The sequence below is a fragment of the Diplotaxodon limnothrissa genome, linkage group LG12, assembly GCF_057381915.1.
Source record: "Diplotaxodon limnothrissa isolate DT_005_m linkage group LG12, D_limnothrissa_male_GT1.1, whole genome shotgun sequence".
In the NCBI taxonomy this organism is placed as follows: domain Eukaryota; kingdom Metazoa; phylum Chordata; class Actinopteri; order Cichliformes; family Cichlidae; genus Diplotaxodon; species Diplotaxodon limnothrissa.
The window spans coordinates 5135263-5207351 of NC_140607.1; the positions used below are offsets into that span (position 1 = coordinate 5135263).

General features: G+C 41.5%; 3 protein-coding genes across 3 annotated transcripts in view; 1 reads left to right on the top strand and 2 right to left on the bottom strand.

Annotated features, from left to right (window-relative positions):
- Positions 1-1582, bottom strand: part of LOC146620741 (fatty acid synthase-like) — a 2913-nt gene extending 1331 nt beyond the window's left edge. Inside the window, exons 1-3 of the mRNA XM_085367703.1 lie at positions 1438-1582; positions 550-761; positions 321-419 (exon numbers count right to left, since the gene is read on the bottom strand). Coding sequence (XP_085223829.1) covers positions 321-419; positions 550-761; positions 1438-1582 — 456 coding nt within the window. The remainder of the gene's footprint in view (positions 1-320; positions 420-549; positions 762-1437) is intronic.
- A 9602-nt stretch (positions 1583-11184) lies between these two features.
- On the bottom strand, positions 11185-12822 carry LOC146620742 (ribosomal biogenesis protein LAS1L-like). Its single transcript, XM_085367834.1, has one exon. The coding sequence runs from the start codon at positions 12820-12822 to the stop codon at positions 11185-11187; it is 1638 nt and encodes a 545-aa protein (XP_085223960.1).
- Positions 12823-15621: 2799 nt separating this feature from the next.
- On the top strand, positions 15622-32338 carry LOC146620743 (glutathione hydrolase 5 proenzyme-like). Its single transcript, XM_085367704.1, has 15 exons — positions 15622-15714; positions 15861-15949; positions 16807-16886; positions 18077-18081; positions 20069-20111; positions 20186-20293; positions 26184-26361; positions 26450-26610; positions 26839-26985; positions 27119-27249; positions 28127-28302; positions 28469-28560; positions 31728-31834; positions 32004-32114; positions 32201-32338. The coding sequence occupies exons 1-15, from the start codon at positions 15622-15624 to the stop codon at positions 32336-32338; spliced, it is 1659 nt and encodes a 552-aa protein (XP_085223830.1).
- The last annotated feature ends 39751 nt before the right edge of the window (positions 32339-72089 follow it).

Consider the following 72089-nt stretch of genomic DNA (forward strand, 5'->3'; position numbering starts at 1 on the left):
ATGTATATGAAAATGCAAAATGAAGATGTTTTGATATTCAGGAGTTACAAATGTCAGCTTTCAGTGAGAAACTGTACGAAGGTTTGATTTAACCGCATGTTTTACTTTAGTCTCCATAACAGCTCCAAACATCACATCATTGTTGAGTCAAACCTGCACCACACACAGACTGTGCTGGAACAGCAGCTCCAGACTGTGTTACAGTCACCATCTTTACCTTACAGGCGCCGTGAGGCAAAAGCTCAGGTTGTGTGGCCTTTAACGCTGATGCCACATAAAGGAATACTTGTGTGTGAACCTGTGGGTCAGAGACAGTATACCTTGTTGTATTCAATGCCAGTGAACTGCTGGATGAAGGCACACAAGGCTTCAGTCTCAGCCTCAGACTCGTTGCCGGGTCTTAGCTTGGCTCTGTAGCTCTGCAAATCAAAAACACAGTTAAACCTGTTCACATGCAGATCATGTGACCAGAGCTCATCCTTCAAAACCAACATCACACACGCTATACAGCATATACATGAAATAAAGATGCGCGAGTGTTTCTCTGACCTGTGTGTACGCTGCCACATATGAATGTGAGCCATCAAAGAGAAACAGGAACTCCACAGGCTGATTCTGGGTCTGCAGCTGAGAGCACATTTCAAATGCTACACAGGCACCAGAAGAATATCCAGCGACTCTGTACGGGCCGTCCGGCTGCACCTGCCTGACGCAGCTCACGTAGTAGGCAGCCAGGGACTCAATGCTATCCAGAGGAGCAGCTGCAAAGGAAACACATGAGGGGAGTTAGTTTGGCTGCACAGTGACATAAACAGCTGATGCACAACATGTGAGTGACAAAGGTCTGAGAACAGAACCACAAACTTTTAAACTGTGAAACAAAGAAAACATGAAATCACATCAGGTCTTTGGTTTTCCTCAGGCCATTATGGAGGGAGCTGTATATGTACAAGTGTTTGTAGTTTCACCTTTGAACAGTCAGACTTTCAGCTTTAACACATTTTGCTGTTTAACAGTTACACACGTTTTGATACACATGATTGTGACACCTGGTGAGGACGCACACTCATCATTTGATGACAAGTAAGGACACGTAGTTTCCACGATGGTTCAAAGTGTTGATTTTGTGTTTTAAAGTTTTTCTCTGTGACTGTAAAGTCATTTTAATATGAGCCCCATTATGCTGACAAACCCACGCAGACGATGCACACAGCTCAGCAACACCAACAAGCCTGAAACTCAAATGACATGAAAAGTTATCCATGAGGCGCCAAAACACAACAACAGCTGCAGCAAAGGCTCTTTGTACTGTAAGATGAAGATCCTACAAAAGTAGAAGCCTCACAAACCACATGTAGACTGGTTGTGCAAACTCCCACAGACCCTGCAGTCGAGAGGATAACAAGCTGCTCCAGTGATCATGACCAGGACACAAACTGCTTCCTCCTGAATCAGAGGCCTGACTGACAGACACACCCTGGCATAGAGGAGGCTGAGGAGTGTGACAGTTGGAGCACACGCTCAGGTCTAAGTCTTTAAACAGGGGAACCACCACCCCAGTGTGCCAGTCCAGAGGCAGCATCCCAGAGCTTCACGCAGCGCCGTGTCAGCCAGGACGGCCCTGCAACACCCAGATCCTTCTCATCAGCCTCAGGTCTGTCCTAAATCCTAGCAGGAGCTACCACGACGCGTACCACAAAATGCATCGCACTGGTTCTTCCCAGTAGTTGGAACTGGTTGTCTGCTTGCCAATGAATCCTGCTTATTGGTTCCACTTGTGCTACAATCAGGACGAATTGTAGTGGGTTAGGGTTAGCTGGATATGTGCTGGATATGTGGTGGAGGGTAACTGCAGGAGAAGAAGCTAGTGGGGGAGTAGAGCAGGGGAGGATGTGGGTCCCCGGGGCCTGCTGGAGGGCAAGGGCCATGCCCGATGTGAGTAGCAGCAGGGCCAGTGCGCCCAGGAGCACATCTTTTTCGACCGTAAGGGAGACAGGAGGCCGACTCACTGCCTCGGCTAAATGGAGAGGGAATTTCAGAAGGGCCAGGGCACAAGCATGGACCTTTTTCAGCTGTAAGGGAGACAAGAGCAAGGTGTGACGTAGGTCCCCGGGGCCTGCTGGAGGTCCAGGTCCACGCTCGATTTGAGTAGCAGCAATGGCCAGTGCACCAGGAGCACATCTTTTTCGACTATAAAGGAGACAGGAGGCCGAACAGGTCTCTGACCCTTCAGCATAGACAGGTGGCTGAATGGGCCCCTTGGGCCCTCCAGCCGAGACAGACAGCTCAAACGGGTTCCTCTGACCCTTCAGCGGAGACAGACACCGAACCAGCATGTGTGGAGACCTCTGGCAGTGTGGACACTGGCTGGAGCTTAGTGGCACATTGGCTTGGCTCAGGCAGTGGTATGCAGTCCTCAGAGGGCTGAAAGTGTTCTCCAACACATCCAGCAGAGGACAGAGGACTCTACTAAAAAATCCGACTCTACTAACCTATCAGAGGCTGCTTAAGATCAGAATGCAATCATCTGCAGTTTTCTTCTTAATTAACAATAAACTTAGTGTATATGTACTCCTAAATTTGATGAAAGTGATAAATAATAGACAGCTCTCTCTCTATATATATATATTCTGACATTTAACTAATTCAAAAGATATTTCAATATTTATTTATCTAAAACAAAACAAGTTAGAATAGCCTTTATTGTCATTGTACAGAGTACAACGAAATTGGAGTGCCACTCCCTTGGTGCAAGTTTCAATAATAAATATAAATGTAAAATATAAAAAGTACAAAAAAACAATCGTAAGTACTCAAACAATAGTTTGTACAATATATACAGGATAGCAGCATTAATATAATGACAGTATGAATAGCAGCATAATATAATGACAGTGACGGTATGGAATAGGTTCAATTGTATTTGTTCTTATTTACTACGGTGATAGCTCTGGGAAAGAAGCTATCCCTGAATCTGTTTGTCCTGGTTTTATGTGACCTGTACCGTCGGCCTGACGGTAATAGTTCAAACAGTTGGTTGCTGGGGTGAGAGTAGTCCTTGATGATATTGCCAGCTCTGCTGAGGTACCGAGAGTTTGCAGTGACCTCCATGCTGGGCAGAGAGCAGCCAGTGATCTTCTAGTTGCAAGTTCACTCTAAATTGATGTTTAACAGAAAAAAAAAAGTTTTTATGTTTTTTCCCTAAAGTGTATGTAAATATCTGGTTTCAGCTGTGAATATACTGCTGTGTATTGAAATTCCTCTTGTTTTGCATAGAAATATACTGAACAACATACAAAGCATAATATATAAAATAAAATCTACCTGAGTTTTTTCTTTGAAAGAAGCCACTTGTGTCAATTGTTGTGTTCATCAGTACATAACTGAAACCGATTACAGTGCTTTGTTTAGCCGTGGAGGGAAACAACTGAAAATATGAAATAAACACACATGTAAGCTAAGACTCTCTAAAAAAACATCATTGTTGTTGTTCGGATTTTCATTTCCCCATTTGTTGATTCACTCCAAGAGCAAGTAACGTAATATGGGTCAAGTGATCAGTTTGATATCAATCTTTTGTGATACACCGTCATATTTACATTATTTGTACAGTATGAATGATTTGCTTTGGTACCTGGTCAAACTTAAGCTCTCCTCTGTCTGCCTGTCTACGCTTCTCCTGCAGCAGTTTCTCCCCCCTCGCTCACATGCGTAAGTGCTATGCTCAGTCACCCAGTGCCTGAGCTCAGATCATACCAAAATTAGGGTGAATTTACGACTGTGCGCTATGTGCTTCGAATATTGTGTGTAGTTTTTTGTTTTATACAGTTGGCAGTCAGGCATCAGTAACAAAATCACCAGGCTCACAGTAGACAGATTCACAAGAAATTCATTTGGGCTTAGAAGGAATAAAACAAACAGAATCCTTAATTAAGCTTGCGTTAGATTTCAAAATGGTCCCAGATGAAACAGTCTTAACAACACGAAATGCACAGTTCTTTTGTAAAGGTTCTTTTTATTTGGAAGGAAAAATAAGCACAGACAGAGTCCCCAGAAGTGTCCAAAAAGTGATTTATTAAACACACACAGTTATACAGTGTGGGAAGCCGGTCTTCGATCTTCTCTGCTCGTTACAGAAAGCTTTATAGCCTAATATGACGTCAGAACATTTCCTAGAACTCAGCTTCTCAGAAACCTAACACTTTCTCAGGCTTTATGTTCCCAGATATGGATGAGGGAAAACATCTGGTCTAAACAATTGTGTGTCCGAGTGTGCAGTTTGTGAGATTGTCTGTCCAGGCCAACAAAAGGTCGCTGTCCTCATCTGACTTTACTTTGGGCCGCCTGGAGCCACAGAGATGCTGGTGGTTTTTGCACAATAGAATATTACAGAGGAATGTGTCTTATTCTGCGTGCTCTGGAATACAAGATTAAGCAGATTTACTAAATGATAAATGATACATGATAATGGTGATGATCAACTGATACTAAGTGATGCAGACTAATGAAATAATAATGAAATAATGGCAGTGAAATTACATGTTTTTCTTGACAACTCCTCCTCTTGGGCTCGCTTGCGAGCCCAACTTACACCAGGATTTGTCTCACTCCTCCGTCCAGCCTACAATCTCCCTCAAAGGCATCATGGACTCCGGCGCAGCTGAACCTGCTGAGCCTGAGCTCAGGGCTCTCTCCAGCATCTTTACTAAAAGCCGCCGGACCAGAGGGATGAGACAACATCCAATCATCAATATGACAAGAAAAACAACAAAAGAAAACATGGCAGACATAACAACACTCTTCCATTGCCCAAAGACAGACGTGAACCAGTCTCCCGGTCCAGTGTTCACACCTGATTGCTCATGCATGGTTTTAGATAACATTTTCAGACTCTCAAGCGCCCTAGTAACCGTACCGTCTGGTGCAGTATTGTTGGGTATGAACGTGCAACACATGTCCCCAAACATGGCACAGACACCACCTTTCTCAGCCAACAACATGTCCAGGGCCATTCGATTCTGGATTCCCATTAACGACGTCGGGCCTAATTGTTCCGCAAGGCCTTCTACCGCGTCCCTAGGGAGATTAGAGAGTCTCAACACATTATAATGGACATAGTTAATGCGATCGACATTTTTATTCGGAGTTATCCATAGAAACACACTTTCAAAGCCGGCCGCTATCTGATTAACTAACTTATACTCATCTGGAACTCCCCTGGGAACTCCTATTGAGTCAATCCAGGTTGGCGAGTCCCATCTTGGGTCATATTTGTGCATACTGTTGCGAAATCGATCAACTTCAGACCAGACAAAAAACAACGGAGGCTCCGGAAAAGTGCAATCAAACGATGAGTTTTATTATCACAGGAGAACAACCAACCGTCAGCATACAGAATGGGTTGCTCTGACAAAAATACACTGGGTTCTGGTTTTATAGGATAACATATCACACCTACGTCAATACAGTTCAAAAATACAGGGTGACAGATGGACAAAAGTTCAATTCGTGCAAACAAGGGTACATCACATATACTTTTAATAACTATAAACTGACATATAACTTCTCCTTTCTTCATTACTTGCCTTTTAAGGTAATAACTTCAGGTCTTAGCATTTCTGAGAGCTAATAATTGGACCCTCGTCATTAATCACTAAGTAAAGTACTTTAGCAGCCAGTCTCAGACTGGAGTAGAAGACGCTTAGGCCTTCACTCAAACCTGACTATGTGTATTGTAAGCATGCATGCAATTAACCTGCTATGTTCTCATCTCCCCTCAACATGTATCATCTGGACACTCTCACCAGTGAAGCTTAAAACCTTCTAGACTGGAACATCAACTCTTAACCAAGCACATTTATGCATTGTGTATAAAATGAACTCAACCTATAAAATAGAAAGGTCAATGTGATGACAGACATATTCAATGCAATATAAACCCTGTAAGAAATATTACTGATAAGTGATACTGTGAAACATGTTATTAATACATTCTTCATAAGGCAAATTATATGGTAGTAATAAAAGAATCTCTGAATCCCAACATTCCCTCTTTTGACATTCCCACAGGAATGTCACCATACTTCATGTTGTATCACTCCCTGCCCCACTCTATGGGTTCCAGGTTCATCTGGTAGATGCCCTCAACCCAGCCAGGGTTCGTAACCCTCGCCACTATCTTTACCAACAATCCTCTGACACAAGGAATGATACAACAACCAGCGATGACCAATATTCCCAAAAATACAGCCAATGAGCACATCACTGATATAGCCACACCATTGTCCAAACACAGATGTCATCCAGGATGCCAGCGGGTTTTCAATACCTGGGCCCTGTGCTTCGTACGTCGCTTACTACATCCAAGATCAAATGAAACATCCAAGACCAAATCATCGCGCTAACTCTGAGCTCGCTATTCCGGTTCCCCGAACACACCTGTTGTTGACGATTAGTATAGCTGGATGAAGTAATGTGAGATCACTGGGTGGCCCAACAGGGGCTACGCATCGATAGTAGAAACATTGATCGGCAACCCTTTGATTGGTCGGCGAAAATGTCGAAGGAGCGCGCTCGGTATTTTTCGGCAGCAGAGCAAGAACTCTTGAGTGAGGGATTTCAGGAGTTTCAGAGTTTAATTAAAACGCAAGGGAACACTGCAAAGGCTGCAAAAGCAAGGAGAGAGGGCTGGCAGAAAGTTGCTGACAAATCAAACTCGTAAGTAATTCAATAATAACAATAATAATGGAGTGGATTTATATAGCGCTTTTCAAGGCACCCAAAGCGCTTTACAATGCCACTATTCATTCACTCTCACATTCACACACTGGTGGAGGCAGCTACGGTTGTAGCCACAGCTGCCCTGGGGCAGACTGACAGAAGCCAGGCTGCCATATTGCGCCATCGGCCCCTCTGGCCAACACCAGTAGGCGGTAGGGTAGATTTATCATATCACACCATATTATCCAATATTATATTACATTATATTATATTATAATATGTTATATTATATCCCCTTTCACATTAGAGCCACAACAGGACCCACTAGAACATGGGAACAAGTAAAAGTGAAATATAAGAATATTCTACAGAATGGTAATATTTATCACTTATATTGCTTGTCGTCTCTTGGAAAGAGACCCTGGAATACTCTGTTTGTTTGTTCATAACAGCAACCAAGAAAAGGGCAGAGCAAAAAAAAAGACAGGTGGTGGTCCTGCACCCCCTCGTCAACAAGTTGGTTAAGTAAATAATACCCTCACGGGAAAATCGATATCTCTCTATGAGCACACTGTCACGCTGAGCTAAAGGATCCTGTCTGTCCCGCAATATACGCTGAATTCTGAGGACTCTCCTTATCAATCTTGCACCTTCCGCAATGGGTTGCTCGCGTAAACGGACAGGATATGACTGCGACAGACTTCCCAAATCCACCTTCGCTTTTATAGCCGTGGTCTCTCATCTTGATTACACGAAGTAATTTACAATTACTACTCTGAAATATGAATTACATCTGTAATAATCACATACATGTAATAGAATGTTAATAGTACATTTCCCTTTTTTAGGGAATGACCTGTATGTATCTGTGTGAAATCAATAAAAGGATCAAGTGCTGCATTATCTTTAGTTACATTGATGTTATTTATTTATGGTGAAACAGTGGTGGAATATCGCTGTTGCTTTCGTATGAATGACGCGGACATACCTGCGTGGCCGCGATCTAATCCTGTTTACATAAAGTAAACCTGCTCCCCAGCAGGTTTACGCTTACGGCTCTGTTGCTATGACAGCAAGTCCCGGATGGGCTTCGGGGAACCGAACGATCCAGGATCACGCGAAATCGTCAACAATCTCATCCAGCTAACTCACTTAGCGCGGTACGAAGAACAGGCCCCTGAGTGCTCATGCATGGTTTTAGACAAAGTTTTCAGGCCCTGCAGAGCTCGGGTTACTGAGCCACCTGGGGCAGTATTATTGGGGATATACGTGCAGCACATATCTCCAAACATCGAGCACACACCTCCCCTCTCTGCCAATAACATGTCAAGCGCCATCCTATTTTGAACTCCCATCAGAGAACTTGGACCCAATTGTTCTGCGAACCCCATCATGGCGTCCCTGGTTAGGTTAGAAAGTCTCAGCAGATTGTAATGAACATAGTTAATGCGGTCAACATTCTTATTAGGTGTTACCCAAAGGAATATACTCTCAAATCCTGCAGCTATCGGATTCACCAGCTTATATTCGTCTGGAACTCCCCTAGGCGAGTTCAGGCGAGGATCATAAGCATGTGTACCTTGGGTCCCTCTTTTGACCAAAACATGTCTCAGACGTCTGGCGGCTAGAGTACGTGTGTTGCGTTGTGGAATAGCCTTTACCTGATTCCCAATCAGCATGAGTGGAGCTCCTAATCGCACCATCGCACATGTCCCTACGCTTCCTATAGGAACATGAACCAACAGAGTATTTTCCCCACAATAATAATAGAGCCCACTTCCTGCCCAGGTTCCAATTACCGTGCTAGGGCCGCTTACATTGTTGGTGGTTCGTCCCTGAAGTGTGACGGCACACCAAGTTGGATCGATCTCTCCCACCTTGTACTTTTCATTATCAGTAGAGAACTTAAAACATGCATAGTTATCTTGTTTTGGCATAAATGGTCCCACTGTTGTCTGACACTTTCCATCTACTACTGGCTCCTGTACATTTAATGACGTCACACAAATCTAACATGAATGAGCTGGTAGACCCTTTAACATAGTTCAACTCTATGCCATTATTTCTGCTGAGACATTCATCACCTTTACCTGACCCCTCGCGCTTTTGTCTTTCTAGCGATCCTGTTTTAGGACCTACAGTCTCAGGAACTGCTGGGCTGGACTGGCCTCCGTGTTCAGACAAGGGGTCCGGAGTGCCTTGCAAAATACAGACAAAAGACAACAGAGCCATGGTTACTATTATCGCATATAATACACATGTAGTTGTAAGGAACATTTTAATACGTTTCTTCCCATTACGTGTCTCTGATTCGGTTGTTTGCATCATGTTATATAAACTTTGTATTCTAGACTTGTTATATAGATTTTAGATTCTGGACTGAAACTCCCCTCTTTGTGGACCCTTTAACTTATCACTGCCCCTTTCTGATGGCGTGACGACCTTCTCCGCTGCTGCTCTTCTTTCTTCAGCCTTCCAGGTGGACTACTGAATGGCCTGTTGCACAGGTGAGAGGGTTTATTCTGCCTCTGTTTGTTGACACCTGTGTTGGTTGAAGCCTCTTCCTCAACCAAGCTCTCATGTGCTGGTGCACACTGCGACCAGTGATACCAGGTGTCGCCCTTCCCTTTCAGTTGGACTGCTGTAGTTGTCCTGGCAACGACCTCGTATGGACCAGTCCAGCGTGGCTCCTTCCACTTGCGTTTGAGCACCTTCAGCCACACCACCTTTGCCTCCGGGGTCGCCCTGTCCACAGCGTGTAATCCAGATGTGACCTGTTTGCGAAACTGGAGATTCTTGCCACCCCTGTGGTCGCTGTGTTACTGGAATGTTCTCCTGTAAAGGATAGAAAACAAAAAGCCTCTCTCTGGTACACCTCACTAATCTACTGTGTTCATCTAATGTTCCCTTAATTATTCAAAGTTGGTTCAAGATATCATGTTCTGGGCTCTATCCTTTATATTAACTTTACTTAATCTAAATGCTCTTTATGTGTGTAAAGAGTTTATCTTCTAACCAGGATTCAGTTCATTTTAATCCTTCAACTTAAACATGAAAATAACAATGTCTGCCTCAGTTTTACCATATCTAAATCATCAAACACCCCAAAAGTCCTAAAATGATCCTAAACCCATTTCAACTTAAACCTTAAATCCCCCCTTTATTTTGACACATTTCATGTGTCAAAATAATGTACAAAACTAAAAATGCTCAGTTTTCCCCACTCATGATCCAATCTATGTCATGAAAATGAACTTAAAACAGAACAGTCATCAGTCATGTGCTTAGCCTTAGTCCAGTCTTTACCTCAGTGTCCAGTTGGTCCAACCTTAGTTCAGTTCGTCCGTCCAGTCACCGTCCATTCATACGTATTCACACCAGGTATTTCCTCTTTCTTGCCGAGACAACAAGAAACTGTTCCTCTTTCACAGTTGCGAGTAAACATAACTAACCTCTCACCTATAAATGATTCTCTCTAACTAAGTGTGTGTGTGTATATGTCGTCCTCAAATGCTCTCTCATCTCACCCGTTGCACTTCTGACCTTCCACCAGACCAGAGGCTCATCAAATAGCCTCGTCTAACCTGCTCCTCAGAATAACTTAGACTCTGCTTTCATTAATGCAAACTTTCTGCAACTTAGTCTTTCTGAAAGACACACACTGTTTAAACCTCTGAATGCAATATCAATGCTGCAGATTATATTATTAATGCAATGGTGACGATGACGACGATTGGTACACCAGAGGTCGCAATACATTGTGTCCTCACTCTGACCCTCTCTTGTGGTCCATCCGGCCTCGGGCCTCCAGGATCCTCACCCCCTGTGGTCGCCGAGATCTTCTGCAAAGGAAACAAAACACCTTTTCCTGCATCTCCCTAACTTATCATAGTTGGGACTCTTTAATCAAAAGCCTTATCCTAATTATGTTCTTGACTTATAGACTTGTATTTATATATATTCTTCAACGTTACTCATCATTTTACCACTCTCTTAAAACGCTGACACTAACTTCATTTTAAAACCTCACATTTCCTATGTTATAACCTGTTTTTGATATAGCCTTTTTATTTCATTTTGCTCCTTTTAATGTAACAATACCTTATAATTCTAGTTTATCAGACTTAATCAAAACCTATGCTTTCCTTCCTTTGGTCCTTCTTTAAATCAGAATATTTTGTCTTCTGAAAGTTTTATTTCTGCTTCTGCCAACATGTTTAGTTAACGAGCTCGACTGGACAGAAACAATCACAACTGCTGAACCTGCACTGTGCTCATGGTTAAAATTCCACAACATTTTGTCTTCTGAATATTGTATTTTTGCTTCAAAACTGCTTCTAGCACAACAAGAGTCAGCGGAGGCTGGAATGACAACAACAACAACAATCTTGTGCTTAACATAAAACATTTACCATTTAACATAAAACAAAAAATAACACAAGTAACAAAAATAACACAAGTAACTTAAAAAAGCTTCAGTCCACATTTCAGTTTGTTGAGCTCGCTGTTGCTCCAGAGGAGGCCCTCAGCTGGCCGGGCTGGAGCCGAGGCCCCGGGGATGCTGCTACGTGTCGCGCTGCTCTCCAGCTCCACTGGCTGGTCAAACACAGTCATTATCGAATAATTGTCCACCATGAGGCACGACGGGTCGTCCGACTGTCCAGGAACTTTACCAAGGTCATAGTTCTTCCATGTGACATTATCAGTGCACACCTGCCACGGAGAACCTCTGAGGGCAAGTGCTCTTTCAGCCTGCACGTCTGCCCATTTGCGCTCCTCACTTCTCTCCGAGTCCATCGGTGAGGAGTGTTGCATCTGGTCCAGCAGCATACTCACAGTATATATGGGCTGCTGCTGCTGCAGAGGTGTGCTGGCCTCTGAGCGCTCTGTCTGTGTGTAGATGGAGCAGAGCTGGAACAGCTTCTCTCTGGTTTCCTGAGGGGGGGGATGCTCCATGTCATCCAGGACTAGCTGGATCAGGTGAGGTGTGCTGATGCAGGGGGCATCCAGACATGCAGAGAGAAGCTGCTGCCACCTCAGCTTGATGCGGTTGATGAAAATCCTGTCCTTCATTCTGGCTTTCTTCTGCAACTTTGTCTCAAAATGATATTCAAATTTGTTGTTGTTGCAGAGGAAGACTTCTGAAATCCATGCAGAAATATAGAAACACCTGTGACCGTTGGGCTCTTTGCTGAGCAGCTTCAGTTCCACAAAGAGCTTCTCCAGGAAGAGGTGAATGAAAGACGAAGAGTTAAGCATCTTTAGCAGGGGCAGCCAAAAGCGCAGGAAGGTTTGTGGGACTCTGGGCTCAGTGGGACTGGCACTGTCAGATGTTGCACAGCCTAATGCTTCCAGCTGCTCCATGGTAGGAACAAGAAAACCGTCTTCCAGCAGCACATCAATCAACAGCTCCCTGGACCCCAGTGCAAACTGCTTGATCTCACCCAGCAAACAACTCATGTCTGCTAAGGGGGCCTGCCACAAGCTCTTCCCCTTGTCTTCAGGAGACCCATCATCAAAAGCTTGGTACTGGTCCTTCTGAAAAGAGATCAGCAGCTCCCGAGCGTTTCTGCAGGCATCCACTTCTTTCTGCCTGGCAACGAGCTGCTCATCGGGGCCTCCTCCCAGCTGTCTGGACCAAAACTCCTGCTGGAGCCACTCCAGGGCCACCTTACATCCCTTTCGGCACCATTTCAAAGAAGGAAGAGTCCCATGCATGATTTCGTGCCTCAGATCCACCATCCACTCGGGGATGTTCAAGTTTCCAGCCAGTTGCCTCAGCGGCTGGGCCTTTCTCCCCTGCTGGCGATCCGTGATAAGATTAACAAATCTTACCAGGGCCGTCCCGTACATCAGGGTCAAGTCATCTCCGGTAAGCTGTCCAGACCGGTCCCGCACCTGGCAGCGCACGAGGTCTGCTGTGCAGTCCACGGCCACGGGAAAACTATTAGCGCACCTGGCCCTCCAAGCCGATATCCTCTCTAACGCAAACCTCTGCAGAGAGGAGTCCATCGAGTAAAGGTAGTCCCGAACCTGATCCCACTCCGCTTTGTTAAGCCAGGCTACCACATGGCGTGTTTTCTCAGAGCCCTTTTTATTCATTGTGCGCGCTCCGGACCTCACGCTCAATCTCTCACTCACCGGGAAAAGCCGCTCGCCTCACGCAGAGACCACTCGCAGATTTATATGACAGAGGACCGCGTTCAGAGCTTCGAGTTTTACAGTTGCTTGTCGCACAGCAACCAGGAAATGACGCTAACGTTTTCTTCGGCTTCGTTTGTGGCTGACGTTCACCCTGCGGGCACGCTGACGCCACCTGCTGGATTGGAGGATGGAGCGATGGTTCTACAGAGCGCTTATTTACATGATGCTGGTCATAAACGAGCTTTCTTTGGCTATGGTCAATGGCGTGTCCAGCGGGGTGGCCTGGGGGGGCACAGGCCACCCCCCCAACCAGACTGGCCACCCCAGGTGCCACCCCAAAGGCAAAACAATAAAATTCAATCAAATATCAAATGTCCGATTATGTTTTCACGGTGACGCTCAGATATCCGAGTGTAAGTGAATGCAGCATCGGCTTCTGCGCTATGTGCATCACGTTAGCAAAGGTAGGAGAGCCAAGCACGAAAGACGTCACTGCAGGAAACAATTTTTCGGTGAAAGAAAATGAGGACAGAATAAATGTCCCGGTAAGTAATATTAAGTTTGTTGAGTTTAGTAAACTTCGGCGAAATTAGAATACCAAGGAAAAAATAACACTTAAAGAATTATTGCAGCCGTGGAATATTTCAGACAGTATGCTACAGAGGGGAGCTAACATAAGAGTTATGAGTTATAAGATGTAATCTAAGTCGTAACATTGCTGTATGGAGCTGCAGATTTGGTTGCAGGTTAACATAGCTGGACTGGCCATCGGGCTTATTTGACTTATTTTTTATTTTTTTTGTAACGGCATGAACAATGAGAGGTGGTGGATTGGCCAGATGCAGGTCGATGTGTAGAAATAACTCCGTTGTTTGGTGGTGGCTATGGCGGGGCTTCCACAGAGGCAGCAGGTGGATGAGGGAAGGGGAGGCAGGAGGAGAACCCCGAGGCAGCCGCCAGTCCGAGTGTCAGGTGAACTGAACTTCAGGTAAGAAGTTATGACCTGCAGTCTATCTGGGTCAGATATGAACTAAGTTTAGGTGGAGTTTATTTTCGTTGTGCTGACTTTTTACTGTCAGTTGCAATAACTCATACTGCGTTCTAGCCAGCTTGGAGTTTTTATACAGCTGTTCGGTTGCTATGATGTTACTGATAGTGAACTTTATTTTATTCATAAGGTTAGTTAGTAGAGTTGCCAACGGCTCCTTAAAAAAATGGAATGGTCCCTCAATCAGAGAAAATATTACACGTTTCGTATTGAGCTGAGAAGAGACGCAGTTTGTCCCGAACTTCAGCTAGAATGGAAAAAGACACAAAGCTGGATTTATTCTGTCTTTACGCTGCACAGCTGCCTCTTCTCTCATCCTCCCTCTCCTGTTGCTACTTCAATCATGAAACTGATCGATGATCAGCTGATCGGCTTTTCTCTCTTGTTTGTTTATCGCCCACTTTGCGCCAGAAAGACGAAACCAGCAGATGTCGCGCTAAACAACAGAAGCACGTTTAAGCTTGATCGGCTGTTGTTAGAATTTATTTAATATTAATTTCTAGTATCAGCTGATGTTTGCTGGAGCCACAGCTGTAAAGCTGCTGGTCATGATGTCGGTTTGGATATCTGGTGAGAGGGAAACGTGAAGACCACCCACCAGGATCCTTTTTTATGTAGCTGACAGCTGGTAACTGTGCAGGGGCGGGTCTAGCAAAGTTTTGCCAGGGGGCCAGGTAGGGCATTAACAGGGAAAGGGGGCACAAAGAAATACTTTTCTTTCCTATTCTCATTTAAAATATCTAGCTTTTATTAAATAATTATCTAAATCTTACAACCAAAGTTTTTATCTGACGTAAAATGTATAGAAATCATACATATACCAAAAAGACTGTACATCACTGTCACAACAGGGTTTGTTTTCATTCAAAGGCTTTATGGCTTTAATACCTGGTGGGTCGGTCTGTAGTCAAAATGCCCGATTTTCTGTCCCAGTCCAGCCCTGCAGGTTATACTGGCAGTGTCACCATGCCAGCTGAATGTATTTCATCATCAGCCAGTGTTGTTCTTTATCAATATTACCAAAGTTTACCATAAGGCAGCATAGAAAGTATTTACTTGCTTTCAGGTTTTATTCAAATATTAATCTTTTCAGTTGTTTCTCCACTTTTTTCCTGTTTCAAAATCAAACACCAGTTTGTGAGAAGATTATCTTCTTTTTTTAACAGGCAGAGAAAGTTTTGCATTGGAATGGCTAATTTGTCAATTGTTTGCTACAAATGTTCGTATTTTAATATTCAAAAATGTTTTTGCCCAAAACATATGTGCAGTATATGTCAGTAAAAATACTATGCAAATATTGCTGTCCTTGAATGCTGAGTAAACACTGACAAAGCACTGATTGTATCTCTTGTACTTTATCAACGCAGTATCTAAAAACTTTGCACCGTAGTGGTTAAAATCTCATTCTAATAAGAGTTAAAAGTGCATTTGGTTATTAGGTTTATAGGATTATTGAATTATGGTTAAGGGTTGGTAGAATTTTTTTTTAAAACATTATCTGCCAATTAAATCTGCCACCCTTCTCCAAATCTGTGCCCCTACCTGGCCCCCCCAACAAAAATTTTCTAGACACGCCACTGCGCCTATCAGTGCCCACACAGCGGAAATATGTGCGCAACACGTAGCTGTGCTGTCTGGGGAATCATCAACAAGCGGTAAACTTTCAGAGGAAGTGAACTACTGACGGTTACGCAGAGAAGAAAACAGCGATGTCTGAGTCAGACGAGGAGCGTGGTACTTTCCGCACCAGCAAGAACACTGAGGGGGCAAATACGACTCCTAATAGCCCCAAGGGGGTTATGGTGACACTACCTTGCTTCTCTTGGTGTCCCAAAATATGCAGCCCAAACGGTCACGCCATCTTCTGGATTTGTTTTTTTTTTTTTTTGGTTGTGCAATAGTTGGTGGTATTTGGTTAGGGGTATGGTTATGTAAAAGTAAAGGTCAGGTTGCCCCGTCGGACGACGAGGACCCTAATTGCCGTTTCTCAAAAGCTGCAGTGGCCGCAGACTCCGAGAATTGTTCGGAGATTGGAAAGTGAGTAACATTTGAAACTTCTGATACATTTTTTTTTCACATTACACATACGATTATGCACTGATCCAAATGCAAACGCTAAAAAATCTCCAAGAACTGCGAACATATGGGCTCAAATTGTGGTCATAAATATTTTGTACTTGTAAATCAGGATTTGTATGTGTAAAAAGAATTTGTGTGTGCCTTAGTGATGTGTCAGTTGTGAACGAAATGGCTCTTAGAGCCGGGTCTTTGACGTGAACGACGCAAGCCGGCTCCTTATCGCGAGCCTCCCAGTCCTACTGCCAGTTTCTGGAAGACACCTTCTTCAAGCAGTGGTACAGGAAGAAGTCTGCATCCTTCAAGAAAAACATGATTTTCATGCAGGACAATGCTCCATCACACGAGTCCAAGTACTCCACAGCGTGGCTGGCAAGAAAGGGTATAAAAGAAGAAAAACTAATGACATAATGACATGGCCACCTTTTTCTTTCTCTCACCCTCTCTCCCTCTTGCACTTTTTTTTTGCTTCATTCCGCATTTGAGCTTTGCGCTGGGATGAGGGGGGAGGGGCGGTAGTTACACTGGCAGTAGCACAGGAACAGAGCAGGAGGGAGAGAGAGAGAAAGAGAGCCAGGGACAACAACGTCAGATTACAAAGGTATAGTAATCATCCACAACTATTTTCAGTTGCGGATGATAAAGGATTCAGAAAGTTTATTCATGCAGGTCCATATGACAGAGAGTATGCATGTTCTTTTTGTTCTGTCATGACAATTTAATTGTGGGACATTACAATTTTGATGAAGATTAAAATTAAATTAATTGTGCACACATGATAACAATAACACTAAAGTGATAACGATGAACTCTTTCAGGGACATTCTTCGGAAAAATGGCTCTGCAGTAGATGCTGCCATTGCTGCGCTGCTGTGCACCTCCATCATGAACCCACAGTGCATGGGGATTATGGAACGCCAGGACTGCCATAATGAATTAATTAAATACACCATTAAATAATTAATTAAATGTGGCAATAATTAATTAAAATTGGAATTAATTAATTAAATAAATAGTTATGACACATGTAATTAATTAATTATTGACACATTTAATTAATTATTTATGTATTTCACATTTTAATTAATTATTGACACATTTCATTAATTATTGACACATTTAATTAATTATTTAATGATATATTTATTTATTTCATTTTGGCAGTCCTGACGCCTGGCTCTCATCATGAAATAATTTTATCTGTCAGCCTCACCCATCAAACTCAGGGGGCGGGGTTAACGCTGCCCATGCAGCTTCTCTAACATTTGATTGGTTGCCGTGCAAAGTAAGTCAAAACAGGTCGATCCTAGAAAATCGATTGCTTGTGTAGACTTGGGGCAGCCAGGTATCCCAGAATGCAGATCAAATCACAGGCAGCAATGGTGGTGGTGTAGTTTTAAAATGCCCCGTTTTTCTGTCACCAGCTACACTTTTAACAGTGTTTTAGCCGCGAATGTCGCGACGTATGTCTGGTCAGGTTGTCAACATAGAACATGTTTGCAAAAGTGCTCAGATGTTTTCAGAGATTTCACTAGCTCTGCTAACAGTTAGCATGCAGAGTGCACCGAGGGGGTTACGTTAACCGGTTTGTTTACATATTCCACTCTCCGTGTTCCACATGTTGCATTCGCAGATTCTCATTTTCACCGAACGATCGTCTCTTTCCGCCTGGTCTTGTGTCTCTGTGCTTCTGTAACATAAAGAACGAGCTGACATTTTTCTCACGAAACCAGCGATCAGCTCAACAGACCCTCAGTTTACCTGCATGCATCCTCCTCCTCATCTGTCAGCTGTTTAACACCTGCTGCTAATTCAAGAAACACGCCTAGTTACCTGGTGATAGTCACAGTTTAACTGGGCAGCCGGTGCTCGATATAAAGCAATGTCAGCGCATTTTTCTGCACAAGATAAGTAAATATAGTGTTTTCCCCGAGCGCAGAGCTGCTGGAGCTCGTTTCCTTACAGAGCACTTTATAGGCGCTTATAGCAGCTTTATCAGCGGCTGATGTCCAATCACCGGCACACAGCTTTGAAACCTCAGCTGAGTTTTAGCTCTCAGTGGTTAAACGCTGGACTTCATTCACTCAGGTTCTGTCTGTCGGGTCACGTTTACTTCGCTGTTTTATTTACAACTGAGCAAATCGGTTTGGCTGAGGTTAAAGTTACGTTTCATAACTGCATAGTTTCACAGACGTTTAATGGTTCACTGGCACATGTGTTAGACTGAACTATTATCTAAATATCATCTGTTTTTTAATAGTTATTCAACTGTATTCTAAGCACCAGCTGTCTGTTAGAATGTGATTTTTTCTCTCTCTCTGTTGGCAGAGGTATAAAAATGCGCAGGAAAATCTGACGTGCATGGCAAACTTCACCGACGATATTTAGGGAGGAATAAACACACATCAAACATAAATGAACCAATTGCCTGTCTCCATAATTGAGAGAATTTTCTCTTCTTATGTCAACACTCTCTCTCTCTTTTTTTTTGCTTTTTTTTTGCTTTTTCGGTCATGTTATGTTTACCTGTCAAAGGCTTGTTACAAACTATGAAACACATCGTGCAGACTTCTGGATGTTAGAAGAAAACTAATACTGCTCATGAATGAGACTAAAGGCAGGAAGGTGTCCTTTAAAACTAAACATGTTAATAGGACCTCCCTGTTTATATCATAGTTTATGATATAGCACGTGTATTTCAGTAATAGCCTGCTGAGGCCACTATACGTGCTGGCCTCATATCAAATGTGAAGGCAGACTGAGTCTATGTTTGACGTTTTTTATATCTAATCTTCCTTTTCAAACATTTAAACAGCAGCGAGTCTGCAGCTGAGGGAATACAAACTCAAACTGTCGGAACAGGTTTGCTCGTTTCTTGGATTCATTTGGTGATTTATTAAATGTATAACTGTTATTCTAATCTGCTGCTGAGTCTCTTACACTTTTCTTTATGCTGTATATTTTCACGTCTCTGGAATAGTTGGCAGTTAGATAGTCAGCTGGGAAGCTTTGTGTTAACTCATGGAGCTGAGGATATCGTGGATATGCTGACCTCGCTGCGTGGTGTACAGAGCGAGGTCAGCATGATTAATATTCACAATAAAAATATTAGCCGAACATCATGAAGTCTGTATGTGTTTCATAGTGTCGAACAACCTTTGTATAGTTAAAGCCAGCAGTTACTACATGACGGAAACACCAACGTTATCTCTTTTATGTGTTTATACACAGGTCACGCTGATTACTGAACAAAAACCCAAAGATCAGATGTTAAACAGATTTATTTGCTCTCTCTCCTCCTTAAACATGTTTTTAATGTTAGTTATAATTCAGAATTGGCGACTGAAACACGTAGGACACATAAGAACATCAGGAAATAAAACACCGATAAATATAACCTCAGTAAAAGAAGTCAGCGGGGGTTACTACAGCTGTGTACCGGGGCCTGCGCTTTGTCGGTGGGATTGCTTGCGAGGCGAGCGGGTCTATCCCACGCTTTGCCGTGAGACTGGGCAGACATCTCCGAAATCATCGAAGCACTTTTGCAAAGAGGCTGTATCTTGACAAACCGACCAGACACATGAAGATTAAACCACTACATTCTCGGCTAAAAAAATATTAAAACGGTATTTGGTAACACACAAACAGGGTTTTTCAAAGCTCAGTTCTGTTAGCTTCCACATGCCGGTTGTTGTGTGCTAGAAACAATGGCCACCAGGCCAAAGCAATGGTTTTGACTCGATCAGCGTTAACCCCGCCCCCTGAGTTTGATGGGTGAGGCTGACAGATAAAATTATTTCATGATGAGAGCCAGGCGCCAGGACTGCCAAAATGAAATAAATAAATATATCATTAAATAATTAATTAAATGTGTCAATAATTAATGAAATGTGTCAATAATTAATTAAAATGTGAAATACATAAATAATTAATTAAATGTGTCAATAATTAATTAATTACATGTGTCATAACTATTTATTTAATTAATTAATTCCAATTTTAATTAATTATTGCCACATTTAATTAATTATTTAATGGTGTATTTAATTAATTCATTATGGCAGTCCTGGCGTTCCATAGGGGATTGGAGGCGGGGTCATATTCACTGTGATGGACAGCTCCGGTAACAAGACACCCTCGCTACTCTTTGCTCAGCTCTGCTGTGGATTAATGTAGTAATATGTCATCTTTTCAAAGGTAAAGTGAAAATCATCACCTCCAGAGAGACTGTCCCCAGCAACGTGACCTCTGACCTGCTTAAGTCGTGTCCTAACACCACAGAGTGGACCGTGGAGTGGCCGCAAGGTGGGCTGTTTATCTGGCATAATGCTAATATTTATAAGGTTTTAGTCTAATCTGCTCTTGGACTCACCTTTATGACACAGCTAATTTATTCTGTACAGGTCACTGCTAATGCACACTGTGAGTCATTCCTCATTCAGCTTTCCTCAAAAAAGCAAAACTGGGATAATATAAAAAGAAAAGAAAAAAGATAAAGCAAACCACTACAGAGGGTTTGGCTGTCAGCAGATATTAAAGACAATGAGTCGGTGTCATATATGACACTATCAGAATAATCTAGCATAAACACCATGAAATACATGCTCCTTAGTTTCAGAAACAACCAGAGAGATTGAAGTAGTCAGGTTTTTCTCCAAACTGGTCTTAACAGGTCTTTCTCCAAATGATACACAAGATGTAACACAAAGGTTTTAAAGGTGTAGTCAATTATCTGTAGAGATATATTTTAAATTCTGCACCTTAATCTGCAAGTCAAACTCAAGATATGAAGGATCATACCTTTGTTTTATCACCTGAGAGGGTTCTTGTCATCAAAGAAGCGGAGGAAAGAGACAGCATGATCTTGTTAAAATGTCATCCTCCTCCTCACCTCTAACCTCATCTACTGAATTAAAGTCAAGACTCTAATACACTAAAGAGTGCACAACTATTCTTATTTAATTATTGAAAATAATAATTATTGGAAAAAAAAAATAATAATAAAGTCAGCAACAAAAACCTAAATGATCTTATACCTCTTCAAAGAAATATATAACAAGACCAGAGAAATTCAAATACTGGGTCAAAAAACCCACATTTTTGTTTGCCAAAGGATAGCTGCTCCACAGTCCTGGGTCCTTTTTGTCATATATGTCATTTCATGATGCACTCGATGTGTTTTTTCTTGGTCAAAGGTTTGAACTGCAGGCAGGCCATTTTAACACCCAGGTACTTCTTCTGTGAAGCCATGCTATTGTAATAGATGCAGCATGCGGTTTAGCGTGGTCTTGCTGAAATAGATGTCAACTCGATGGGAGCACAAGTTGCCTGTGTACACCTTTCAGCACTGGTGCATTGCCAGATGTGCAAGCAGCCAATTCTATAGGCAGTAAAATAATTACATACCTTCAGAGGTTTTGAATTGAGTGTTGATAACAAGCTGCAAAAACAGCAGCACTTAACAACGTTAAAGCCCTTTACTCTTTAGCCCAGAATGCAGGATCCACATTTTCTAAAAAAAAAATTTGATTTGTCTGACATTAGAACAGTTCTCCACTTTGCCTCAGTCCTTGTTGAATGAGCTTTGGCCCATTCAACATGTTTATGTTTAAAATGCAACACCGCCACCTAGGGGAATTTCCAATATTAAAATGCCTTTATTAAATGCATTTGTTAAAAGACAAAAAAGGATTAATAAGCAATTGCAGCCCAGAGAATAATGAAAGGTGACTGTGGTACAGCCAACTCTAATAGACTCTAATCGAGTCTGCAGAGAATGTCCACACATAAGGTCTTCATACAGTATTAGTCCTTTATTTTATCCAGGTAAAAAATCTCATTGAGATTAAAAATTTCATTTCCAAGAGAGCCATGGCATCATGGCAACAAAAGTCAAAATAGACGTACCACATAAGTATATAACATTTAAAAAAATACAATATCCCGTACAAACATGTGAGAAATATACAATAACAGATCTAATTAAGAGCGACATTAAATACAATGACACTGAGTAAAAGAGTTATTCTCTCGTTCCTTTAAGACAGACTTAAACTCCCCCAAGGTAACCAATTCTGATCATTTCAGTTCCTCCTGCAGATTATTCCAGGAAGCAGGGGCAGCGTAATTAAAAGCCTTTTTCTCCAATTCTGTTCTGATTTTTGGGCCAATCAATTGTATGATATTGTGCGAATGAAGGCTGTATTGGTTGTGGTTTTTACACATATAAACACATAAATAAGATGGAACCAGCCCAAGGAGAGGTTTATAGATAAACATCAACCAATGGGAGAGTCTACAAATATGGAAAGATGGACATTTAGCAGCAGCATACAAAGAACAATGATGTACACAATTTCCATAACCAGTAATAAAAAGTAAAGCACAATGGTACACAGTATCCAACCTCTTTAGGTAGTGAGCAGGTGCATTAAAAAATAAAAAGCAGGTCACCAAAATCCATTAAAGGTAAAGAAGTTGCATGAATCAAGTGTTTTCTCATTTGGAGGGAGAAACAGGATTGATTTCTAAAAAAGAAACTTAGTTTTAGTTTTAACTTCGACACAAGCCTTTGAATTTGAGTTTTAAATGACAAATTCTGATCTATAATGATCCCTAGATACTTGTAAGATGTGACCATTTCAATTTCAGTTCCTTGAATTGTTGTAATCTTAGGAGATGTAGCTAACAACTCTTTGCCATTTGAGGATAACACGAACTTGTATTTCTATCGATTTAACACCAACTTAAGTTGGGTTAAATGGGACTGAAAAACATCAAAGGCAGACTGCAGAAATTGCAGGGTTGGTGAAGGAGATGAACAAGAGATAATTGTATCATCTGCATAAAGATGAAATGCAGCATTTGACAAATTATCACAAAGGTTGTTTATGTAAAGAGAAAAGAACAATGGCTCTGATATGGAGCCCTGTGGAACTTCTTTGGATACTTGGATACTGGGAGAAAAGAGGAAGTTTGCAGTCCATTGAATCAATGATGTCATTAACCACTTAAATAGCAGCAGTTAGTGTGCTGTGTTGTTTTCTGAATCCTGACTGATGTTGGAAAGAACTGAATTTTTGTCAAAAAAGTCTTTCAGTTGTTCACTAATGAACAGCTAAACTCTGAATCTAGAACTTTTGCTAGAACACACAATTTAGATATGGGCCTGTAGTTATTAACATCTGAAGGATCACCTCTTTTCAGCAAAGGGAGAACACAGGCAGATTTCTGTATTACAGGGATCTCACTTTCGAGAGGCTAAGATTAAAAATGTAAGTTAGTGGTTCTGCTATAAAATCTGCAGCCAACTTAAGACAATAAGGATCAAGTTGATCTGGTCCTGCAGATTTATTTAGATCCAACAGATTTAAAGCCCTGTGGACCTCAAAAACATTTAGTGGAGAAAAACTGAAGGGTTGGACCAAAGATTCAGTTTGAGTGGTTGCAGAGAGAGCCTCCTGTTGATTAAGCTGTTTTAAATCTGGATATAAAGATTCAAATAGAGATCCTGAAGAATGAAAAAGCTCATTAAAGCAGTTTAGAATATCACATTTCTCCATTAAGGTGCAGGAGTCTTTTACGACAAAGGCTGGCATCTCATTTGTAGTTATGTCTCCATAAGAAGATTTTATTATTTTCCAGAATTTCTTAGGATCGTTCAGATGTTTAGTAGTTTTTGAAAGATAGAATTCTGATTTGGCCTTTTAAATTAAGGAAGTTGAACGGTTTCTGAGCTGTCTAAAAATCAGCCAGTCCGCTTCAGATTTGGTTTTTCTGGCATCCCTTTTTTTGAGTAGACTGGAGAGCTGATGTCATGGTCTGGCTGGCAGACCGTGGGGATGTGGGGAAAGGAGGACCCAAAACGCAGACTCTGCGATGCAAACAGTGCTCTTTATTTACAGTGAAAAGCTGTAAACACAATAACTCCCCGTTGCTCCCTTGAACCCCGTGTGCATGCTTCCCTCCGACGTCTGTGTTCGTGCTCCCTGCTGTTGTGTTTCCGCACACCCCGTGCGTGCTGCCTTTCTGGACCACTCTTCCTCCTGCAGGGAAACCATAGAAGCAGCCGTCAACACTAACCCTCGGCAGGTATATACGAACAGCACTGACATATACTGACACACACTAACTTGGTACGATAACTCAATGATCCCACGCCAGTGGGAGCTCCAACATTCTCCTAAGTAGCTCCCCCGACGAGCCCTGGGCCCTATTTCAGGAAGCCGGTTTAGTGCAAACTCTGAGTAAGTATACCCTGAGTTAACGAAAACTCTGGGTTTTCGGTTTCACAAAGCGAGTTTAGATTAATTAACCCTAACCCTAAGACAACCAGTCCCAGTTGAAATCTCCAGCCAGCACAATTTCATTAAAATCTAAAGTAGATCGTTTTTCACTAAGTGAAACTAAAGCCTCACTACTAGCTGAGGGGGGTCTATAACAGCCCACAATGGTAATAAAATAGCCCTTCAAAAGTTAGAGCTTGAGGGCAAGAAGTTCAAACTGTTTACAAACAGATACTGATGATTGGACAGTAACATGGAATTTGTTTTTTACGTAAATTGCAACACCGCCACCCTTTCTGGTGCGGTCGCAACGGAAAAGATTATAGCGCGTTATTGCAATGTCTTTGTCAGTAACCGATTTTGTAAGCCACTTTGCTGATAATGTAAGAATATCAGTATATAACTCTTTCATCCAAATTTTCATGAAATCAAGTTTGGGAAGAAGACTTCTGACATTTAAATGAGTGATACCAAGACCCGTTCAAGCTTTAAAATCACAAGGAGTACTCAAGCATTTGCAATCTGGACCAGGATTAGGTTGTATTTCCAGATAAAAGAAGCAGAAGAACAAAAACATTTTCTTTTCACAGATTTTTTTTGTAGTTTAACAGACTGATTTCTCTTACAGCTCAATCTCTTTGGGTGGTGAGAGAATTGGGAAATAAACCAGTGATATGGAATAAATAAATCAGTTAAATCAGATGGAATGAGATCTCTGCTGATGATCACATTTGAGAAGCTTCTAAAAGATGTAAAATCCCACCTTGTTCCCTTTGAGAGGAGTAAGAAGTATGATTTCCCTTGTTCTGCAGACTGTTCCTGCACCTCATGTAGACAAAAAGCTGTCAATAAAATCAATAAAGGAAAAAAGGCTACTGAGGATAACATGCTGACTAACAGGGAAAAAAAAGGTAGACCCAGTCGACCTGTGGTAGAGCCTGGTTGTGGCCAGATATAGATATAATCGTCGCATTAAACAGCTTCTAAGAGCAAGATCAGTTACTGAATGGGCTGTTCAACAATAGACAGCTTGCCAGAATGCTGTCCCATCTTTCCCATTTTCTGGTCTTCAATTAATGTTAATTCCTCCCCAGGACAAATCTTAACTCTCCTCACAAGTCCATCTTTATCAGTCATTGTTTCTAATTTGGCTAATCTCCACTCGTTCCCTGGCAGATTATCTGTCTGTGGAGGTGAAGCTGGAAATGTTGTGAGATGCTAAAGTGGGGCCAGAGACACAGGCTGCTGTGGATGCACATGTCCCTGTCCCATATGTTGCTGTCAGCAGAGTACAAATGACCTTCATGCATTACTCCCTGATTGTCTATAGTGTGTTGACTTTGAAGGGAAGCTGTGGATCCATATGTAGAATCAGCATAGTCTCTGTTAAGAAGTGTCTTTTGACAGCATTTGAGTATGGGATGGACAGCAATAAGAACTGGGAGTAGTTGGAGCAGTTCACTTGTGGCAGACATTAAAAAATAAAGAAATTAGACATTAGAATATGTGTGAGAAAGATGAATCAAGGAAAGAAAGGGGGCTACAGACACTATTTATTTATGGGGCCCAGAGTTCTGTGCTACACTCCTGCACACAGGCTGCATAAACAGTAAGAAAAGTAAATATAAGATATGCTAAATGCTTCTTTGAGCCAGAAATAGTGTAAATATAGTGAAATAAACTTAAAATAACTGTAAGATGCAAAATGTTATCTCTAACATAATCAGTTACAAACAGACACACATTTCCCTCTGAAATGGAGCAGAATAGAATAGAGTATTTACAAAGCACCAAATTATAACAGACATCATCTCAGATCATTAAAGGTCAGGACCTTACAGTTTACTCAAAACACGAGCAAATGTATGTGGGACTTTCCAGCACTGACTATCCATTATCTATCTAACCAGGTAGCAAATGGATTGGGGTTCCTGGGGAAATTCGAGGTTATGAAGCGGCACACCGGCTTTATGGGAAGTTGCCGTGGGCCGACCTCTTTCAGCCGACCATCAAATTAGCCAGAGAAGGATTCCCTATTCCTTACTACCAAGGTCAACACATCCCACGCATTAATAATACGTCAATACGGTATGAAAAACACCCACAATGTGATTTCAAAAATACAAAGAGCAAACAATGAATGGTTCAGCTTTATTTCACTGTCTTTGTCTTTTAGGGAGTTATATTTAGATAAAAATGGGAACCTGCTTAAGACCGGTGATACTGTGAAATTTGAGAAACTGGCTGACACTTTGGAGATGATCGCAAACGAGGGACCAGATGTGTTTTACAACGGAACAATAGCAAAGAATTTAACCAGTGACATACAGAATGAAGGTATTATCAGACGGGTTTCATCCTGCTCTCTTTCTGACCGTTTTCTATGTCTGCCAGGCACAATGATCTAATTACAAATTACAAAAATCTATTGGTTTTGGAAAACTGTAACATGATCCCTCACAGGCTACACTGTGATCTGTCTCGATCCATTCAAAGTCTTGATTATGAAATTCATTGTGTTCATTTTTGCTCAGCAGAATCATTTGTTTCACTGTTCTTGCTCAGGAGGAAACCTCACACGGAAGGACTTGGAATTGTATGAAGCTAAAGTGACTGATGCGTGGAATATTTCTTTGGGAGAGTATAAGCTGTACTTCCCTCCGCCCCCTGCAGGAGGAGCCATCCTCAGCCTCATCCTCAACATCATGAAAGGTTCCTGATTGTTGCTTCTAGCATGTAGAGTTTGATTCATATAGGAAAATGATCCTTATCAATCTTTACAAATGTGATACACTAAGAATTGATGTTTTCAATCCAAAAAATAATTTTGTTTTTATATTTTTAGGATACAAAATGGAATCAGAACCTAAGACGACTGATGAAAAGATTTTGTTTTATCACCGTTATATTGAAGCTTTAAAATTTGCCAATGAATTAAAGACAAATATCAGCGATCCAAACTTCAGCTCAGATGAAGTAAGTATCTCAAAATCCTACAGATTTGCACCTGCTTTGTTGCATAAAGAATGATTCTATTTAAGTGACTAAACAATTAAAAGTAACAATACCACATCACAAAACACAAAACAAACCACCCCTTGCCTGCAGCTCATCCACAAACTACACCCCACCACAGTCAGTTTATGCACACTGATAATGAGTTGAGGTTTTTTTGTAATATCTCTGAGTTTTGCACAGTTGGACTTTAGGTTAATTTGTTGGGTTGAGATTGTGACTATGTGTTAACAAAGTGCTTTTACAGAAGTGTTCACCTTTGTTAATGATCAATCAGGGGCATTTGATTATCAGTACCTGGCTGCTACTTACAATTAAAGTTCTTATAGAAGCACTAAGGGTGTAGAAAACCAGTAGAGTGCTGTAAGAATTTCTTTGAGTCTCAGCATTTTCATTTCAGCATCATTCTGAGCAGTGATGTAGCTTTTAAAACATATACATATAAATACAAGTTTTAAAAGCACATAAACCTAAATTGGCTTAATATTTGTCTTTAATTTAGTATGTATATATTATTGTTATTATTATCTTAGTATTTAAATATAAGTATAATTTTGTGTAATGTGATGTTTTCAGATACTCTGTAGTTCACACAGATGACTGAATTTCAGAGACTCTATCTTTGGCAGTCATATGTTGAGCTTGATCACTAACCAATATTATAACCTCTAGTATTCATTCATTCATTCATCTTACATCAGTGATGGATCAATGATCAAAATTCTGTTAACATTTGGCTCCAATTTTATAAATTTCTTGACAGCAATGTATTTTCTGTAATGTGCATATTTATTTAGTTTCATTAATTCATTTTATTAATTCTCTGTATTTCACACAGATGGCAAAGAAACTGACACAGGATAGCTTTGCAGACAGCAAACGAAGCTTGATCAGCAGCGACAAGACTCGTGATCCTGGCATCAACTTGTATCTGGACAGCATCGGCACCACACATGTATCTGTGCTGGCTGAAGATGGATCTGCTGTGTCTGTCACCAGCAGCATCAACGACGAGTCAGTACCTGCATCATTCTGTTTCACTGCTAGAAACCAGCTATCAGATATTTTTCTTTCTTGAAACTGAAGATTTAAGAGATTATGGAGGAACTTATTTTTAGACTATTTCTATACTACAAAGAGTGTCTTGGCTTTGTAGTTAATTTAGTTTTTTTGTTTACAGATTCGGCTCCGGGGTCCTCTCTCCAAGCACTGGAATCATTCTCAACAACCAGCTGTCTGACTTCTGTGGTAGAGCTGATAGCTTCTCTCCTGGTAAGAGATCAGTAGGATGCTTTTTACATTTATTATTTATGAAATACAAGTAATCAGACGAGGAAGGTGGATTATTTCAAAACTAATACCACAAAGAGTTTAATTTTTTTCCTGAAATTATTTTCCTGACAGGACATATTTCTTTAAGTAATTTCTATTAATGGCAAAATAGTGCCATTGAGGAAATGAGAGGAGAAAATGGCATTTCATAATTCATTGTGATGCATCATATTTTGTTGATCATGGAAAAACTAAACTTGTTGATCATTTCCACGATGTTTTGCCAAACTGAAACACATCATGTGAATTTGGACTAAAATTGCATTTTCTGTTTAATACCATAGCCTGCTAAAATGTTTGAATGTTCAAGAACAGGCACAGTTTTACTACTGCTGTAGTAAAATCTGTTTCCATGTCAACGTGTTGTTGTGTGAAGTTTTTCCTTCACACTGTCACCAAGTACTTGCTCATAAGGGGCTCTTCTTATTGTTGGGGGTTTCTCTCTACTGAAGTGGGTTAACCTTATAATATAAATGTACCATTGTGATTTGACGGTATATGGATATTTATATTCATTTAAAATTATATAGAGGACAGCACACTGGCACGGTGTTGCCTTATAGCATAGGTGTCAAACTCTGGCCCGCGGGCCAAATTTGGCCCGGAGCCTAATTACATTTGGCCCGCAAAGCCACACCAAATTACTATTAGAGCTGGCCTACTGGTATTATACAGCTAATAGATATATTGTTTAGTATTAAGCTTTGCTTGTTCCATATTCAGTTTTTCAGCAAAACGTGTTTGAGTCCATAAGAAAAGATTCATTCTTATATCTGGAGGAATAAATATATTTCAATAAATATTAATGTTAGCCCGCGACTTTGTTCCAGTTTTGAATTTTGGCCCACTGTGTATTTGAGTTTGACACCCCTGCCTTATAGCAAGAAGGCCCTGAGTTTGATCCCACTTGTGTGGAGCTTGCATGTTCTCCCCATGTTTGTGTGAGTTCTCTCTGGGTACTGCAGCATCCTCCCACAGTCCAAAGACATGCAGTTAGTAGGGTTAGGCTAATTGGTGAATCTAAATTGCCCATAGGTGTGAATGCGAGTGTCTCTCTGTGTTAGCGCTGCATCCGGCTAGCGACCTGACCTCGGTTTACCCTGCCTCTCGCCCTATGGTAGCTAGGATTGGCTCCACCACCCCTGCAACCCTGAGAAGGATAAGCTGAAGATAATCGATGGATGAATCTATATATAGATCTATAATATTGATTCAAGTGTGTTCAAGGTTCTGTATAATTCAGTTTGGACATAGCATCATTCAAACATTAATCTAACACACTGACAGAGTCTCAGTAATAGCTGCACTTTGAAAGACATTTCACTTTAGTTTGATACAGATTCAGTAGAGATAACTCACTTGTTGTGTGTGCACTTTCATCATTTGTTGATAAGCATGGGCGGATGCAATTCTAAACTTGTTTGTAGAGCACAGGTGTCGAACTCCAGGCTTTGAGGGCCAGTGTCCTGCAGATTTTACATGTGTCCTTGATCAAACACAGATAAATTACCTCCTCAGCGGCTGTATCCCAATTCAGGGTCTGCAGCCTTAAAGTACGCAGCCTTAACGGTCCACAAGGGCCGCGTAATCAAAGACCGCTGAGGCCGGAAGTGCGAGGCTTGTGAAATGGGACGGTCTAGCCTCCGTCGCGCTGCCCAGGTTGCCTAGCAACCATGATACTAACAGCTGGAAACGTTTCATACAGCTTTGTTTGACAGGAATGAAGGAGAAACCTTTTTGTTCATTTGTTTGTTTGTTTCTACATGAGCTTTGATCATTCTCTGTAAGATTAAGCTCAGCTATTGAACGGCGTATATTTTAAAGTAAAGGCTTTAAAACCAAGTTAGCACAAACGTCACTAATGTCACATAACTTTGCCGACATGTGGCCAACAGTAATGTTTAATGTTCTTCGTTATTAAACATTTGCACATAAATAAGTGACATAATATTCAGTACTTACTTAAAGTTTACTCTTCGGGCGCCCCTCATCCGCCGTTTTTTTTTTTTTTTGGCAAAATTATCGACACCCACCGCCATGCTATGCATTATGGGATATGTTGGGCCACGAAGTCTACACTGCCACATCCTTAAAATTCAGGGAAATGAAGGACGCATTTGAGGGCAGCATTTCGAGCAGCCTTTGAATTGGGACAGCCTTCGTCGCGTCGCTGTGACGTAATCTGTTGGGTCTAAACTCAGACCCTGCTGTATCCAGGACTTATTCCCGTGAAAGAAAAACAAGGCAACAGCGATCAATCGATTTACTTGCAAGGGAGGCCTCGTCAGTATCTCAGAAACGCACTTCGAATCTCCTTACGAGTGACCCCGATGATGGCCTCCTCTCGCTGCCTTTTATTGAAAACGTTCACACAATAAACAATAGTTTACAAACACCTCCCCTCATAACCCCCCTTGGTTACAAAGACAAGGCACTGTATGTGTGTGTTCTCCTGCTGACCAAAAAGGGTCATAAAAGCATAAAAGCAGGAGCAACATCCTTGGTCATAAAGAGGGTAGTCTCCCCCACACCCAATTCATGGTTCACCCTAGATAACAAAGTGAAGCCATACAAAGGGGAGGAAGTTTACCAACATCAAACAGACCTTCACAAGGATGTGCCTGTGATAAAACACTACAGCCCCCACCCAGAACCTCGAGAATCTGGGGAGGGGGGACAGAAGAATTTCTTTCATCACAGAGTTAAAACAATGTAGAGATGGTAAGCATAAAAATGACAAACATTTAACAATTCACTTTAACATAATCGGCCTTGAAATGCGGCCTTTAAGGCTGCAGACCCTGAATTGGGATACAGCCAACATGTCTTGGAGTTCTCCAGAAGCCTGGTAATGAACTAATCATTTGATTCAGGTGTGTTCACCCAGAGTCTTATCTAAAACCTGCAGGACACCGGCCCTTGAGGCCTGGAGTTTGACACCCCTGTTGTAGAGTATAAAAAATTCAGGTATGAAAATACTGCATGAAAATACAGTAACTGATTCGTGTATGAAACATTTGTGTAAATGATTTATGCACAGATATGTGTGTACAGACTGATTTCTGTTTTCTAGTTTTGTCATTCAAGGTCTTTGTTGTATTTCTCAGGGGAGCGGCCTCCCTCCAATATGGCCCCATCTGTGCTGAAGTCTCCGTCGAAGACGCTGGTGATTGGAGGGTCTGGTTCTGAAACGATTCCACCGGCTGTGGCCTCGGTATGTATGCATGGTACACACAAAGGTGCCGTTACATATTAAATAAAATAAATTGATGTGGACTGATGCTGGTCTTTGCTGTTAAAGCTTGCATCATAGTAACAAGATTCTTCACCCTAATTTATCCTGTAATCATCACTTTCTCACCTCATTTTTTTTTCTCTCCAAGGCGCTCATGAACCACCTTTGGTTTGGAAAGAGCCTTAAGGAGGCAATTATTACGCCTGTTGTTCTTGTAGACTCTAAAAGTGAAGTAAAACCTGAACCCAAGCTTGAAAAGGTAATTTATTCAATGTATTTAAATGATAAATTAATAAGTTCTACTTCTCTTGTTCCATCTGAGTCTCTCTCCTCTTTGCCCTGCAGGATGTAGTTGATGGTCTTGAAGCTAAGGGACATAAAATAGCAAAATTCTACAACACAGTTAACGCTGTGGAAAAGGCGGGCAGCTGTATCTCTGCGTGGTCTGATGAAAGGAAAAAAGGCAAAGCTGCTGGTTACTGAGACCAAGAGTCAGTGATGTCAGTTATACAGCATGGTCTTAAGGTTATGGACACTGCTGTAGCTACAACATTGGTAAATCTATATTCGTCTGTTAACTGATAGATCATTCATGCTTTGCTCATGTGTCTAAAAAGTTTGTAATATTGAAAACATAATGCAACGATCACGATAAATCACAAATTTCATGCAAAAATGTGCAAAGATAGCACTGTAAAAACTAGAAATGTAATTTTTTTAAAAAGTAGGGATTGCTGTTGATATCCGCCTCAATTTTTTACAATCAATATGACCTTCTAAATATTTGTTTATTTTGGGTTTTGATACATATAGAATTGACTAAACAAGGAAACAGCTTTCAGGTCAAAATGTGAAGCCCATGCCTGTTTCTTTGACCTGCATTCTTTCTAAAAAGCAGGCCAGCAGGTTGAGACTGACTGCAGAAATCTTTGGTTATAGTAAACAATTCATATTTTCAAGTCTCATCAAATTCATGTTTACTTTGTAGATTTTAGCCCACTGGATAGTCCAGAAGGGAGATAAAGTAGGGTACACTTTAGGGCAGCCCTAAGTTATCTATCAATTGATTTGTAGTTTAACCCCCCAGCCCCCACCCAATGTTTTTTATTATTATGTTTTTATATTTAGTTTTCATATTAAGATTTTGTGCTTCGTTAGTTCATCCTGCTATTGTTTTGCTGTTATAAAGTGTGGGTAATTCTGCTGATGTGCTCAGGGTAAAAGTTAATCTGACAAGCAGTTTGTGAGGCAACAGTTTTCTTTTTACCTCGGTATCTGTCTGAGCTCCTGTCTGTTTATGCTCCAGAAAAAAACATGAGGTCCAGTTCAAGATTAATGCTATATATCCCTCGGGCTAAACTCACATCTCGTGGTGATAGAGCCTTCTCTGTGGCAGGTCTCAGACTTTGGAATAAATATTCGATCTGCACAAGCACTTGATCAATTTAAATCACTTCTAAAGACACATTTTTATGGCCTGGCTTTTAATACATTATGACCCAAGCATTTTGGTCTTATTTAATAATATTAGTTATTGTTTTAATTCTTTCAAGATATATTTATTGAGCAATTCACATGTTTGTATGACAGTGGAATTTAGAGCATCAGATAGTTGCTCTACTTTTGTACATTAACATCACATAGCATAACAAAATGTAGCATAACATAACATGGTACAATACCCTCCCACACACCCACAACCCCGGTCCCAGCTGTCCAGCTAGCTTGTCCTAATGAGAAGACAAGAAACTATAACTGCTTGTTATAACTTGTTATAGTTTCTTTGCAATAACAATACAATAGGATATAAAACACCACTTTGCAAGGACTATTCCCACAGTATCATCAAATACGCCCAGAATAGTTATTAGTGGATCAGGGTTCAACTGCACATGAAGAATTTGAGAGATTAAATCAAAGATGTCGGCCCAATATTTTTTTTACCTTGGGACAAAAAACAAAACTGTGGCTTAACGTATCTTCAGCTAGGGAGCATTTCTTACAGATAGGAGAGACCTCAGGGTATATTTTATTTAACCTTTCTCTTGAAAAGTGTAGACGATGTAAAGTTTTAAACTGAATCAAGCAGTGTCTTGCATTATAGGAGCATTTATGGATATTTTGTAAACCTTCTTCCCATTGAATGTCTGTGATTGTGATCCCTTATTCTTCTTCCCATTTAGATTTGATAAAGGATGAGGTCACAGGGCTTATTGACATTAGATTCTGATAGGTGCCAGAGATAAATTTCTCACTACAAGGTGAAAGTTGGAGACACTTTTCGAGACCGGAAATGTTGAGACTCTCGAAGCCCTGTACATGTTGCAACCTAATGTTGCCATGATGCCAATTCTCTCTTGGAAATGAGATTTTTACCTGGATAAATAAGAGACTATGTCAGGAAATATTATTAGTCCTTTATCTGCAGGTATCTTAAAAAGTCTCTCCCTGATAGCTTGTATATCTCTTGTAGCTGCTTGAAAGAGGCAAAGACACCCTCCCAGTATAGATTACTGATTGTGCAAAGTCCTACCTGTTTCCAAAGTCTAAATGTATTGTCTAGAATAGACAGTTTAAAACATGGATTCCCTACAATGGGTGCAATGGGGGATAGAGACTTCAAATTAAAGTGTAGTTTAATCTGCTTAAGAATACGTATGGTGCTATGTATTACCACATTGCCATCATATGTAGACTTTTGAATGGGCAGGGGAGACAGCAGAAACAGATTTAAAAACAGATTTAAATCAGTAAACATGGGTGTGAACTCTGGCCGCATATACAAGGGTAAACAAGCAGCGGCGTGAGAAAAGAGAACTACGGGAAGCACTCACAACAGGTAAAATAACAATCAAAAAGTAAAGTAAAATCAAATAAAGAACAACACAATATACTTCCCCGTACTGTTACTGCTAACCTCTGTTAACCTAGTAACTCTTACCTTCTAACTGACAGCTCGTCAATAGTAATAAACGCTCCGTATTCACATTTAAGTGGGATATAAATAGAAAAGAAAAAACACAGTCCTGTGTCAATGTTATAGATATAGATATATCTGTGCTTTTAATACATTTTAAGGTGGATGGGAAAGGTGCTTCTCTGCGTAGTCGAGGGCCTCTTTGGGATCGGTAAAAGTTTTCCTCACATCACCATGGGTCACTAACAGCTTTGCAGAGTATACCAGTCCGTGCCCGACGCCGGGCATCCCATGTAGCATTCCTCTCACATTTGCAAATGTGGCTCTGCGCTTGACAACAGAGGGAGGGAAATCTGGGAAGATGTTTATTTTAAGCCCCTTATACGTCAGGTTCCTGTTCTCTGCGAACGTGGTAGTAGAGCAGGGGTAGGCAACCTTTTGGTTGATGAGTGCCATCTAAAATTTCCTCAGAAGTCAATCTTCCATATGATTGCATTAGCAATAAATTTAATAACGCTCTATATTAACAGTTAAACACTATATAGAACAACTTTATAGAATTACATTTGTTCGCAGATGTTGGCAGCTATCAGTGAATAGTTATCAGATATTTTGAAACAAAAAAAAAAAAGACATTTGATCCATAACAAGAACTCCATATCAGCAAATGAACTGTACAACAGAAAATGCAAATGCTATTGACTGTCTCCTCACAACAATGAATAGAAAAATAAACTGGGCCAATATGGCATGTCTGTTAATACAGAGATACACATTTTAATGTGATCTCTGGTCTCCCACTCAGAGATACAGGTCTCCGAGTGTCCAGCGTTCAGACGGCTACCTGAGGACAGTCATGTGAGAGAAAATCTTCTCACACAGATCTGGAGAGCCAGAGTCAATAAGGCCTCTGCAATGTTCTGAAGACAGTTAAACTTGCCAGGTAGTGATGGCCCGGCCATTTATTTTTTAATGCACCTTCTCAGATAAACTCACTGCGTGTCGTGCCCAGGGCTGGACTGGAACAAAAAATCGGCACGGGCATTTTGACAAGAGACCGGCCCCCCAGGTATTAAAGCCATAAAGCCTTTGAATGAAAACAAACGCTGTTGTGACAGTGATGTACAGTCTTGTTGGTATATGTATGATTTCTATACTTTTTACATCAGATGAAAACGTTTGTCGTAAGATTCAAATAATTATTTTTTAAAAGCTAGACATTTTAAATGAGAATAAGAAAGAAAAGTATTTCTTTGTGCCCCCTTTCCCTGTTAATGCCCTACCTGGCCCCCCTGGCAAAACATTGCTAGGCCTGCCCCTGCACAGTTACCAGCTGTCAGCTACTTAGAAAAGGATCCTGGGGTTATTTGTCTCTCAGAAACAGTTCATAACTCCCCTTCAACTCATTCATGTCACCTAAAAGGTAAACCTGTTTCTCCATCACCTGTTCAGCTCTGATGATTCAATAAGGACATCTCCTGGTTTCATCTTCATGTTTCCCTCTCCTCAGATAACCAAACCGACATCATGACCAGCAGCTTTTACAGCTGTGGCTCCAGCAAACATCAGCTGATACTAGAAATTACCGTAATATTAAATAAATTCTAACAACAGCTGATCAAGCTTAAACGTGCTGCTGTTGTTTAGCGCGACATCAGCTGGTTTCCTCTTTCAGGCGCAAAGTGGGCAATAAACAAACGAGAGAGAAAAGCCGATCAGCTGATCATTGATCAGTTTCATGATTGAAGTAGCAACAGGAGAGGGAGGGGAGAGAATGAGAGAAGAAGAAAGAGCTGTGCAGCAAAGACAGAATAACTCCAGCTTTGTGTCTTTTTCATTCTAGCTGAAGTTCGGGACAAACTGTGTTTCTTTTCAGCTCAATACGAAACGCGCAATATTTTCTCTGAATACGGGACGATTCCGTCTAATAGTGCACTATCAGTAACATCATAGCACCCACCCAATGTATAGAAACTCCGTCATGCTAGCTAGCACGCAGTACAAGTTATTGTAACCAGTGGCGGTCCTAGCCAGTTTGGCGCCCTGGGCAAACACTCCCTCTGGCGTGTTCGAACACTCCCTCTGCCACACACAAAACATATTAAGGATTGTACATTAACATAAAACTGTTGTACACACACACACACACACATATGAAGAGAGAGAGAGTATGCATAGTATGCAAATGGCTACCAAACAGCCATCATAATTCGTCATACAATGAGAACAGGACAAATCAACAATTGACAATGACTAATTAATATTAAAATCTGTAACCTAATGTATTGTTTGGAGTTTAGTCTGTTACTGTTGCTATTTTTACCATTTCTTCTTGGAGCAACTGTAACTCACATAATTTCCTTAGGGATTAATAAAGTATTCTGATTCTGATTGTTTCAGGATGACCTGCCATTGTCCAATCAGACATCTGCTTACCTGTATCTTTTGCTCGTTTCTCCTCCTCTTGTTTTCTCTTTTTTCTAAACTGAGGACCTGATAGCTTTGAACTTTTCTTGTCCATCTTCCATTGGTTTTAATTTTGCACTCCAGTATGAACACCCATCCCCCAACCCAAGGATCACCACAACATAACCTAACACACCTGCACCTTAGTTCACAGATTCACTTTGTCTAGGGTGCATTTCTGAGATTTTACACAACCTAGGATTCAAATCATGAACACATAATGGGCTTGGATTTACAACATTATGAATGAAATGTGCTCTATTTGGAAGCAGCCGGCCCCTCCCCTTTCAATGGGTGTGTGTGAGACTTTAAATCATCAAACTGTAAATTTTAAATTGTTATTGATCCCTTTACCCCTGGTCCTAAAGTGTATATTTATTTTCTTACTCTTCTTATATTTATTGTTTGTTTACTTGCACTGCTGTAACTGGAGCCTCGCCGTCTCGTCTCTCTATATACTGGACTGTATGTAGCGGAGATGACAAAGTTTACTTTGACTTCAACAGCGAGCAGGCGCACCGAGGGCTCTCGCGCTCACTTTTTGTGTATAGAATTTCGAAAAAACATCGGTGCAAATTACAAATCTATATCATGATGTCTGATGTTTTTGTGTTTGTTGGTTTGTTTTTATTTTGTTTTACTTTGCGAGATGGTTATTAGATGCTGCTCCAGCCGGTCAGAAAATCCCCCGCCGCCCCGCCCTCTCCTCTCTGCACCGCAAGCAGCAGGCGCACGTCGCAAACGGAGGGCGCCCTTACTCCCAGCAAATGGGCGATAGAAAACCGATCGGTGCCTGTACCATTCCCAATATGCGCTGGCTGGCGTCGGGGCAGCATGAGTACGAGCATTTTTTTTTTTTTTTTTTTTGCCGATGCCCGTGATGCCGCCCCCCACCACGATGCCGCCCCGGGCAACCGCCTGTGTCGCCCGTATCAAAAACCGCTATTGATTGTAACTGACTGTAAAAAGTCAGCACAACGAAAATAAACAACATCTAAACTTGGTTTATATCTGACCCAGATAGACTGCAGTTCATAACTTCTTACCTGAAGTTCAGTTCACCGCCTTGGGTCTCTCCTCCTCCTGTATATCCTGGGTTATTTTTACACAACGACCAGCATCTGGCCAATCCACCACCTTTCATTGTTTATACCATTACAAAAAAAAAAAAATCATCGGCCCATAAAAATGAAATATCACATCGGCCCACCGGGCAAATAAACGCCCGCTGGCCAGTCCAGCTATGGTCGTGCCATTATTTAACCCTTCGCGTGCCAGCTGTGGCACGTGTGCCCAGGGTTGCCAACCCCTGTAGTAGAGCAATCTCAAGATGATGGGCCGAGGAGGATCACTTTGTTTGGGACGTTGGCGATTCACTCGTCGATACACGTTGTGCTCGATCGATAAGTAGCTTCTCCTCGAGAGAGCGCCTCTGCCAAAAGTTGTGAAACAAACTCCCTCTGTGCCCTCTGGTATTCCCACGATTCTTACATTATTCCTCCTGGAGCGTGCCTCAAGATCTTCACATTTCTCATCTAACTTCTTTAACTCTGTAGACAAACGCTCCACAGTGGCCTTGAGAGTGGCGATGGTGTCAGAGTGGTTTGAGGCACAGGCCTGCAGTTCAGTTAAAGTGTTATCATGCCTGGCCACATCGCTTTTTATGTCCGAAATTGAGGCCTGGATGCTCTGGTTCAAGGATGATATCTCGCCTCTTATGGTGGTAGAAATCTCTAATATGCGAGTGTCCCGTGTAGCGCACAATTCAGACTTGATGGAATTTATCTCTGAACGTAAGCTAGTTATAGCGGTTAGTAGCGCTTTATTCGACGGCTCGCATTCATCCTTTTCCAGTGCAGGCGGGGGGGCGCACCAGACCAGAGTCTGAAGAGGCTTCGAGGCCTACATCGCTCGCATCGTTCTTCTTAAGTTTGGGCTTCACCATTGTCGAGAGGCTCCATGAAATATATCCACAGTAATCAATGGAAATGTGCTATATAAATAAATTTGACCTTGAACTTTTTAGTTGTTTTATGTGTTTTACTGATAGGAATAGATAACCTGGACTTAAACTGGATATGTTTTGTTTTGAAACTGTCAGCTTTGTGTACAATAAATTCTTTTCTTCAGTTTTTAATGTCTGCCTTGTTTTTATTGTTGGATTGCATCCAAATTTCCCTTTCAAAACACACAGGTCACATGATCACAACTAAATCCAACGCTTTGGTGCACTTCACCCCAGTTTTAACTGATGAAACAGTTTTTCAGATAATTGTCTACATAGAATCACTGTCTGATGGATTAAAAACCTTACATCCTCTGTGGGTTTGCTGTGTAGGACGACATGTTGATAGCAGGTTGAAAAGCAAAAGATGCACAACATGGTCTACAGGTACTCCCAAATGGAAGGACCTGCTATCCATGTATGGATGGGGGCTCATCTCAAACCTCAAGAATTGTTTGTCTTTGGAGAGTAGGCACACCTGGTGAAACATGCCCCTACATCACTGATGCTGTGCTCCTTGAAGCGCACTCCAACCGGGGAAGGACTCAAGACAGGCAATAGAGTCTTGTTCAAATTAAGTTCCTTGTAATGAAAGGAGCAGTTCAAGACCATTCTATTTTTGCCATTGCGCTGGACCATGTGATGAAGTATTTACCATCTCTCTTTGCTCTTGGGAGGTAACATCCGGTTGCAGTTTGGCTACAACACCACAGCTTACCAGTTTTTCAATTTCTGCATTGTTTGCAGCACCCATTGCTTAGATGTTTCTCTATACTCTTATAGTTTGGCAATATTGCCTCTTGGGTTGCTTGGAAAAATGGCATATCCTTTCTCCTCAACAAGGGTTTGGCATACCGGTACAGTATCTAAAGGGCTTTCTGATCCTCCTTGGACATTGTTACCTCCTTTTCACTTTTTTATGGTAGAATGTCAACTTGCCACTGTTTTTCAACACGCCTCTGAAGCTCAACAGATAGGGGGCTGCAGGAGGCACAGTTGCAGCTCTAGCTGTGACTCAAGAGTCTTTGCTGTGTCTTGCAGTGTCCAACCCTTGCAGCTGTCCCCCCTAGTGATTCAAAGTGCACAGGTTCTGCAGGGTTTATAAGGTGCAGCTGCGAAACTTGGCTGAAGGTTTGTAGGCGTAAATACTCGAGAAGTCTGTAGATTGCTTGAGGAAAGTAGCTGGATATGAATGTTGAGCTAAATCAAAACGCTAAGTAGTGAAGGCATGAAATATTTGCTAGTTCTCATGGAAAGGTCCTCAGGAGTGCCTGTTAATCCTAGCTGCTAAGCTGAAGATGAACGTAGCATGGTGCAGTCAGAGCCATCATGCAAGACAGCATAAGTGTCCAGTGTCATGTCTCCATGTTTCAGTAGGACTTTGATCACTTTAAGCAGAACACAGGAGAGGTCTGAAGGTTTGTCTAGTTGGAGGACTTCGGTGGCAGAGCTCACCAGGAAAGTACCTTCCTTCACACTCTTGATGTTGACCTCATGTAGGATCCCGAGATGTTTGACTTGATGTATGGTGCACACTTTCTTCAGGTTGCACTGTACTGCTAGATGTGATCTTTCACATCACCAGCAATGTTGGTTTGTCTTAACCCAGTCTATGATTTGAACCTTATCAAAGGATTTGAATGTTAGTCCTCTGTATTGCAGTATGGACAGTAGGCTTTCAGTGGGCCTTTCTTGCTCTGAGCAGACGATTTGCAGTTCAGTAGCTCAATAGACTGCTTTGCCAGCAGATTCTCTGTGCCATGGAGTATAGTGGCTGTGCGTGTTACTGGCTTTGACTCTTTCAGGTGCTGATTTCTGGATGGTCCTCTCTCTGTCCTTTTGCTATAAACTTACCAAGTATCTAAATGTTTCCATGTTTTCAGCTTCAACCAGTCACATGTGTCTCCAAAACTCAAACCTCATTTCAGCTGGCACCTTACGAAGGAGTCATGACATGTGAGAACCGCAAATCAGTTTCACTTAACCATCCAGACCAAGGGTCTTCAGCATACCAACAAGAGCACAAATCTGCAGCACAAAATTCTCAAAAGTCCCCACATCCCCACGACGGATATCTGGTGCATCCATGACACTTGCAATCTTTCTGTGAGTTTAACTGGTGGGGCTGGAATAGAAGGAGTTTTACATTCTCTTTTGTGCAGTTATGTATGATGGCTGGTATGCAAGGGAGGAATGAGGTTTATACTTGTTTTGTTTTGTTCTTTTGTTTGTTTGTTTTGTTTTACTCTTTTGCTTCGAGCTCTATCTACATGAGCTGCATGCTAAATGATCTTTTGTTAAAAGGCTTGGCATAATAAGCATGTGCTTCAGCCAGTACCTTTTTGATTAGCCTCATCTCGTGCATTCTTACTTTGTGGTAGATCTTTATTCTGTATTCATTGAGAGATTTGAATGCTAATCAAATAAATAAATTTAAAAAAAAATACTGGAATGATGTTATGATGGGTTTTTGTGCTGCTAAAGAATGGTGCTGGTCCCAGATGGTTGGTGGGTGCTTGAGTCTGATAATTGGGATGGACACTGGCAGCTAACTGCCCATACAGGCGAGACTTCTAACTCTACTGGATGATAGGTGGATGGATGAATGCTCACACTGTTGGGCATCACCTCAAATCTCTTGGAACCCTGACGGAGTAGGTACTAAAAAAGTACCAGGTATCAGGTACTATCACCTGGCTGGTGGCTGGTGTTTTTAGAGACACGGCTGCAGCCTTTCAGCTTGCAGCCGAACATACACACTACTAACAACAACACTCAAGACCCAATACAGCCTTTTAATACAGATGATCACTGATGCTACTCAGGTGTGTCCACCTTGCCGCAGCTGCACCACTGACCACACCCCGCCACATAAATATTAATGGAAGTGACTTGAGCCACATGCCTCTATGTCAAAGTTGCTAATGGTAACATTACGTCCAGCAGTTCATGCAGCAAGTCCTCCGGCAGGCCAGGCAGCAAATCCTCCGGCGGAGGTGACAGGTGATTGGTTGCAGTTGGTGAGTGAAGATGCAAAGTGTTAAGGAGAAAATCCTGTATAAGCAGATGAAGGGAACTTAGTAGCCAGGGGAGACCGGAAACCAAGCAATACTTCTCCTCAGGATGATCCAGCCACTTTTGGGTCCATTGTTTGGTCACATTGTTCTGTCATGATACGGCTGTGTGGCAGGCAGGATGTAGACCCAAATGCAGGACTCGAACTCAAAGTGTTAACCAAAGGAGGCTGCTTTATTGCACTTGCAAAACACCATGAAAAAACGCTTGCAAAAAACAAACCAAAACTCGAAACTAAATGCTAACAGAGCTAGGGAACTCGGAAGGAAAAACGCATACACATAGGAGTGGTGAGGGGACGACGCGACACTGATAGAGAGAAACCCAGGGCTAGGAGCACCGCTGGGAGTAATAAGACATAACATTCAAGGGAAAACAAAACTAGACACGCTGACATGAGACACGGGACCGTCAAAGTAAAATGAGATGAACACAAGAAACACAAAGGAAGCACAGAGAACACCTAAACACTGGAAAAAACAACAACAAACCTGAAAACTCTAAATATTAATAAACACAAAACATGAACATGGAGTCACCAGACTCCAGGCCATGACACTTTGAGCTCTACTTTCTACTGTCCTCTACAGTCATTTCATCATTGTTCATTAGCACGTCTTTGAAATTACCAGGTTTTATATCATGACAGACATCACAATTTCGGCATCATTAAACTGTTCTTTGAGACCCTCTTCAATCTGGTGACAGATGCTGTTATAACTGATGTCTGATCCCTGGTGTCCAATCTGGTGACTATCGCCCTGTAGCCCTCACCTCAGTAGTGATGAAGTGTTTTGAACGCCTGGTCAGAGACTTCATCATTTCTTCACTACCAGACACACTGGACCCACTACAGTTCGCTTACCGTCCAAATCGTTCCACAGACGATGCCATCTCTCATCTCCTCCACACATCACTCACTCACTTGGACATTAGAAGGGGGAATTATGTTAAAATGCTCTTCATAGACTACAGCTCTGCATTTAACACCATAATTCCCTCCACACTCACCACCAAGCTGGAGCATCTGGGACTCAGCTCATCTATGTGTCAGTGGATCTCCAACTTCCTAACTGGCAGACCACAGGCAGTAAGGATGGGCGGACATGTCTCAGCCTCCACCACTCTCAGCACTGGAGCCCCCCAGGGGTGTGTTCTGAGCCCCCTGCTGTACTCTCTGTACACATATGACTGCGTGGCCACTACCAGCTCCACCACCATCATCAAGTTTGCTGACAACACCGTCGTGGTGGGCCTGATCTCTGATAACAACGAGACGGCCTACCTGAAGGAGATTAGGAATCTGGAGAACTGGTGCCAGAGGAACAACCTCCTTCTAAACGTCAGTAAGACAAAGGAGCTGATAGTGGACTTCAGCACTAAGCAGGAGAGGAACTACCAGACCCCCGTCATCAACGAGTGCCCAGTGGAGAGAGTGGACAGCTTCAAATACCTCGGAGTTCACATCACGCAGGACCTGTCATGGTCCTGTCACATCAACTCCGTGGTGAAAAAGGCCTGTCAGCGTCTCTACCACCTCAGACGCTTGAGAGACTTCCAACTGCCCTCCAAGGTGCTCAGGAACTTTTACTCGTGCACCATAGAGAGCATCCTGACGGGAAACATCTTAACCTGGTTCGGGAACAGCACCATGCAGGACAGACGAGCTCTACAGAGGGTTGTGCGGTCAGCTGAGCGCACCATCCGCTCCGAGCTCCCTGACCTGCACTCAATCTACAGCAGGCGGTGCTGGACCAAGGCCAGGAAGATTGTGAAGGACCTCAGCCATCCCAACAACGGACTGTTTTCTCTGTTGAGGTCAGGAAAGCGATTCCGCTCCCTGAAGACCAACACAGAGAGACTGAGGAGGAGCTTCTTCCCGCAGGTGATACGGTCTCTCAATCACACCACCACACAGTACTGACCCACACATATAGTTCTTACACACACACTGGACATTCTGGACATTGTTTTCACTTCATCACTTAAATCACTGCTGCTGTTATTGTGTATATATTTATTTATACTTCTTGTGTATTTTGTTCATACATTCTTATATAGTTCTATATTGTGTATTTTGTTGTACAGTTATTTTATTTTCAATTTAATTTATATATTTTATCTTATTCTTTCCCAGTGTGTTGTACAGTTATTTCATTTTTAACCTTAATTTATATTTTATTCCTTCCTAGTTAAATTTACCCTTTTTAATTTTTCATATTTATTTCCTATCTTATTCATAGCCTTTTCCTTTTTTGTTTTCTTTAGGTCACGAGCAGTTGTCAAAGCATTTCACTACATATCGTACTGTGTATGACTGTGTACGTGACAAATAAAAATTTGAATTTGAATTTGAATTTGGTCCATGTGAATCTGAAGAAGAAACACTCAGTGCATCATGGGAATCCCTTAGCAGCCTACACCTATTGCAGCATAACTAAGGGAGGATTCAGGGTCACCTGATCCAGCTCTAACTATATGCTTCAGAAAGGAAAGTTTTAAGACTAATCTTAAAATAGAGATAGTGTCTGTCTCCCAAATCCAAACTGGAAGCTGGTTCCATGGAAGAGGGGCCTGAAAACTGAAGAACTCTCCCTCCCATTCTACTTTTAAATACTCTAGGAACAAAAAGTAAGCTTGCAATGCGAGAGGGAAGTGTTCTAATGGGGTGATTCGGTACTATAAGGTCATTAAGATAAGATGGGGCCTTATTATTTAAGACCTTGTATGCAAAAAGCAGGATTTTGAATTCAATTCTGGATTTAACAGGGAGTCAATGGAGGGAAGCCAATATCGGAGAAATTTGCTCTCTCTTTCTAGTCCCTGCCAGTACTCTTGCTGCAGCATTTTGGATTAACTGAAGGCTTGTCAGGGAGTTTTAGGACATCCTGATAATAATGAATTACAGTCGTCCAGCCTAGAAGTAATAAATGCATGAACTATGTAACCCACCTAAAATTGCATCATGAAATTAACTGCAGTTCCCAAAGAATGTCAGTAGGTGGCACTCTGAGATTGTGTAGTGCTTGTGAACTTGAATCGTTATCGCGAAGGAGAACAACGTTAAGGCTACAAATGCTGGTCGGAGCAACTCACCAGGAATTTTTCCCTATTTCTTGTAAAAAAAAAATGGATTTTACTCTTCCGCTTGTTGGGAAATGCGGACATTTTTGGTTGATGCCGATGTACCTCTTTTATGATCCCTGTTCATTTCCGGTGAGTTGACTCACTACGTTAGCATAGCAAGCTAATCGTTAGTTAAGTGTAGTGTAAATTCTATGTGTTTTTTAAGTGCTGTATTATCTTTGATACTCTAAGCCAATCGGAGATGTTTTTTTCTGAAAGCTAGGAAGTAAGTTTTATTTCCTGTAAGGAGATGATAATCAATCAATGATAATCAATGATATAAGTGACCATTTACCAGTCTTTGCATCTTATAATTGCCATTATAAAATTAACAGAAATGAACACAAGATTATTTACAAAAGAATTCGAACAGAGAAGACATTTAACTGTCTTAAAAATTAACTTTTAAAGCAAGAAACTTCTTCATGTTCATGTTTATGAACACGAAGAAGTTAATAAACCTTATGAAGCATTTTTAAGAACACATTAAACACACATTAGTAACACATTACTTGGTAAAAACTGCCAGGTGATTGAAATCAACAGGAAACACAACTATGCAGGAAGACCATGGATGACTAAAGGACTGCAAAATGCCAGGAAAAAAAGAACACCCTATATCTTATATATATATATATATATATAATATTTTATTAAAAGGTTAGAACACAATAAAGAAAACACAAAAGGTATATGGAATGTCATAAACAGTACAATCAAAAATGAATCAAGGAACAATGATTACCCTGGGTACTTTATAGAAGGGACAAAAAGCATTAACAAAATGAAAGAGAAAGCAAATGGTTTTAATGAATTCTTCGTAAATATGGGGCCAAAACTGGCAGAGGAAATAAAGGCCGATGGAATAGAAAGGAACACTGGTGAAAATATTGAAAGGAATAGAAGCTCAGTGTTTCTAAGAGCAGTGGAAGAGAATGAAATATATGACATCGTTAGAGGACTTAAGAACAAAACCAGTACAGATTGGAATGACATTGATGTTGTAACAGTAAGAGAGTTGCTGATTATTTATGGTATTGGAAAACCGTTAAAATACGTTTTCAACTTGTCTTTTCAAAAAGGTTTTTTTCCTGAAAAAATGAAAGTTGTTCAAGTTATTCCAATTTACAAAACAGGTAAAAAGCATCACTTTGCAAATTATAGACCAGTGACTATTTATAAAAAGTTTATAAAAATTTATAAAAAGATTTGACAGTTTTGTGGACAAATGTGAATTGCCTACATAATAAGAAGTACACACTTGGAGTTTTTTTAAATTAAAAAAACTGTTCAATACCAGGGCTGCCACGATTAGTCGACTAGTCACGATTACATCGACTATCAAAATCGTCGAAGACTAATTTAATAGTCGACACGTCGTTTGAAGCTTTGTAAGATCCCAAAAGACACAGGAATAAGTAGTAGGATTTAAGAGTGTAATAACGGACTGAAACAGAAGATTCCAAAAATGGCAGCAGCTAGTTAGTTTTAATATTACTCTTATTATTCTTTCTGGGTCACAAAATAAATGTTTAACATATTTCAGGAGAGAATGTAGCTGTGTAAACTTCAAATATGTGCTCAGTTTATCAAGACACCACATATTTTCAAAAGCGCCCCGACATTTTCGGAGACGTCTGTTACCCACTAGCTCGATAGCTAGCCGGGGTTCAAGGCTCGCTAGAGCCGGTGAGAACACCAGACTCCTGGCAAACCATTTTCAAACCCACCGCCGTCTTTCGCTACTCAGGTTAAACATGATATCCAAGTCACTTAGATAACTTAAAAATGTTATTGTTTGGCTTTTTTCAGTATTTTATTTGTTCCTGAGTAAATCGGTTTGGCTGAGATTAAAGTTATAGTTTTTACACAGCTGAATAAACGTCAAGCAGACAGCTGATCATCAGAAGTGTGAGATGCTTGAGAATTTACTCTGGTGTCCTGTTATATTTTAGATAGCAAGGAGCAGACGGCTGAGTTTATTAAACTTCACCGAAACAATCTGCAAATTTAATTAAAATTTAATAAACTATCATCTTGTCTTTATTTTTTAGTTAGCACATACACTTAAAGCTGTAAGCTAATGATAGTTATATTAGAGCAGATGCATGCTGGTGCAGTAAGCTCTGTGTTGCATGATCTGATTAGTGGACTAATCGCAAAAATAATCGGTGACTAGTCGACTATCAAAATAAACGTTTGTGGCAGCCCTATTCGATACTGTCAGTCATGAAATTCTAATAAAAAAAATGGAAAGTATGGGTTTAGGGGAGTGGTTTTGGAGTGACAAAAAGCTATGTAGTGAATATGCAACAATATGTACAAATAAATGAGTAGGAATCTAAATTGATGGATGTTGCTTGTGACATACCTCAAAGATCAGTATTAGGTCCAAAAGAATTCATGGATTCTTTATAGTCATTCGCATCACATGTTTACATGAGGTGTAACGAAAATTACGTGCACGTGGTCCCGGAGCGAAAGAAACAGAGTAACGAAGAAACAGAATAAAAAGAAAACAGAATAACAAGTAATAAGTATTTCAAATAAATTAAGTGCAGCAACCTGAGTATTATAAATGCAAGTATTAAAATAATACAAATAAAATAAATAGAGTGCAACAACCTGAGTACCAGTATGGAGTATAGATATAGAAATGTAGGTATAAATACTTTAGCAGCAAATGGCATGATGTCTAGCATTGATAAAGTGACGATGTCAGTAGTGATTAGGTGCTACAATAACAGTTCTTGTCCATTATTGACTGAGAAGTCTCACAGTTTCTGGAATGAAGCTGTTTCTCTGTCTGGTGGTTTTGCATTTAATGCTCCTGAGCCTCCTGCCTGGGGGGCAGAAGGTTTATTATGTATAAAAATTATATTTGCCAAGTATCGAAGATTCTAAAGTTTGTAATATTTGCAGATGACACAAATATATTTTGTTCAGGTGTGGAATTGCCACAGGTTTTGGAGGTGATCACACAGGGATTAAAGATATTAAAGAAGTGGTTTGATATAAATAAATTATCATTAAATCTAGATAAAAGCAAATTTATGTTATTTGGAAACCATAAGAAAAATATCGAAGTAGAAATATGTGTTGACAATGTATATTTAGAAAGAGTAAATGAAATAAAATTTCTTGGTGTGATCATTGACCACCATCATTGTTAGGGGGAAATTGGAAAGGAGGCATTGCCGTTCTGGGGAAAACAAAGCAAATCTTGGATCAGAAAGCACTTCACATATTATACTGTGCTTCACTACTACCATATATGAGCTATTGTGTAGAGGTCTGGGGAAACACATGCAGAAGTAATACACAAACAATAACTATAATGCAGAAAAGGGCCATTAGAATAATAAATAATGCAGGGTACAAGGGAACATACAAATGCACTCTTTATCAAAATGCATGAAATTCCAAGACTTGGTGAAGTTTGAAACAACGCAAATAATATATAAAGCAAGAAATAAAATGCTTCCAAAAGACATCTGTAAATTGTTTATAGAAAGAGAAGGGGGGTATAACTTAAGAGGAAAATGGAATTTAAAAATACAAAGTCCTAGAACGACAAAGTATGTCTATCTCAATAGCGGGAGTTAAATTACGGAACAGTCAGAACAGAACAAATAAAAGAAAGTAACAACATAAACTAGGGCTGGGCGATATGGCCTAAAATTCATATCGCGATATAATTTGAAGCATGTGCAGTAACGATATATATCGCGATATATTCTTTTCTTCTGTATAACGTATTTTCCGCACTATAAGGCACTTAAAATCCTTTAATTTTCTCAAAAATCGAGAGTGTGCCTTATGTATGAATTCTGGTTGTGCTTACGGACCTCGAACCGATTTTGGCGTGCAGAAATCTGTTAAAAAATGTTTTAGTACAACTTTGTTAAGCCGCACTGCTTGATGGATTGTCAGAGCATTACAGCTGCCAGTGAGGAGCCTCGCGGAGTAATCTGGGTCCAAAACTCCGTCTGCTTCAGGTCCCAAAGTCAAAGGAACACTGAGAGTTAAAAACGGTCTAAATTCTTTCATCTTTAATAAAATTATCAGCGTTGCTGCTTTATCAGGTGTAACAATTAAGTTTAACATCCATGCGTCCATGAAAACAGAAGTTATTACATTTAACGGAGTTAGAAGTTAACAGGAAGTTAGCTCGCTAGTTTACACCTAAACATGACATACCATGTTCTGACTGAGAGATTTTTGAAACTAATTCAAACGTACAGCTCTGCTACCACTTCCAACATAAATGAAAACAGGAAACTAAACAGCAGTGGCGTTTGTAGGGTTACTGAAGTTGGACTACCTGGTATATAATGTTGTGCTACGTGATTGCTAGCGACACAGCTATTTAAGCATAACATTAGCACAGTGAAGGATGAAGGATGAACGCCAACTTTTTTTTATCACTCATTAAAACTTAACGTGAGGGATTCTGGTGGTCAGGGACAAATGCAATCGCATAGCAGGATGCTATACACGGGCCAAACTTCAGTCAGGAGAACAACTAAGATTATTCATCCACAATACGAGGTTAGTTATTAATATACTGCAACAACATGAGAATAGAACAGCTGCGAGAGAATTCAACATTAATGAATCAATGTTACGGAAGTGGAGGAAGCGCAGTTTTTGGCTTTCCCCATATTTCAAAAGTGCTTCATCTCTTTGCTATGACTGTCGCCCAGCATAATTTGCAGATGATAATGGTTGTAGCCGCTGCGATGCTTTCAACCAAAACAGGCGCAGTTTGATGACATCATCAACATGCGCCATCGCGATAGAGTGATACAGTCAAAATCTCTATCGTTGGCCAAAATTATATCGTTTATCGTTTATATCACCCACCCCTAACATAAACCAGTTTAAAATAAAATATAAAAAACAAATCTTAAACAAATATAAGAATGAAGAAAACGGGGTAAACCCAGGACCGTAATTGAAGTGATGTTTTGGTTTGTTTGTTTCATTATTTGTGAATCTAATTTACGTATTCTGTCTTTATTTATATGAAAGAAATGATATTGTCATTTTTTTTGTTTGTTTTGCTGTTGTTTCATTTGTTTGTTTGTTTAATTTAAGACTAAAAGAAAATTAAATGAATGAGATGTAAAATTTGAGGGGGTAGGGGCAAATAAGTGTATACTTCTGCCTACTCCTTTTCAAACAAAAGAATTGAGTGATATTATGTAATGATGGTGAATGTACATGTTTGAAATAAAAATGAACTGAAGTGAAATAAATATGACCAGTCTTTGAATAAATAGTACTGCGACCACGTTTTGTACTTCTCTCGTGCATCGATGAGGTGCATTCTCACAATTCAGTAAGCGCTGGATTATTGTTACTGCTGTTCACAAAAGAGGAGATGTGAGTTAATTTTGTGTGATAAGTGCCTATGGAAACCGTTTTAAGGTTCTTTAATTCTGTTATTATCGATTGCATTAAGTTGTCATTTACGAAAATGAGAGGTGTATGGTCACTAGTGTTGATTAAGTTGTTTTATAATATTAATGCAAAATGTGTTCACTGCCCTGTGCAGGTTGGTCTTTTTGTTGGAGTGTGAAATTGTGCGAGTGAGACCAGTAAATTCACCTGCAGCGAGCCAGGATTCAGGATCCCAGCTGCGATGGAGGAAGGTTTGCAGCCTACTTAGAAGTGACAGACGCGTTACTTCCTGACAGATAAGCTTATGAGATCTCAAAACAATACACTGCCTGGGTAGTACTACTAACATTAACACTATCCACACACACTTCACACACCTGAACAGAAAAGACTGAAAAGAACTCTGAACTGAGTACACAGGCTGACAAACATGGACTATTGGAATTTTCTCATTGTGAATTGTTGAATGACTATTTATGGTTTTGTTTAAATAAATGTTAACTGTTCTTTTAGCTGTGTGTCACGTGCTCCTTAGTCGATTTCTAGAGAACATAAACCCAAGATCCTAACTTCCTCTACGTTCTGTAGTGGTAAAGTATCATGTGTTACAACTAGGTTTTTAGCGTCACGTTGAGACAGGATATTCCTCATTTCAGAGATATTGCACAAATGGAAGAAAGCAGTCCTACATATTTGTTTAATATGTGCATTGAAGGACATATCCTGGTCAAAAATTACTCCAAAATTACTTTCCTGCAACCAGGAAAGAAATTACTAGCCAGGGAGACGTGGCTAGTCGTTGCTCCATTATTTATTCCAATTCAAGCTCATGCAGTCTTTTGTTACTTTATAGTAGTACAACTGTGTATTTACTTTTTCCAAAAATAGCTCACATTATGATGATGATGATGAAGCTTTATTCGTCACTTGCAGTTGCCTGCAGCAAAATTGGACCCCTTCTGACCATACATACATTACACAAACATCACATTGGGGAGACAGGTCAGAACAGGGAGCTTACAGAAAAACAGTGAAATGTACAACACAATAGGGGAGTGGAGGAGGAAAAAAGAGAACTCTACTCAGACTGAGCTCCTGGTAGGGGATCAGTATGAGAACAGAAAACAAAAATTCCTCAGCACAAAAAGCACATGAATCTTCACACTGTAACACCATGAAAACACATGACAAGCAACAGGGATGGGTAAATGGGGTGAGAGGTCGCCAGTGTAGACAGCAGCATGATTCCACGCTGGCCCGGTCAATCGCCGTCTGCATCGGGTGGGTGCAACCATTGGAGGCGTTTGGAGGGGGGAGAGGGGTGAGTGTACATCTGCGTCAGTGTACGTGTGTGTGTCCTGTTCAACTTGAGAGAGAGTGTCCTTTTACCTGGTTAAGCAAAGTCAACAGTCCTGATCCGACGCAGGTGTCCTCGAAGGATACGATCAGAGAGAATTTCTTGTTCAGGAGCCAAATGAGTGAAGGAGATGATTGTTTGGGTTAATGTGAACAACTGCATGCAATTTCACAGTTGGTCTAATGTCCATCACTGGTCACTTGATCTGTCAATTTCCCATTGCAGAGCCGTGAGCTTCTCTAAGATCTTATCCATATTGCGTTCAATAAACGCAGTGTGAGTACTCAGAGATTGCCCATCGTCAATCACGTCGGCCAGCCTTGTGGGACCGCTTTCTTTGTTTTCGATAAGCCAGGTTCAAGCCAGCTCCGATCAGCCAGAACTCTGTTATCATGGTTCCAAATGGGTAGATCTCGTTCAACGTCCTCTATTGAGAGTGTCGCCAGACACACGACGCAACCGACCATCAAGTATCCGGCAGCAAGGGGCTCTGCAGGACAATCAGGCTCTCCCGAGCCCAGGCTTCTCATCAAAAATAGGGTGTCAATTTCGTTAAGGGACCAGTTGATCAAATTCATAATTCTTTAGGTCTTAGAGAACAAGACTGAGAGAATCTCTGAGGGTTAGAAAGTTACACGAGAATACACAAGGACATGAGAAGCCAAGCAGGAAAGATAAGGGAAGGGAGAGGGAAAAGATGCAACTGCTTCCGTCAAGAGCGAGATAGGATTTCACATATTCTCAATACGTGTTCCGTTATCAGATAGACAAAGAGAATGAACATATTCCACTGTCATAGACAAAGCCGATTTTCTTATGAAACTCGCTTCAAAATGAATGCTAAAAAGATAATCCATGAATTTCGAAAGATTCTGAAAGAATGGTGTAATCACTACCATCTTGATATGTGCACTGAATTTAAGTAAATACTTTATGGCAGAAAACAAACAACTAAAACAACACACTATAAAGGTGGAGCCGATCAGTAACATTACAGAACGTTGAATTTACTAGACTAAACAATGTTTCTGTGCTTTCAGTTTCTGACCTTAATAACTAATCTATGCAATATATCGGGTGTGACTGCTTTTATTTTCTATTTCTGGTACAATACTAGCCTGCAAGCAGGAAAGAAATGATAAGGCAGGGAGTACATGTAACATTATGAGAAAACAGTGCTGAGCATGCTTCCGACTACTAACAACAGGCCAAACCATGGTCTCACACTGCCACCTACTGGTACAAAAATGGAGCATCAGCTACAAATATCCCAGACTAGTTACCAGGTCTATAGTTAAAACTAGTTAATTTAGAGGATTTTCAAAAGAAAATATCACTTACATTTAAAGTAAAATAGCTGAAATATAAGTTAATTCACATAAGTGTGATTAGACGTTAGTGGCTATCACACACACACACGTTCATACTGTTGCTCTTTGATTAGATAACTCTATGGCTGCTGTCAATATACAGGCGAAGCTTACGGGTTATGCAGCCAACTTTGTAAGTTGGATCATTAAGTCTATGAATCACCCTGTTAAGCACAAAAAGGTGCTTACACAACTGAAAAAATCTGCTATGTCTTTTCCACAGGGGACTCACCTTTGTATAGCAGACCGATATAGATTGAAGACTGGTTGGGTTGGCCAAATAGTCCATTCCAACTTTAACTCTAAGACAGAGGGGTGGCCATCCTTATGGGTAAAAACGTCCCATTTCCTGTATCAACCATTTTATCTGATCCTATGGGTCCTTATTATGGGTCCGTATTACTGTGGTTGGCCAACATTATGGACTTTATGGACAACTTTATGAACTGATTTAAGCCAACATTTACGCCCCCAAATGGGATGATGAAACCTTAATTGTCTATTAATTCTCGTGAATTCTGGATATGACAACACACAATCTCATTTTAGCTGGAGGTACAAGCTGTGTGCTCTCTAACCTAGAAAGAAGCTCTAATAAGGATACTCATCCAGGGCATGCTCCGACTATATTCCTGTCCACAAAATGTTCTATTGGATAAATTCATTTGTCACTGATAAATGTCCTCTTCCACTTATTGAAACTTGCAATTATCAATCTATTGTTATTTCAGATCATACCCCCCTATTGATGAGATGGGGGTTGGATGCCTCACAGCCCTCCGCCTCTGGCAGTGGCCCTTTCTACTAAGGAGGCAAGAGTTCTGCATGTCCTGGTGACCCTCCACCTGTTTCACAGGTGGGTGCAGCCTGATCTATCTAGTGAAAGTCTAGACAGACCAGACCAGCTCAACCACACAGACACTTCCTACCCGATTTGAGGACAAAAGCAGAGTATGCAATATGTGGGACAAACAAACACACACACACACAAATGGCAAATGTGAGATCATGGGAATCTAAGCAGCTTGAACCGAAAGTGACTAAAAATTGTCAAGGCTGAGCAGGACTCAAGCGCAGACTACGAATCACAATAAACATTTTTTTTATTTACATGACACAGAGTGCACTATATACAAGTGGGGAGAAGGGGTCCAGCGAATCCAGAGGTCCATGGAGGGTGGGGGGCTCCACAGGCTCACTGCAACTGCCACACTCACGAACAGGGTCTCAAGGCGGGGCACGGAAAATCTATATACAAGGACAAAATGTTAAATGCCAAGCAAAGCACAAAGAGAAATCAAAATATTTCCAAAGCTAGAATTGCACTAACGAATGTTACACAGTAGTCCAGCGACAAAGGGCTCCAAGCAACTGCCTTCAGAAGTGGCTGGTAAACAGGATGATGAACCTCAGGTGAGAAATTGCTTGCAGGTGTGAGGACAGCAACCGGGAGCCCATGATTAGGTCCACCCAGGCATCGCGTTGTGAGCAGGGAAGCAAGAAAGAAAGTGAGAGAAACAAAAACAAATACATGTAGCGTAACTGGACCATGACAGTAATATTTCAGTTTGATCAACCATCTCAACAAGTTCAATTACTTTATTTTCAAGCTGCTTACACTACATTGACTTATGTTTTTACACAATCTCAGAAGAGGAGAGCCACTGAGGGAACGCCTTCCGCCCTCCAACGCCTCCACCGTGACCTCCACTTCTGAGAGGAATTGCCCACAGATCAAGCATGGAGTGTGCCTGAATGGACATACAGAACTCCAAGGTTCGGCCCAGTGTTGAGGGTTTTCCCAAAGGAGAGGGCCCGGCGGGCGGTGCCTCACAGCCCTCTGCCTCTGGGAGTGGCCCCTTTCTACTAAGGAGGCAAGAGGTGGCCAGGAGTCTGTCAGCGAGTTCTGCATGTCCTGGTGACCCTCCACCTGTTTCACAGGTGGGTGCAGCCTGATCCATCTAGTGAAAGTCTAGACAGACCAGACCAGCTCAACCACACAGACACTTCCTACCTGATTTGAGGACAAAAGCAGAGTATGCAATATGTGGGACAAACACACACACACACACACACACACTCACTCACAGATCAGTTGAAAGGGACAGAAGAAATGGCAAAAGTGAGAATATCTCACACACACACAACAGAGGGGGAAGAGATAGAGAAATTGGCAAATGTGAGATCATGCTAAGCAGCTTGAACTGAAAGTGACTGGAAATGTTTACGTTTGATCAGCCACCCATCCATTCTCTGCTGTGTTTCTTTTCCAGTGTCACAGGGCAGCTCGAGCCTATCCCAGCTATCTTAGGGCGAGAAGCAGGGTGCACCCTCGACAGGTCACCAGTCTGTTACAGGGCTAACACATAGACGCAGAAAACCATTCGCACCTATCGCCAATTTACACTCTTCGATTACCTATTGCCACTAACTGCAGGTCGTTGGACTGTGGCAGGAAGCCGAAGTACAAGGAAAGAACCCACGCAAACACAGGAAGAACATGCAAACTCCACACAGAGCGACGGTAGAGCTGAACTCAAGACCTTCTTCCTGTGCGGTAACGGTGCTAACCACTGTGCCGCCCGCGTGTGAGCAACCGTCTCCCAGAAATTTAAAAAAGTTCAGTTACTTTCTTTCAAGCTGCTTACACTACATTAACTTTTGTTTTTACAGAATCTCAGAAGAGGAGAGCCACTGAGGGAACGCCTTCCGCCCTCCGACGCCTCCACCGTGACCTCCACTTCTGAGAGGAATTGCCCACAGATCAAGCATGGAGTGTGCCTGAATGGACATACAGAACTCCAAGGTTCGGCCCAGTGTTGAGGGTTTTCCCAAAGGAGAGGGCCCGGCGGGCGGTGCCTCACAGCCCTCTGCCTCTGGGAGTGGCCCCTTTCTACTAAGGAGGCAAGAGGTGGCCAGGAGTCTGTCAGCAAGTTCTGCATGTCCTGGTGACCCTCCACCTGTTTCACAGGTGGGTGCAGCCTGATCTATCTAGTGAAAGTCTAGACAGACCAGACCAGCTCAACCACACAGACACTTCCTACCTGATTTGAGGACAAAAGCAGAGTATGCAATATGTGGGACACACACACACACACACACTCACAGATCAGTTGAAAGGGACAGAAGAAATGGCAAAATTTAGAATATCTCACACACACACAACAGAGGGGGAAGAGATAGAGAAATTGGCAAATGTGAGATCATGCTAAGCAGCTTGAACTGAAAGTGACTGGAAATGTTTACGTTTGATCAGCCACCCATCCATTCTCTGCTGTGTTTCTTTTCCAGTGTCACAGGGCAGCTCGAGCCTATCCCAGCTATCTTAGGGCGAGAAGCAGGGTACACCCTCGACAGGTCACCAGTCTGTTACAGGGCTAACACATAGACGCAGAAAACCATTCGCACCTATCGCCAATTTACACTCTTCGATTACCTATTGCCACTAACTGCAGGTCGTTGGACTGTGGCAGGAAGCCGAAGTACTAGGAAAGAACCCACGCAAAAGCAGGAAGAACATGCAAACTCCACACAGAGTGACGGTAGAGCTGAACTCAAGACCTTCTTCCTGTGCGGTAACGGTGCTAACCACTGTGCCGCCCGCGTGTGAGCAACCGTCTCCCAGAAATTTAAAAAAGTTCAGTTACTTTCTTTCAAGCTGCTTACACTACATTGACTTTTGTTTTTACACAATCTCAGAAGAGGAGAGCCACTGAGGGAACGCCTTCCGCCCTCGGACGCCTCCACCGTGACCTCCACTTCTGAGAGGAATTGCCCACAGATCAAGCATGGAGTGTGCCTGAATGGACATACAGAACTCCAAGGTTCGGCCCAGTGTTGAGGGTTTTCCCAAAGGAGAGGGCCCGGCGGGCGGTGCCTCACAGCCCTCTGCCTCTGGGAGTGGCCCCTTTCTAATAAGGAGGCAAGAGGTGGCCAGGAGTCTGTCAGCGAGTTCTGCATGTCCTGGTGACCCTCCACCTGTTTCACAGGTGGGTGCAGCCTGATCTATCTAGTGAAAGTCTAGACAGACCAGACCAGCTCAACCACACAGACAAATCCTACCTGATTTGAGGACAAAAGCAGAGTATGCAATATGTGGGACACACACACACACACACACACACACACACACACACACACACACACACACACACACACACACACACACACACACACACACACACACACACACACACACACACACACAGATCAGTTGAAAGGGACAGAAGAAATGGCAAAAGTGAGAATATCTCACACACACACAACAGAGGGGGAAGAGATAGAGAAATTGGCAAATGTGAGATCATGCTAAGCAGCTTGAACTGAAAGTGACTGGAAATGTTTACGTTTGATCAGCCACCCATCCATTCTCTGCTGTGTTTCTTTTCCAGTGTCACAGGGCAGCTCGAGCCTATCCCAGCTATCTTAGGGCGAGAAGCAGGGTGCACCATCGACAGGTCACCAGTCTGTTACAGGGCTAACACATAGACGCAGAAAATCATTCGCACCTATCGCCAATTTACACTCTTCGATTACCTATTGCCACTAACTGCAGGTCGTTGGACTGTGGCAGGAAGCCGAAGTACTAGGAAAGAACCCACGCAAACACAGGAAGAACATGCAAACTCCACACAGAGCGACGGTAGAGCTGAACTCAAGACCTTCTTCCTGTGCGGTAACGGTGCTAACCACTGTGCCGCCCGCGTGTGAGCAACCGTCTCCCAGAAATTTAAAAAAGTTCAGTTACTTTCTTTCAAGCTGCTTACACTACATTGACTTTTGTTTTTACATAATCTCAGAAGAGGAGAGCCACTGAGGGAACGCCTTCCGCCCTCGGACGCCTCCACCGTGACCTCCACTTCTGAGAGGAATTGCCCACAGATCAAGCATGGAGTGTGCCTGAATGGACATACAGAACTCCAAGGTTCGGCCCAGTGTTGAGGGTTTTCCCAAAGGAGAGGGCCCGGCGGGCGGTGCCTCACAGCCCTCTGCCTCTGGGAGTGGCCCCTTTCTACTAAGGAGGCAAGAGGTGGCCAGGAGTCTGTCAGCGAGTTCTGCATGTCCTGGTGACCCTCCACCTGTTTCACAGGTGGGTGCAGCCTGATCTATCTAGTGAAAGTCTAGACAGACCAGACCAGCTCAACCACACAGACACTTCCTACCTGATTTGAGGACAAAAGCAGAGTATGCAATATGTGGGACACACACACACACACACACACACACACACACACACACACTCACAGATCAGTTGAAAGGGACAGAAGAAATGGCAAAAGTGAGAATATCTCACACACACACAACAGAGGGGGAAGAGATAGAGAAATTGGCAAATGTGAGATCATGCTAAGCAGCTTGAACTGAAAGTGACTGGAAATGTTTACGTTTGATCAGCCACCCATCCATTCTCTGCTGTGTTTCTTTTCCAGTGTCACAGGGCAGCTCGAGCCTATCCCAGCTATCTTAGGGCGAGAAGCAGGGTACACCCTCGACAGGTCACCAGTCTGTTACAGGGCTAACACATAGACGCAGAAAACCATTCGCACCTATCACCAATTTACACTCTTCGATTACCTATTGCCACTAACTGCAGGTCGTTGGACTGTGGCAGGAAGCCGAAGTACTAGGAAAGAACCCACGCAAAAACAGGAAGAACATGCAAACTCCACACAGAGCGACGGTAGAGCTTAACTCAAGACCTTCTTCCTGTGTGGTAACGGTGCTAACCACTGTGCCGCCCGCGTGTGAGCAACCGTCTCCCAGAAATTTAAAAAAGTTCAGTTACTTTCTTTCAAGCTGCTTACACTACATTGACTTTTGTTTTTACAGAATCTCAGAAGAGGAGAGCCACTGAGGGAACGCCTTCCGCCCTCCGACGCCTCCACCGTGACCTCCACTTCTGAGAGGAATTGCCCACAGATCAAGCATGGAGTGTGCCTGAATGGACATACAGAACTCCAAGGTTCGGCCCAGTGTTGAGGGTTTTCCCAAAGGAGAGAGCCCGGCGGGCGGTGCCTCACAGCCCTCTGCCTCTGGGAGTGGCCCCTTTCTACTAAGGAGGCAAGAGGTGGCCAGGAGTCTGTCAGCGAGTTCTGCATGTCCTGGTGACCCTCCACCTGTTTCACAGGTGGGTGCAGCCTGATCTATCTAGTGAAAGTCTAGACAGACCAGACCAGCTCAACCACACAGACAAATCCTACCTGATTTGAGGACAAAAGCAGAGTATGCAATATGTGGGACACACACACACACACACACACACACACACACACACACACACACACACACACACACACACACACACACACACACACATCAGTTGAAAGGGACAGAAGAAATGGCAAAAGTGAGAATATCTCACACACACACAACAGAGGGGGAAGAGATAGAGAAATTGGCAAATGTGAGATCATGCTAAGCAGCTTGAACTGAAAGTGACTGGAAATGTTTACGTTAGATCAGCCACCCATCCATTCTCTGCTGTGTTTCTTTTCCAGTGTCACAGGGCAGCTCGAGCCTATCCCAGCTATCTTAGGGCGAGAAGCAGGGTACACCCTCGACAGGTCACCAGTCTGTTACAGGGCTAACACATAGACGCAGAAAACCATTCGCACCTATCGCCAATTTACACTCTTCGATTACCTATTGCCACTAACTGCAGGTCGTTGGACTGTGGCAGGAAGCCGAAGTACTAGGAAAGAACCCACGCAAACACAGGAAGAACATGCAAACTCCACACAGAGCGACGGTAGAGCTGAACTCAAGACCTTCTTCCTGTGCGGTAACGGTGCTAACCACTGTGCCGCCCGCGTGTGAGCAACCGTCTCCCAGAAATTTAAAAAAGTTCAGTTACTTTCTTTCAAGCTGCTTACACTACATTGACTTTTGTTTTTACACAATCTCAGAAGAGGAGAGCCACTGAGGGAACGCCTTCCGCCCTCGGACGCCTCCACCGTGACCTCCACTTCTGAGAGGAATTGCCCACAGATCAAGCATGGAGTGTGCCTGAATGGACATACAGAACTCCAAGGTTCGGCCCAGTGTTGAGGGTTTTCCCAAAGGAGAGGGCCCGGCGGGCGGTGCCTCACAGCCCTCTGCCTCTGGGAGTGGCCCCTTTCTAATAAGGAGGCAAGAGGTGGCCAGGAGTCTGTCAGCGAGTTCTGCATGTCCTGGTGACCCTCCACCTGTTTCACAGGTGGGTGCAGCCTGATCTATCTAGTGAAAGTCTAGACAGACCAGACCAGCTCAACCACACAGACACTTCCTACATGATTTGAGGACAAAAGCAGAGTATGCAATATGTGGGACACACACACACACACACACACACACACACACAGACACACACACACACACACACACACTCACTCACAGATCAGTTGAAAGGGACAGAAGAAATGGCAAAAGTGAGAATATCTCACACACACACAACAGAGGGGGAAGAGATAGAGAAATTGGCAAATGTGAGATCATGCTAAGCAGCTTGAACTGAAAGTGACTGGAAATGTTTACGTTTGATCAGCCACCCATCCATTCTCTGCTGTGTTTCTTTTCCAGTGTCACAGGGCAGCTCGAGCCTATCCCAGCTATCTTAGGGCGAGAAGCAGGGTGCACCCTCGACAGGTCACCAGTCTGTTACAGGGCTAACACAGATACAGACAACCCTAGACACTTAAGAGCATTTCAGAGTTTCTCCACAAACTAGGATTTTGGAAAGAGGCCGGAGCACGTGGAGTGAACCCCCACAAACACTTTGAGAACATGAGAAGTCCATACAGAAAGACCTCAGCCTGATAGTGGAGTTGAACTCAGGACCTTCTTGCTGTGCGGGCAACTATATTAACCACTGTGCCACCGTGTTGCCCTTGTTTGTTCACCCGTCAATGAATTCATTTACTTCATTACTAAGCTTCTTACCTTTACACATGCACCCACACACAGGGGAAAGAGCTAGAGGAAATGGCAAATGTTAGATGATAATCTCTCTCTCACTCACACACACAAGACAAGGGGAGAGAGAAAGAAGAAATGACAAATGTGAGATCATCGCACGCACACACACACACTCACAAACACACAAGCACACAAACAGACACACACAGGGGATAGAGATAGAGGAAACGGCAAATGTGAGATCAAGCTAAGCAGGTTGAATCAAAAGTGACTGGACATATTTACGTTTGATCAACGGTCTCCAAAATGTGAGTGAAGTTGGCCCCCCCACCTTCTTCAAATCCAACAAAAGTGGTATCAAACGTTTGTGCTACGTTTGTGCTGCAAAAATTTTCGTTTGTGCTGCTATCATTTTAAAGATATTAATAAAAATTTCTAGAGGTCATCAGAGGTCAACCAGCCCCCTCATATTAATGGAATCAAACAAAATTGGTGTCAATCAGTTGTGCTATGTTTGTGCTGGTTTGTGCTCCTAAAATTGTTGTTTGTGCCGCTATCATTTTAAAAATATTAATAAAACAACGTCTTGATGCGTGCTTAATCATCCGGGTAAGTAAATTCCAAAAGGTTGATTCTGTTCATCCGGACACTTTCAGTGGGAGAAACGTTTCGTCACTCATCCAAGTGACTTCTTCAGTCTCAGCTGACTGCAGTTTTCCCCAATCTTATAAACAGTACATTTGACCTTTACATTTTCATTAATGTCTTTGAAAACAGAAGCAGCACAAACGACAACTTTAGCAGCACAAACCAGCACAAACATAGCACAACTGATTGACACTAATTTTGTTTGATTCCATTAATATGAGGGGGCTGGTTGACCTCTGATGACCTCTAGAAATTTTTATTAATATCTTTAAAATGATAGCAGCACAAACGAAAATTTTTGCAGCACAAACGCAGCACAAACGTTTGATACCACTTTTGTTGGATTTGAAGAGTGAGTGAAGTTGGCCCCCCCGCTCACGTCTCCAAGACATTTAAATGGATGTGCTGCAGGGATTGTCATAACATAACCTGATTAACATGTTATCTGCTGACTGTTAGGGGTCGACAAGCAAAACGAGCTCCTGGTACAAAATGCCTTACTGTTTCCCATTACCACAAATGATGCAAAGGTTGCTCTCCACAAATGTGGGCATAGTGTGCTATGAGTGCGACATAAAACTGTAGAGATAGAGCTTATGTGAGATGTTTGTGTGATGCTATAACAGAGCCGCAACAAATTTTTTGAAGTGATCAGCAATAGCTGTGAAGCTATTCATTACTGAGTTCATGTTTGGAACTTTGATTTCTGTTTATTTTTCTGTTTGTTTTCAATAAATTGGATGCTCAAAAAATGCTTTTGTCCAATTTCTGCTTGTTGCATGTTGAAGCTCTACTTGGAACCTTGTTAAGATCCAACCATGCAAAATATGACTTTTTTATTTTTTTGTTGCAATTTTTCAAGAGGTCTTAAACTTTTGATCGGGACTGTATCTCTATTCAGACCAGCTTGATTGTGACATCACAGAACAGAACCTCCCTGCAGTCTGTTGTTTTTATTGTGTGTGTGTGTTTTTTTTTAAATCTGCCATTGCTTTAGATATTTCAACCTTTTTGAAAATTATTTTCTTTTGCAGTTAGGATCCTTATTTGCTTTAAATCCATCACAGTACAGCAAACTAACCTTTTTAAACACAACCGAGTATTTTCCTGCAGCCTTTAAGTAACACAGTCTACCTAAGTTTGATTTGTAGCACGTTTCACACTATGTAAAAAACATAATGTTACCTGTACAGACCCAGTATGTGATTTAAAAACACGAGGACTTACACGTGATCTTTAAATGAGGAGTCCTTACCTTTAAATGTAACGTCTCTTCTTCCTTTCCTGTCTTGTCTTTCTAAACCTTCTTCTTGTCTCAGCTTGATTTCTTGTTTCTTCGTGTCAAACACCGCAGCCGGCGATTTGGCTACCAACGCACTGTGCTACACACTACACACAGTTTGTGTGTGCTGACATTTGTTGAGCTGATAGAAACGCTGCATTTGAAATTATCTGCCAATTAAAAAAAAAAAAAAGTCACTCCCTTTATGCGTCTTCCTCTTCGGATAGGTAGATCCCAACGTACCGAAGCCGCAACTTAGGGACACATGCCGTTTTTCCGGTCTTGTGGCAAAAAGAAAAAGAAAAAAAGAAGAAAAAACCCCAAGTGTCCCACTCTTAACTCCTGACCTTTTCAAATGTCCACAAAGTCCGCATTGACTCTACAACTTCCTTTATCTTCGTTCCCATGGTAACGAAGGGATACACATATTTATAAAGGAGAATGCGCTTCTATCTGATTCTATCTGAAAAACCGTTGAGAAGTGCTGTGGTTTTTAGCCCCACTTATTTGCGCTCTTCCTCTCCTTCATCGGGTGCAGCTTCACCTAGGGATGGATGGACACACACACACACACCCACTGCTCCACCCCTCCCCTGATGCTGCTCAGCCACAAACCACACCCCGCCACAGGCACGTGCAGAGGGGGGGCTAGAGGGGCTTGAGCACCCGCCCCTTTCCTGATGGGTGCCCAAAGTGCCCTTTTGTTGAGGCAACTTTTTAAAAAAAAATTATTATTTTTTTTATGTGTGTGTGTGTGCGTGCGGAGTCTTGTCTGTGCCCATCAACAATAATATTTAACTATTAATCACAGTTTTGCTAAATAAAAGGATCTGGCTTGCATCAGTCACATGATCACATTTAACCAATGATCGCCCTTGACGGCAGAACGCGCTGGTTACGAGCCGGGAACGAGCTCACAAAGAGCACGCGCATTTGTTGCGGTCCGGAGCTGTAGGAGAAACACAAGTTAACTCAGAGACACAGACTGATGCGACAAACCCAGTAAGTAGGTGCACAGCGTGCACTGTAGTGTATAGCACCCAGGAGTATTAGCTTATTACGTACACGTTGGTAAGTTGTCTTGTGGCAACTGACGAACTGAAACAAACGAGCGTGCTGTGTGTGCAACAGCGCGACAAACATTACCTGTCCTTTTATTAACTGCACAAGCAGTGCTGGTCACAGCTGCTGGCTACCTGTGTAAGGCTGTCATGGATCTGTAGCTCTGTCACCGTTTTAGGGAACATATTTAGTTTTAAAGTAAGTTTCCGGGCTTTTCCTGCCTTTCTGGAGGGATTATATTTCACTAAAAAACGATCTAATATGCATGTCCACATAATAATTATTATAATTATAATATATTAAAAACACACGCTGTATTTTAAAGAACATACATTAAGAAGCAGATTATATTAGATTTATATTTTAAATAAGACAAAGTTTGGATTTTACAGCAGTAAAATTATTGTATCTCTGCAGTTTAAAAATGTAATAAGCTTTGCCCCTGCACAGAGTGGATAGTGAAACAAATGGAATCATCATAAATACATTATTTCATATTTATTACTTCCCCTTCCTCATTGCGTTATTATTGTAGCTCTAGTAATAAATAATAATGTAAGGATTATGGATCAGCACCGTGATGCCCATAGTATATACAGTATTCTGAAGAAGGTCTAAAATGTCACTGTGTGTGCGTGCATGTGTGTGTTTTATTTAGATGGATTTTTTTTAAAAATATTACTCATGATATAACATTGTCCAGACATGCCTGGTAAGGACATGAGGAGGAAACAGCAGGAGCTGTGTGAGGCTACTAAAGGCAGTGCTATAACATTTTTCTGTCATCATTTTATTATAGATTAAGTGCAAGAGTTGTTAGGTGTGGATAATTAGATTATAGTTTATTGCAATAGCAAGTTGTGCCTTCAAAGGAGCTTGCAAAGACTACGATGACCTGGATGACTGAGAACCTTCACAGACAAGTTGTGCCTTGTTCTCACATAGCAAGTGGAGAGTGATATATGAAATGATGGGATGGAAGGAAGAAGAGAAGCAAAGAGTGATTCACAGGCAGAGCCTAATTTATTTCTCACAGTTTTTTGTTGCCTTATGGTTCCAAGCGCTGTCACCAATCTTTGCATTTTGTTATTATCTCATGACACTTGTTTAATCAGCTACCATCTCTCCTATGGACTTTTTAATGTCTACAGTCTCAGATCAACACAGCCCTTCTCTTCCCATATTAGATTCTTGATGAATGTGTGTTGTTGTTATTCAACCTGGTTCAATGTGCCCCTTTTTAACTTTGAGCACCCGTCCCTTTAAACCTCTCTGCACGGCCCTGCCCCGCCACAGTGCTTTTCAGATTTTTAAAATGTAGTTAATGAATTATTCAGTGTGTTTCAAACTAAACTGTTTATAAAACCAACAAAACCCCTAAAAATTAATCTTAACTACGTGTTTTGTCAGTTACTCAAAACATTTTTCTAAATGAGATAATATGTGGTTTGTGGCTCAGCTGCAGGGAGGGCTTTGGCTGGTGGGTTCAGGGTGTGGTGTCAGGGGATGCTGACCCACACGGCTGTTCTGCATCATCTGATCATGTTGGGACTGTGTGCTGCACGGGAAGAAGGTGGCTGGAAAACTGCACAAGCAGAAGAAACCAACGACAAACTGTAAATAAAAGCATCTACGTGCTTGTAACATGCATGCTTTACACCCTAACTGTTTATTAAGCATAACAAGGTTTTAATAAAATAGACATTGATTTCCTTAAACAATTTAGAAGAAAAAATAGCAGTCATCATAAAGCTAACAAAAAAAAAACACGGAAAAAATGCCTGAATAGCACAAGTGATTAATGCCATCAAGCTAATGCTAAAGAAGCAGCAGACAATGACAGGTCAACATAAAATAACTAAATCTTAAGGAATGAGTAATAACATAATGTATGATTAACTATATTTCACATTTATGAATGAATTACATTTTTCAGGTTTATTATCATTATGATTCAGACATAATGCAGCTGTAAAGATCACATTTAGTAGCAAATTTCTCATCAATAGAACCCAACACTAATTATATTTGATTTGGAGAGAATTAGAGAGATAGAGAATTATAAAAAGGGAATTAAAAAACACAGCATGGTACATTATTACAAATAAGGCACTCCCACATCAAAAGTAAAACTTGGAAGCTTTGTGTCTCTGTCATTATTTCTTCTGCCATACAGCTACACCGCTGGAGCATGGTACACAGAAGTCGCTTTAAAAAAATACATTTAGTATAGCTCTTCAGGCATAGAAAACATAACTTTACCTTACATCGAGGACAAACAACAAATTTACAATTCCACTTGCTGTACTCAACCAGGAGGTGAGACAGGGACGGATAGAAGGACATCCGTGGACTTCCTCCAATGAACCAAAGGTTATCTGGGCAGGTTTGTAGTGTTTTTAGTGATTTTCACAGCAGTCTTTCCAAGGCCGTGGACTCTCCCATTCCCTCAAACACTGCAAGCAGAATTCAAACGGCTGTCCATTTACTGCTGTGCACACTTCACAGAGGACATTCAAATCTGATCCATTCTCTCTTATCACAATGGATCTGCATTCGGGACACTACAGGGAGACCTCCCTTATGGGGATGCTGCTGACATATTATAAATTGTTATATCTATATTTAGCCTAATGGTAAGGAGAAATATTACTTTTTTCCACCGTCGAGATCCTTTGAGATCAAAGTGGATCAACAGCTTCACCAAATGAAGCACTATAAAAACTGCACAGGAAAAATATCCCTAACTTCACCTGTGATCACACGGTAGTTTTCTGTTGCAAAGGGAACAAAGAGAAAGACTTCACTGAGTGAAAAAGGATGAAGATACAAGCTGGTGATGATCCAGTGCACCTGGTCTCAGGACGTGAAGAAAAAGCCTGATCACCTTCTCCACAAAAACAAGGTGAGCTTAATGTTATGATTGATTTTAGCTTTTCAAGTTATGTATGTTACTTTCATAATAGTCACAGATTATATTGCAAACGCAGTGATTGCTGTTATGTGTATGATGACCAAAACTCTCTAAAAAACTGTTATTTCTTGCTGGCTTTCAATGGAAGATTATACCCATCCATTCAATTGAATTTGTTTTGAAGTCTTTTTCTGCTTTGATTGAGCTTGAAAGTCAAAAACACCACCAACAAAAAACTTTTAAAACTGCTTTTTGTTTCCTTTTTTCCTTTGAAGAAATCCTGAGCAGGAGGAACCAAACAGCTAAGAGCATCTTGACCACAGTGGGGGAAAAGGTGTGCACTGAGGATGATTTTGAAATATTAACTTTGTTGTCACTGCTAAGGAGTTTTGGACACAGGAGTGTGTTTAAAATGTGTGCATCTTCAGTGGTGTTCAGGGAACCTGACATAATAGTTTTTGACATGTTTAAATATTTTGTGAGGTTCATCTCTGTCCTCTGTTGTGTGTGTAGGATATCTTATGGCTGAAGTCCGGCTGACTGTCGCTGGGAAGCTATTGGTGAACGACTCTGCATCTCTATCTGAATATGGGCTCAAGCCCTCGTGCGTGGTGCAGATGGTGGTGAAGGTCCACAGAGGCTGACAGAGACCAGCAATATGATACATCCAAAGGACAAAATGCATCATCTTTGCTAACTGGCACTGAACTGTGTCGTCTTTGATCTTTGGTTTTCTTCTACACTTAAACATACAGCTCAATGAAGCATTAAATGTAAGCGACTGTATAACTTACTTGTTATAATAGTCTTACAGAGTAGGCCTTGAGATGGAGAGGATAGATGCAGCTTCAGTAAAAGACATTTTCAGGGAAAGAACATTTTCCAATTCCTCTTTGGAAATTTGAATATTGTGAAAAATGACTTGAAAAAACATGTTTTTAATAAGGCTTGGAGCTAAATGTGGAAAAATGTTGCTACTAATTCCAGCATCATTCAGTTTACAAACGGCGTCCCATTGAATAACTGGAATCCCCCCTCCCCCATTTTCACATAATGTGAAGCCATCCAGTGGGATGGTTCACATTTTTGAAACTCCTGATATTGCGTGAAATCCCTTTATGCACACTTTGACTACAAGGGGTAGCCGACAAGCATTAAAAAAGGATAATGTTTTTAAAAATGGGAAGAGCAACCAAATTATAACATAACATTAAAGTGAGCATGTGCTACACACCTCCTGCATGAATCAATAAATTCAGATATGTTTAATCAGTGATGCAAAATCTTACAAAACATGCTTTGGTTTTGTCGAGTGGACTCTTGCTGCCTTTAGCAGAGAGTGCTAATTCTGGGACTGGTGGATGCTTACAGCACACAGTATATGAAGAAAACTATAAAGATGTTTACATACAGCCTATAAACATGGAGTGATGGTAATACAACCACAAATTTGTTTCACAGCTGAAATTAATCAGATAAAAATAAAAACTGCATTATTTTTTAATGCTGTGCCACTGGTATTCTATTTGTACTTGTCTAGATTTATACTCCTCTACACCTCTTTAGATGCTGTATTGCTTTAAAACATTGATGTGAAGATACCAGTGCCCATTCTGCTGGTTAAAAAAATAAGAAGGTAATCTTTAAATACACCAAATGTTCAGGTACATCCTGAAGGGTGCAATATTCCACACAGGCAGGAGGGGTCACTGTTTGAAAACAGTTGCAGGTCAGCTAAAGTACATACAATGGCATAACACTGCAAATCAGGGATACTGGTTAAATGACCATAGGGAGATTTTAAATGGAAAAAACTAACAAAAGATCAAAATACATATGTACATATTACTCACAAATCATATCAAGTTTGAACTCTTTTTTTTTTAGGGAACAGAAGTCAAATTAACCATGGGTTCAATCTGGTTACAAAAAGCTTTCTTCACATTAATAAATACATTACTCATACGTCACCTGCATGTGGGTAAATCCTAGAGTCATACAGGAAGCAGCGGAGCCAGCTTCCTAGGCCTATACTGATATGTGTGTGAGCACATGGCTCCTGACAGTTATTTTGTATCCGTAATCATAATGCAACAATCAAAAAGAGAGGTGTTTGGATAAACTGTTATTTATTTTCAGGCTGTTTTTTCAAGATCCAGTGCATTTAACAGTGCATTGAAACATTTGATGCTGTGACGCAAAATTACCTAAACACCAATGAAAGGGTAATCAGAAACTTACAAAGTAGCCAGTAATCCTGGTGATGACTCGTGTGAACTTAAATCTTCTAGAAAAATATATGTGACCCTATGACTTGTCATAGGATGCCAATTTAGCCTGCAGCCTGAAAATAGAGCATAAAATGTAAATCATGGATGGAAGGTTACATCGGACACCAAAAAGCATGTATTCATGCACCGCAGACGAGCTTTTCTACACTTCACCCAGACAAGCTGTATTTAAAACCACTAATGTCAGAACCAGTCATAACGTACTGCATGTAATGTGCCTAACACAGATCATCTCCTGTCTTTTGCCATGTGTGTGAAAGGGCCACAATGTCTAGCGTTCATGACAGAAAATGGCATCACACCAATCTTATATTTACCAAATTACATTCAAGCTATAATTTTTGAGAAGGTTCATGACATGTAGGTAAAATATTTTCCTCTACAAAACTCTAAATGTCCTTTGGCATCTTTGCTTTTTTTAAAAAATTAGCATACATCTTTAAATTAAATCAAAAGTAAGAAATATATGAAACTGATGTTAACGAGGCAGCTAGTGACTAGCTGAATAAAAAAAGTGCTGATGAGTCTTTGCGGTCACATGAGGCTCAGCTGAAGGAGATGGTGAGGAAAAGGTAACGGAAGGAGAGATGATGCAGAAAGGCACAGAGTAGGTTTCCTCCATTGTGTCTTCACTCCTGCAGTTTGAACTGGAAAGAACTGGTGCTCCATTTGGTTGTGTCACAGTCAAGCATGGTGCGCTCTGTGAAGATCACATTCCCTTCTGCATCTATCAGGATAATTGTATTGGTTCTGAATGGATAACAATACAGAGAAGAAAACAATTGTAAATTTAATATCTAATAAATATGACAGTGGTTATGAAAAGTCACTTTTCAGACACTGTTTGCCGCTGCCCTGCTAAATGATGTTTTGATAGCTTTGGAAAGGACTAACCCTCTGACCTTTTGGCTACAAGAGAGTGTCTGTACCCAATAATCCAGTGTTTCATTGCTGTGGAGGATTGATTACACTGGGGATTTTTTGTGTGTGCCAAGAGTTCACTGTTCTGTGATATTGCTGTCTAGCACAGTAGTGTAGGTGGAGTTTGGGTGCCCCCTCGAATCCAAGAAATATATTATTATTTGAGGTCTGTCAATTCAAAGCTGCTTTTTACCTGTCCATTTGGAGACAGTAAAAACTAATATTCTTAAAATTCTATTCCTAAAATTAAAATCACAATTCAATTTCAAGTTAATAATATACAATCTTTTGATTTGACTAAAGCAGAACAATATTTAAAGAAATTTAAAAGGCCTTCTGGGTTTTGTTTGTTTGTTTGTTTGTTTTTTTGCTGTATTATGCTTTTAAAAACATCAAAATCCACAGTCAGATTACAACAAAAACAAACAAGAAGCACTCTGAGAGCGCAAATTGTATTCAATTCAATTTTATTTATATAGCGCCAAATCACAACAAAAGTCGCCTCAAGGTGCTTCATAGATATAGAGAAAACCCCAACAATCATATGACCCCCTATGAGCAAGCACTTTGGCGACAGTGGGAAGGAAAAACTCCCTTTTAACAGGAAGAAACCTCTGACAGAACCAGGCTCAGGGAGGGGCGGGGCCATCTGCTGCGACCGGTTGGGCTGAGAGAAGGAAGACAGGATAAAAGATTGTATTTTATCTCTATTAATATTCATTGCAGATGCAGATATGGAAAGCTGGAGTCTGTGTCGGGATCACCAAGTAGCTGTTCCTGGTTCTTGGTTCTCCGGCTGTTGTACCTGTGTAGTTGGTGCACTGTCCCACAACATCACTCATGCTCAAGATTTACACAGGGCCAGATACCTACATTCAAGCTACCTTCTCGTAACAGCACAGTGATACAGAATTTTAGGATTTGTTTTAATAATGCACAAAAGTATTACAACTTAACTCTTAAAAATGTTAATCAAGAAACTGGGTTTTATGACGTGCAGCATGTCATAGCACGTAAAGCACGTGCAGTGCTTTAATTTGCTTCTCTTGCTATCTATGCATTTTTTCTGATACCTTCACAGGTGTTGAATAAACAAATGTTTGACCCTCACACAGAGCAGCTGTGCACGTCAAATAATGAGAAGTGCCACAACTTTCAATGTGTTAATGCATCAACTTCACTTGCAGCACAGGTAGTGGACTTTAAAGAAGGGTAACAAGATTGAATACACGGTTGTGCAACAATGCTGATGAAGTGAAGAAGCTTCTCGGATGAGAGGTGAAACGTCTTCAAGCAACTTAAAGAAGCCCAGACGCTTTTCTTTACAAGCTCCTTTGACTACGATGACCTGAATGACTGAGAACCTTCACAGACAACAATGCTGATTCTGTAGTTTATTGTATGACACCGTTATGTTTCCTTTACATGAACTGTGGGCAGTAGTAGCACTGATGTTGGTCGCTATGGTATTTGTAACTGTGGGTGTTCCTGTAGGGCTACG

Bases quoted from the DNA above. Each gene is read 5' to 3' on its own strand.
- LOC146620743 (XM_085367704.1), top strand. From the start codon at position 15,622: ATGTCTGAGTCAGACGAGGAGCGTGGTACTTTCCGCACCAGCAAGAAC. The intron at 26,986-27,118 runs GTTCCTGATTGT...TTATATTTTTAG, and splicing joins CATCCTCAACATCATGAAAG to GATACAAAATGGAATCAGAA. The intron at 27,250-28,126 runs GTAAGTATCTCA...TATTTCACACAG, and splicing joins CAAACTTCAGCTCAGATGAA to ATGGCAAAGAAACTGACACA.
- LOC146620742 (XM_085367834.1), bottom strand. From the start codon at position 12,822: ATGAATAAAAAGGGCTCTGAGAAAACACGCCATGTGGTAGCCTGGCTT.